The sequence below is a fragment of the Mytilus edulis genome, chromosome 8, assembly GCF_963676685.1.
Source record: "Mytilus edulis chromosome 8, xbMytEdul2.2, whole genome shotgun sequence".
Taxonomy (NCBI): Eukaryota; Metazoa; Mollusca; class Bivalvia; order Mytilida; family Mytilidae; genus Mytilus; species Mytilus edulis.
Window position 1 is genome coordinate 1,539,460 of NC_092351.1, and position 65,661 is coordinate 1,605,120.

Sequence of the window (65,661 nt, forward strand, 5' to 3'; positions counted from 1 at the left end):
ACTCGAACACAGAAATGAAAACTAAAGTTAATGAACCATGTCTACCATTCGTTAATGTTTTATTTTTAAGAGAAAACATAATAAAAATTATGATTGTGTGATAATATTTACGGCATCATTTTTTCTGTTCAATTTTTTCCATAACTATAATGATATATCTTCTATGATGCTCGAGGCACAAGTACACGTATTTAAAGATTTATAACCTAATTTAAACGTGTTTTGTCTAATAGACCTGAAATTTGCAAAAAGAAGTATCATGGCCAAAGTAGAACATGAATACGTGTTACGCTATACAACAAGTTTCAATCTATCATTTTCTACCTACGGAAATGCATATTCTAAGGCACTATTATAAGTGCTATATAACATTCGTTTGGTGTGTTTAAACTTTTGATTCTGCCATTTAGTAAGGAATTAATTTTCATTGGAGTTCGGTATTTTTGTGATTTTTACTTTTTCCTTGAAATAAAATTATATCCTGAATGTAATAACACCGAATTCTGATAATCAATATACTACTGTCCGTGTTTATTTTTCGTCATAGCTTAATCATGAAATCGATACACGAGTTTCTGTCATTATAACGAAAATGTGTTGTGTAATGCATGATTTAAGTTAAATGTTTATATCTAAAATTCTTATTTTGTTTACAGTTCTTGTCTACACATCGGTAAACCAATTTGGTCTTTACATATAAAGCATTTATATTGATGCGTAGTTTTTTGTTAATTATTCATGACAGTTGTTATTTCAGAATCTACAGTAACAGTACAATATACATCAACTATGACAGAGATAGACATCGACATTACTTCGCTCACTACAGTGTTACCGCCTACATTCAAAGCTTCCGTGATGACGTTTGCAGAAAAAGAAACAACATTTGTGATTACTACAAGAAAAATAATAAGCACGACTAAAACGTCTACAGAAAACAACTTAGGTAAAAACTAGATACATATACTCAATTATGTGTGCTTAATAGCCTGTGGTACCTCATGGCGAATCCCACCAAAAACTAGGGGTGATCTCAGGTCAATATGCAAAAAAGTAAAATCACAAAAATACTCAAGTCTGATAAAAATTCAAAGCGCGCGATTCATATACATATAAAATATTATTAGGTTACCATTTGAATGAAAATCGTTGTATGGCAAAATTAATTACCAGATCAAAGAATTGAAAACATTACCCAAATAATTATTTATGTGGCGGAAAAGCTGATGCAAGTTCAAATGATTGAAAACGTTTTATAAATAATATATCATATATCATGTTAGTGCCAGATAGTTGCGGACATAATGCAGATTCCGCCCACTGGTACATGTGATAAGAACATTACCAGTACCAATTTTCCTGCTCCATATGCGCTTTTCGACAATACATGTCTCTTCAGTGTTGCTCGTAACCAAAGTATTTGAAATCCAAAGCTTATATAAAAGATGAAGAAATATATTCAAAAAGGTTGAAAATGTATACCCAAATCCGTGAAAGGAATAAGAGCTTTGCATGAGGGAGACACATTCCTTAATTTTTAATACTTTCTAACATTTTCTAACAGCAAATTTTAAAAACACAACATATCCGTATTTCCATGCCAGTACCGAAGTACTGGCTACAGGGCTGGTGATACCCTCGTGGACTAACAGTCCACCAGTAGATGCATTGACCCGGTGGTAGTAATAACATTAACGGTACCAATTTTTCTGCACCTGACGCACCTGCAAAATATTTGCATGATTAAACACGCAGAGGGATGTTGATTTTCATTCTATGATCTGTAATAGTTTTCCCCATAAGTTAAATCTATGTTGGTGTTCCGATTAGAGCAGGATTTTTGATTAAGTGAGACTATGATCAACGAGACAATTTTGATATATAATCGCATTATAAATTTTGTTCAATAAAGCACAATTCACCAACCTCTCCCGCGTATGGAGAATATATTTCTCAAACAAATTAATGGGCCATGGTATTGTCCAAAAAAGTCAACAGAATAATGTTACTTTCAATTTGTCCTCTCGAACTTCTATTTTTCTTATTGTGTACTTTATTAAGAGATTGTGTATATAGATATACGACGATGTGGTAATGAGACAACTCTCTGTTCAAGTCACAATTTGCAAAAGAAAAAAACATTATAGGTCAAAGAACGGTCTTCAGCACGGCCCCTTTACTCACACCATTATGTTTTACTATATTTACTATTGCTGTTAAAAAAAATATTTTGGGTTTTTTCATCACACAGGTTTGTGAATATAACTACCGTTGACATAAATAAAACAGATATTTCCAGAGTGTCTTTTTTTACTTTGCGGAGTTTGGTATATTTCAGATTCTATATGAAATTTATTGTTCTGTTCTCATAGGCTTGAAAGGTTTAAAAATAGTCGTATTGAATTAAAACATCCATTTGGGTTTAGATACTTAGTTAATATTTCATTGTGATTATTCACATAATGATACGTGTGATATGCGTACATGGAACAATGTTTCTGTTGATGCGATAAAAGTCATAAACTTAAAATCTCAGGCATAAATACGCGCGTCTGCCGTATATACAAAATTTAATCTTGGTATCTATGATGAGTTTATTTACAACCACTGGGTCGACGTCACTGCTGGTGGACGTTTTTGTCCCCGAGGGTATCACCAGCCAGTAGTCAGCACTTTGGTGTTGACATGAATATCAATTATATGGTCATTTTTATAAATTTCCTGTTACAAAACTTTGAATTATTTGGAAACACTAAGGATTTTGCTTATCCCAGAAATAGGTTACCTTAGCCATATTTGGCACAACATTTTGGAATTTTGGGTCCTAAATGTTCTTTAACTTTGTACTTATTTGGCTTTATAACTATTTTGATTTGAGCGTCACTGGTGAGTCTTAAATGTATGTAGACGAAACGCGCGTGTGGCGTATCAAAATATAATTCTGTTACCTTTGATAACTATATTCAGAATGATTCGTTTCAGGATTCAGCAACAGAGAAATAATTGTTTATTCAATTTGTGCCGGTGGGTTTATTTGTGTCATACTTCTTTGCACAGTGTGTCAGCGCCGGTATAAACAGATGTACGGCAACTTTAGACGGTACAAGACTGGGAAGAAAAGACGTAGAAATATACCAGAAGTCTCAATACCGGCAATTCCCCTAGAAGCAAGTGATGGGATATATGAAATCATAGATGAATCGAATATGATAGATAACTTTGAAATAATCAGAAAAAGAAGAAGCTTAGTTTCTTACAACGACGAAAGTTATGTTGAGCCTAACAGTAACGGTTATCTTACTCCTTACCAACCTGTTGATGAAGGGTTGAATACAAATGATTTGAAGGACACTAAATCAGAATCTTCAGAGTTAATTGGTTCAAATGATCAAGGCACAGGTGATTGCGCATCAACTTCGTCAAGCTCGGAGGTAGATGGAAGGAGATCCAGTTATCTAAATCCATACCAGCCAATTGTTCATTCAGGAGATATTCATGAATATTCATCTACTCATAACATGAATGAATCAGGTTCATCAGGGTCAGAAGCAATAACGCGTGAATCTGGTTATCTGAATCCATATCAACCAATCGTTCATTCAGCAGATATTCATGAATATTCATCTACTAATAACATGAATGAATCTGGTTCTTCGGGTTCAGAAACAACAACGCGGGAATCTGGTTATTTGAATCCATATCAATCAATGGTTCCTGACAGGGACTTACATGATTACAAATCTGTCCTCGATTCTACAGTAGGATTCGATTCAGAAGTTTCAGACGAGTGTTCCAAAGAAATAGTTGTACATTCTTATCAAGATCTTAAATCAGAAAGTGATACACACGAGTATAAATCGGTCAGCAGTATGTCAATTGATACAGTGACTAAAGACGATTCTAGTAAAAATGTCCAAATCAAAACAGAAAACGAATATTTGCACATGGAATAAGTTCTTAGTAATAAGAACAATTGACCTATTTATTTTTGCACGGACATGTTACGTTCAATAAAAACAACATGAAATACAAAATGTACAATTAATCATGATTTCGCTTTAAGAAAAGTTCAGCTTAAATAAAAAGCATCTATTAAAAGACACAATAATCTCGTGAAAGCTAACGAAAATTATATAATTGTCTTAGAATGTGATGTTTCTATAGATCTTCGACGAAATGGGCGTACACAGAAGATAGTTGCATAATAAGAAATCATTGTAATAGTTACTTTTTAACATGATGGGGTTCACCTTAAGATTTCAAACTATTAATAGAGAATAAAATTAAAACAACAAAAATAACGAAATCCGAGGAAAGTCCATATTCTACTCCTTTTTTCTAAAAAAAAAAGTCCATCGAAAGGTACCAATATAAATATTCCGTATCAACTTTAAAAAAATAATACATTATGGTCTTGATGTATTGATTCTACGTACTGATGTTATTTACAACCTTAACAACGTGTTATATTGTTCTTTCATTTTTCTTTGTTCAATTATTAATATTACTTTTACTGTTTAGTCTGTTTTGTGTGATATTCATTTGCAGTGGCTCGGTACTTAAACATCCCGTAAAAGTGTTTGTAATATCTTTCATTTTTGCTGGTGTGTTTTGTATATGCGACTTGTTTTGTGTTTCTTTGGTTCTTATAACGTGACTCTTTACTTTTAAAGATCCCGTCGTTATGTTATTGTTCTATTTATAATATTTCGTTATTGTTTTATCATACATTTGAAAATGCTTTAATTGACCGACAAACGACAAAACTATTTTACTCGAATAGTGGTATCAACCATATGTGGATTCTTAAAAATCTAAAGAACTTCTAGACAAATTTGAATCTCGGTCTGTTTTTTTTAATTAATTGTCACATGATAACTTTTGATTTTTTAACCCTGTGTACCATCATTCTCTATATAGTTTTTTTTTAATATACATTGAACGACAAAATTTCTTTCCATGAGACGTTTACATTTTCTGACGTCAAACACACGGAGCAATGAATGTGTTTTCTAATTTGATAGATGCTTTTTTGTGCTTCTTTTGTAAATGTTTGTTTGTTTTGAGGTTGTAATACAGTGATGACTGATGCATCCGTATTCTGACGATGTTACCTATTATGTCTGTTTTATTCACGCATCGTTGTATATATAACGGAATTTGATGCGACGATCAGACTGTCATACAAGTTGTCCAGTCGTTTGATGTGTTTTATCATTTGATTTTGCCATTTGATAAGATGATTTCCAATTTGGATTTTCCTCGAAGTTCAGTATTTTTGTGATTTTACGTTTTATCCAATGACATGATCAAAAGAGTGAAACGCATCGAACGTATAGATAACAACTAACAACTGTCATAGACGTGACTAAGAAAAGGCTTGAGAAATTATTGATAAAGCATTGTTTATAGCTAGCCGATGAAATCATACCTTGTTTAAGTAATCATGTATGGCGTTGTAAATGATTTGAAGGTCCATTTGTTGCTTTTTGATATTTTATGATATTTAATAGTCCACAGCTTGGTTGTATCCATATTTTCAAATTGAAATTTAACAATCACATTTGAAAAAACTCCAATAATTGAGATTCTTCAATATTGCCGGTCTTTTCCATAGAACCTGTGAAGAACTGTTAATTTCAATATCAAAGGCTAAGCACATCAGACAAAATATTTTGTAAATTCAAATTTAAAATCATTGAATTTCAAACTTGATTTTAACGATATTTTGGTGTGTTTTATTTATTCTGAAATGTTTAAATTAAAAATTAAAACAAATTGTTGTTCCTAATTGTACATTAAACAGAAATCCAAATGAATTTCGACATCTTGTTATGCATTGTATAGTTTATATTTCTAGAAGATAAAAATTCTTAATGAAATACATATTATTTCATGGTAAGTAATGTGTTTAATGGAAGTAAGTTTTCTTAATATACAATTTGGATATTAGTATGGCGTTCATTATCACCGGAACTAGTACATATTTGTTTAAGGGCCAGCTGAAGGACGCCTCCGGGTGCGGGATTTTCTTGTTACATTGAAGACCTGTTGGTGACCTTCTGCTGTTGTTTTTTCTATGGTCGGGTTGTTGTCTCTTTGATACATTTCCCATTCCCATTCTCAATTTATTAATCTTAAGCTAAAAGGATAAAGGGAGATTTTCAACGACACACAAAACTCATGGAAGTAATAACTGCACACAAATATATATTTGTACCTATCACGAAATTTGCATGGATGTTTAATGTGTATGAATCCTTACATGGGTTTTATATTTGACCAGTGTTTGTCATTTTGTTTGGTTTCTGCTTATTTATTTTTTTGTAATGTACACACAACTTTTTCATATTTGTAATTTTGCCATTCTAATACTCTTATTATTTCAAAATTTCTGTAAACAGATTGATGTAAATTTTTAGTTTATGAAACGAAGCAACAGGACACAATTCTATTAATGTAGATGTTGTTCATAAGTTTTTCTCATTTTTTTTTAATATAGATAAGACCGTTTGATTTCCTATTTGAATGGTTTACACTTATATATTTATATATATTATTTTCGGCACTATATAGCTGCATGTTCGTTGTTAGCTAATGCTCCGTCTCGAAAGCTGTACTTTGATGAGTTTACTTTGACCTATAATGGAATTACTTTTTAAAATTGTAATGTCTCTGTGGCACCCATATTATGTTTCTTTATATCTATAAGATGTTGTCAAAGGAACATAACCGCCCAATAAAAGCCTTGTAAGCGCTGTAGGCAGTTAACCAAAAATGATTTGAAAGAACAAACATAACACATTTGTATTTTGTGCATTTATGTTTATTTAATGAATTGATAATTACGGCAAACTAATTAATATTTCATCAAGGTTTTCAGAAGCAACGCATTTATCAATGCGTATTTCTTATATCTTTAATGTTAAGTCTCCAGTGTTACAAGATCGCAATGATTGAATGTGTTCTAATTGGGAGTTAACGTTGGTGCCAGTTGACTTTTAGCGGATCAAGTTAATGAAGGACAAGTTTGTAATTAGTATGAATTGACTTGATTCTCTGGAAGGAACGCTGAGTTTGGATTCTACAGTACATAAGGTATGAGACACTAATCAGACAAATGTTTACTACAACAGAGATCAAAGGTGAGGTTTTACTTACCTGTCCATAGTAAATGTAAATGTCCCGAACATTCACCCTAAGCCCATGATATCACTCCATACCAATTTTGGAATAACATGACAGGTGATTTTAAACAGGTGGTCAAAGATTCTTGAACTTTACATTGCTTGAAAGATTTATATGGATTTTTTTAAATGAGCCATCAATGAAAATTTGAAGGCCCAGAAATAATTAAAACAAAAGTGCACACGCTGAAATTTCTTGCCTTCCTAGCTAATTACTGATATTATATATATAAAAAAAAAGAAGATGTGGTATGATTGCCAATGAGACAACTATCCACAAAAGACCAAAAATGACACAAACATTAACAACTATAGGTCACCGTAAGGCCTTCAACAATGAGCAAAGCCCATACCGCATAGTCAGCTATAAAAGGCCCCGATAAGATAATGTAAAACAATTCAAACGAGAAAACTAACGGCCTTATTTATGTAAAAAAAATGTACGAAAAACAAATATGTAGCACATAAACAAACGACAACCACTGAGTTACAGGTGTGTTGATAGTCCTAATTATAAAGCTTTATTACAGCTGTCACATAAACTTTACATTATTCAAGAAAACTAAACATTGACCAATGAACCATGAAAATGAGTCAAGGTCAGATGAACCATGCTAGGCAGGCATGTTCAGCTAACAATTCTTCCATACAACACATATAGTTAACCTCTTGTTTAAAGTTTAAGAAAAACAGACCAAAACACAAAAGTTTAACACTAAGCAATGAACCGTAAATATGAGTTCCAGGTCAAATAAAACCTGCGGACTGACATAAAGTTTATAGAATATTTCCATACACTAAATATAGTTGACCTATTGCATATAGTATAGGAAAAAAAGACCAAAAATCAAAAACTTAACTTTGACCACTGAACCATTAGAATGAGGTCAAGGTCAGATGACACCTGTCAGTTAGACATGTACACCTTGCAATCATTCCATACTCCAAATATACTAGACCTATTGCTTATAGTATCTGAGATATGGACTTGACCACCAACACTTAACCTTGTTCACTGATCTATGAAATGAGGTCAAGGTTAAGTAAAAACTCTTTGACAGGCATGAGGACCTTGCAAGGTATGCACATACCAAATGTAGTTATTTTATTACTTATAATTAGAGAATTTAACATAACAAAACACTAAGTAATGACTGGACCATGAAAATGAGGTCAAGGACATAGGACATGCGACTGACGAAAACTTCGTAACATGAGGCATCCGTACACAAAGTGTGAAGCATCCAGGTCTTCCATCTTCCAAAATATAAAGTTTTTAAGAAGTTAGCTAACGCCGCCGCCACCGCTGCCGCCAAAACACTTTCCCTATGTCGAGCTTTCTGCGACAAAAGTCGCAGGCTCAACAAAAATAACTAAAGTAAACTCAATTAACCGAGTTAAGCCAGACAAATTTTTTGCATCAATAAAATTCTATAATACAAAAGAAATAATTATAACAGAATGCTGTTACGAAGTCTTCCAAACCAAGTTTCCATAATTCGGTATTACCATGGTTGCCTGGAATTGGTTTATTTTAGATATGCAAATGTGACAATGTAGATTGGCCTTGTCTGTCCTTCTATTCTTTTTGAAAAGACGAACTGGAATAAATATGGTTTAGGGGTGGGTATCTCGACCGTTTACAAGTTCTCAAATAGGAGGGGGTGGGGTGACCTTAACTTTACATCTTTACATGAATGTATATGGTTTGGGGTAGGGTTTTCAACCGTTTGTAAATTCTCAAACAGTAGGAGTGGGGTGACCGAACGGACTCCACTTATATTTCATTTCATTTGTTATTTTGTTTCATACATGAACATATGGTTTAGGGTTGTGGAATCCTGATTGTTTACAAGTTCTCAAACAGAACCCAAATGATTTTTATTTTATTTGTATTATTGTCCCATACAAGTATAAATATGGTTAAGGGATGAGGATCCGTTTTGTTTTTATTCATAAATCAACAGCAATAAATTGGCAAGCAGTTAGGGAATAATTTAATAAAGAAAGGAATTTGAATATGCATAATCAACTTTAACTAAAAGGATATCATGATTAACGATACTTCCTTTTTATCGGGCTTTGTATTATGAGAATCAAACGAACGTACGTTTCCTGTGAGTTAAAATTAACGCCAACTTGAACTACTGTACATAACTTTATTTCCTCTATTATAGATTTGTTGTGTACACGAACAATATTCCTGGGCATTTTGCCATTTGTGAAGGACTTGTAATTACAAATTTTCGGCGATAAAATATTTCATACAATTGTTCTTTGACAGCTTGACAGCAAAAACACAGGGGATAATAAACTAGGACGAATTTCTATTTATCATTATTTCCTATGTGCAACTTCAAATATAATGGTTCGTCGTTCGACGATCATCTAAGGTTATTCTGGTCTTATTTTTTTCGTATTCCAGAATAAAAAGTAAGAAAAATAAATAACTAACATATTAGCCTGTTAGTTTATAACAATGACACTTTTTCAGCATTCGTTGGGAAGAACATAAATCTATGGTGCTAGCATAAGGTAGCTTATGTGTTCAATCATATTGTAAAAACAAACGGACCTTCACGGACAGAATGAGTTTTAAAGAGTATTTTGTATTTCGTCATAAAGAAGTCAACTTGTTCATTTTACACTTACATTGTCAAAATATAATCACCTTCATAATATAAAGTTTTTAATGCCTTATATGTTAATACTCGTTTTACAGCTCTCTATTTCTCAGACAAAATATTACAAGTGGTAACCATACAAAAGCCTTTTCGCATTATTTGCTCATCTCCATAACAAAGTTAGTCCAATTCTTTCTTATTAATCTCAAAGGCGAATTATGAGGGAGTAGGGGGGCAGGGGGACCGCCCCCTTTTTTGGTTGCTCATATAGGAAATCACTGAAGCGTGACTGGAGCGGGCCCCCTCTTAGGCAGTCAGTGGGCCCCCATTTATGAAAATTTCTGGATCCGACACTGAATCTGTGAAATATTGAAATAAAATTTAAAGAATCTGTAATTCAAATTTTGACAGGTTCAACAGAAGGTTATAGATTTTCAATATTATTGCAGAGTTTTATATCTTTAAAACACTTATTAAATATAAATTACTGATTATTGTTGCTGAAAACAGACGAAAACAAACGCATATATATAAACGGATCCGGAGTTGATTGTTTATCAACGTGTTTCTACCTTATGCCGTCGTTAATTATATGTCAAGTTCAAAGTTAAACTTTGATTTGCAACAAACATATCGAATTTCAAAATAATAACACACTTATCACAGATCAGTACACGTTTTATTTTTCATAATCGATTGTGTATTATTCTGAAAAGAAACGATATATCAGAGTACAATATTATATTTAGTGTGAAGAACATGTGTATAGTTCAAGTTAAATGATATAATAAATAACTTTGACATATATAATGTCTTGAATATTGAACTCGACGTTCTTGATATTGACAAAATCACACAATAAAAATGACATCATGTTCCAACAGCTGTTAGTATAATGATTTCATGACCAAATTCGGTTTACTGTGTATACTTTGTATTAGAACCTTAAGCTTTATCAGGTATGTTATATTAATATTTATTGGTGTCGGTGTGTGTGTATACATCTTTTCGGTAATAAAAACAGTGCACCTGTTGGTAAAGTTATTGTATCATGATATCCCTGTTCGAGTAAAAAGTACGTTCTCCTTACAGAAAGTTGTTTTAAAATGAGGTGATCACACAAAACAAAAAATAAAATTTTATATAAGCTTTGGATTTCAAATATTTTGGCCACGAGCATCACTGTAGAGACATGCATTGTCAAATGCGCATCTGGTGAAGGAAAATTGGTACTGTTAATGTTATAAAACATGTAAAATAGCACGATCAACATTCAAAGCGAAAGGTGAACACCGTGATGCTTATAGGTAGCAATTCCACTTCCCTAGTGACTCTTGTTGTAATGATCAAGACAAACTCTTCGATTTTAAGTCGTATTTGGCTATGTTACAATTGTTTTTTCTATAATATCATTTCTATACATTGCTATAGGGAAAACGGTACTATCTATTCTGCCATAGGCGACAATGTTAACATTTTCTAAATTTACCACTTTTTAAGATAAAAACCTGGATACAACAGTTAAATGTTGTGTTAGTACTTTATTATTCTGTTTTAAAAATTAAAGCCAAACAGTATCATGACCAACTTCCAACGGAGCTTGTTTAAGTTATCCATGCCCACCGTCATTTTGCACCAAATTTATGAAATTTTGCAAGTCTTTTCGAATAATTCTCTAGAAAATATTTCAATAGGTTTTAAAATTTATATTGTAAATATACACACTGCAGTTATTCATAGATAAATAAAAAGTATATTGTACCTTTACATCCAATCACAACGCTCCTTATTTGACTTCCTGCACCTGCCTTGGGTACACAAAAGGCCAACCTAATGCTTGGAAAATTTAATACTACCGTTTTCCCTATACGGTTCTTGTAATTTCATCTTTATAAATGTTCTGAACACGGATTGGTAAGTGTAATGTAGTGCAGTAAATAAGTTAACATGGTGAACAGTTCTTGCTTGTTTTCATTGTTTTGAATTCAATAAGTCTACACATAGTAGTAGTAAGATTTTTCAAATGTGCGCATGTTGTTTGGAAACACGATCAATCAAGAAATTTAAATGAATTCCATAACTTTTTTGTCACAGTTTTTTAAAAGGAAACAACAAAATATTCTTAGAGATGTTTTATTACATATTCACACCAAAATAAAATGTTTTTTCTTTGGTGCGCACATACATTGTACTTGTCCAATCAATTATGTGCTTAAAAATTGATGTAAAAAAGGTTAACTGCGAAATTGCATAATATATGTCATAATTTTGTAGAAGACAATAGAAATGAAAGACTGGAAAAGAGAGATTCTGGACGGTGTTGACATGGTTTCATTTCCAGGCTGTGTCCCGGGAGTCATTTTTGTTTACGGAGAGAATTCTCAAGCAATCCTTGCAAACAAGAAAGGACACGTTTTATGTGCGGCAGGTTTGTATTCTTTATTGCGCTGATTCTTCTTAATGTTCTATATTGAATACAAATAGGTATATACATGTGTTTTTCCCATGCTGGTCACGTTTCCATCGATATTATACGAATTTCAATTTAAAAAGGTTTTACAATTGTATTGTTCATATGTCATGGTTACATTTGATTCCATTCGGGGTTATTTTTGTGTTTGAACAACGTAACGTCTATGCTTGTAAAAAACTTTGAAAAAGATATCGGCAACATACTTTCAATGTCGACACTGACATATAAATAGCAAAAGACATCAAAACATCATTACATCTAAAAGCGAGGAGGAATATAATGAAAGCAACACCTACTAATCTATAACATATGTTCGTATTTTATGTCATCATCAATTATTGCTCTGAAAATACTGATAAAAAATGACATCGCTATGTTTTGTTGATATATTCAATTGTACTTTTATTTGAGTTTGATAAGAACAATAATACATTCATATTTTATAGTGTATCTTTCTATGGCACATATATGTTGTGATGTTTCCCTAATGCACCTGTCCTAAATCATGGTCCTGATGTTCAGTGGTTGTCGTTTGTTTCACTTTGTGTGGTTTATAAGTGTTTTTTTTTTATTAAATAGATTAGACCGTTGGTTTTCCTATTTGAAGGGTTTTTGTAAATGTAAAAATTAACCATTTATCATATAATACTGTGTATTTTTTCAGCTGAATTTGGTAAAGGAAGACTAATTGTATTTTCACACAATGTATTTGTTAACAGTTTTGGAAAGAATGATACGAAACGTAAAAATAAACGATTCAACGAAAATATCAGAAATTGGATAACGAAAAACACAGACAAGGGAAATGAGATACCTTGTTTTTCTGATTACTGTAATAACTTCGATGAGCTTCCTCCTGAATGTAGAATATTAACATGGAATGGACTTCCGGTTAGGACAGACGATAACAGTGTATTAAAATTACTTGATTGGGTAGAGAGAGGAGGTGGGTTGATATGTGGATTGTGCCCATGGGGATTTGCGGAGGTTTATAAAATAGACGTTGAAAATATACCGCTCAATATCATCTTCAAGGCAATAGGTATCGCTTATGCTGGTAAATTAATGTACAAGAATGATAGCGATTTAGCGGAACTCTTAGTAAAAGACAATATGGCGGATTATGCAAAGCCCAGTGATCTATTTTCAGCAATTAACAAGCACCCAGAAAAGATTAACATATTTGGAGGATTAATACACAGTGTAGTACACTTATCGGAGGAACTATATATCAAACACAAACCACATGTTGTGGAAATGATTCAGAAATTATCACCAGATAACGACCATATACCAACACGGAAAAAACCCGTTGAGTCACATGGCGCCAAAAAAGCTGCGATGCTTATGTGCGATATTATGATCCGAGATGGCATAGAAGGGAATGTAATATTAGCAGAAGGAATTAATGAATTTCCCGGAACATTTGAGAATACACCGGAAGTTCAGTCTATCGAATTGGAATTTTCCTCACAGACACACAAATTTCATTCAACGGGATGTTACCTTCCTGCTGGTTATATTATGGAATTGTCGTGGAGCAAGACGAAAAAACCATGGAATATTATTATTGGTCTGCATGGTGACGAGCTTTACAATACTGATTCTAAGCTAAGACGATGGCCTAAGATCAGAATAAAGAAAGAGCTTAAAACAAACGAATTGGGAAATTTTTCTTCAACACCACTAAACATTTGCAGTCCATTTGGAGGACTGATCTATTTACAGTCGCCTAAAAGTACAAACGATAAATTGAAGTTGAAGCTACACAATGTCGTACCTGCTCCCATATTTACTTACAAAACGGCAGAGACATGGGAAACTGTAGAACGTTACAAGCCAGGGTTATGGTGTGATATCATTGGTGACAAGATAGCCTTGACCTTACCATCCGCGTCAGTAAGACAGCTCTCAGATCCAACAATGACGATGAAAGTTTGGGATTCTGTAGTATCTGCCCACATTGACCTACTTGGGAAGGACCCATCTAATGGTAGAGGACAATGGGTGGTTACAGATGAACAGCCGTCCATTGGTTACATGCATTCTGGTTATCCAATCGTCACCCATCTGGACATGGCAGATCCTAATAAGGTTCGGTTTTAAAATTGACCAAGAAAATATGTTAGAATTTTTTATAATCTGTGCTTTTTTTAGCCTTTTGACTTTTCTTATTTTAGCGTGATTCATGTTTGTTAAACCAAAAATAGAAAGTTATATTGAAGAGTGCCACATGTGGATTTTTATCTGCTCACATGTCCAGCTACATTTAATCCTTCTCAGGTTTAAAGGGGTTTGTGTTGTTCAGTTTTTATTTGTCTATGTTGTCCATGTTTTGGTTGGGCACCAATGTTTGTCTGTTTGTCTGAAAAAATGACGTCCATTATCACTGAACTAGTATACATATTTGTTTAGGGGCCAGCTGAAGGACGCCTCCGGTTACGGGAGTTTCTCGCTGCATTGAAGACCCATTGATGGCTTTCAGTTGTTGTCTGCTCTAAAGTCGGGTAGTTGTCTCTTTGACACATCCTACATTTTCATTCTCAATTTTATTATCATTTTATTAACGAAATTTTGCAAATGGTATGAAGATGTTTTGCCCTATGCCTCAAACGTCTTAGAATTTTATCAAATACCAATATGTTTACAGTGTAGCATTTATTCAAAGACAAAGTTTTATTATTACATGAACCATTTTACATTTGTAATTAGATCTACAAGGACTGCTTCCTATTGTCCAGAGACCACATTCTAAACGTAAACAACAGGAAAGGAAGTTGGGGAATGTTCCATGAACTGGGACATAATTTCCAGGATTCTATGTGGACATGGGGTGGAACGAAGGAGGTGACTTGCAATATATTTACTTTGCATGCTATGGACGTAGTTTGCAATGTGAAACCATGGGAGCATCTCTGGGTCAGAGAAAAGTTCGAAAATGCCAGCATGTATCTCCGGGTAAGATATATCATAAGTTATATCTATTGGTGTTTTTCTCAAATTTATACACAATCCTTCTTCTTGTTTCATCACTGCAAAAAAAATAACCGGTGTTGAAAACGTTTATTTGAAACTTGAAATATACATACCAGCTGCTGATTAATTTATTGTATAAACAAAAGCTTGATTGATTTGTGTCAACCAACAAAACATTACACTTGAACTTTATGTCACAATCATTACCAGATGTTGTATAAATATGGCGGTGATGAGCAATATTATTCTGTCATAATTTATAACAATAAATTTATTCAAAAATCCATAATTTCAAAGGTTTTAATTTGTATAGACATACACACACTTTTGCCTACAGGAAGGAGCAAAGTATGGCAAATGGTGTACTAATGCTGGTATAGCGTTGTTAGTGTACGCACAGTTGGCGAGGGACTTTGGCTTGGGTACTTACAAATCTGTATTCAGGACTTATGATAAACTTCCAAAAGACAAACGACCATCAAACCAGCAGGAAAAAGAGAACATGTGGATACAGACGTTTTCCAATGTAGTCAAGAGGAATCTAAGCCTCGTTTTCGAATTTTGGGGATGGCCGATTCGGGGCTTGGACGATTTGAAAAGGTTTCCTCCATACCTCCCTGATGACGTGACAACACGTGAATTTGCAAAAGACAGAGCGGCAACAATACTTAAAAAGTACGAAAATAATTCTTCTGTTTTCTGTCCTACTCAGAAACCAGCACACACGGACAATGCTTATTGTCCAGGTAAAGGGGGTTCTAATAAGATTGATCAATGTGATGTAAAAGGTAACAGTGTAAAGGAGGATGACAACAGTTCAAGTTCATGCTCTGTTTTATGAGTATTTTAAACACACGGACTTAGATATTCAGTATTTAAAACGCAAGTAAATGTTGAAATAAAAGTGAAGTTCTACATAGTTACTTTTTATTCATCTCTTCTCATGTTGCAAGTTTTGGCAACACTTGAAATAACATAAGATTCAATTTAATGTCTGGAATAACTTTTATTTTAAGCAATGTGGAACAGAGTGCTTCAATGTCCCTTTTCTTGATAGCACTGGGTCGATACCTCTGTTGGATGACTATGAGTACCCAGAGGGTGTCATCAGCTCAGTAGTTAGTAATTCGGTACTGACATGATTTGTAGCAAACCTTTCTAAAAGTGTATGTTTATAAATTTCAATAAAAAAAATGAAACTCAGATTTCAACTCCAGCCTGCAAAGTGGAATGAAGATGGATTTGTCTATTTTGTAGTCTAAATAATTTTAAAATAGCCTTATAATACCATTACTATCGTGAAAATCGTTTGGACTGGTGTTATGAAAATAATTGTGTGAAGTTCTAGATTACATATTTGATACATTAGAGCGTCACTGTTTATGTTCCTGTCGCGTCTGTCGTTGATGTAGGTGTTCCTGATTGTTCTGCGGTTTGCATGCTGTGTCAACTATTATATTATGTTTTTGTATGTGTCTCTGTGTTAATGTGCTTGCATGGGTTTTTGTTTTCATTTTAGCGTAATATTTTAACATTACCGTAAAAGCGGGAGGTTGGCTAGCCATAAAAACAGGTTCAATCCACCATTTTTATCTTAAAATATTCTGTACCAAGTCAGGAATATGGCAGTTGTTATCCAACAGTTCGTTTCTATGTATGTTGACGTTTGCTTTTGTTTCAGTTTTCCTCTTATATTTGTTCTGTTTCCCTGGGTTGAAATTGCTACCGAATTTGCTTTCTCTCAATCAATTTATGACTTTTAAACACAAGTATACTACTGTTGCCTTTATTTTAGACCATTTTTAGTCATATACCTTTTTAACTGTGTTGTTTCTAATACATCCATGGTTTGCAATATTTGACTTGAAGTTTCTTAATGATGGTAAATTCCAGAAAAATGCTTAAGAGGCATGAAATTTGATCAAAGTGCTTTTAAGCACTGAACGGTAAAAATTGCTTCAATTTATCAGTGATAGGTAAAATTAATTATTGCATTGGTTGAATATGTAGTTGATTTCACAGCAATTCTAGACAAAGGAAAATAACACCAAATTTTTAAAGAAGATTTTAACAATGACATCATTCTTCTTTTAGAACAGTTATTAGATTCCTGCACTTGCAAAAGTTATGTAATTTTTTTGACAAATGTCACATCATTTTGTGCCTTGAATATCTGAGCATAAATTAAATTGATATTTCTTGAAATGTTCATGGATAGGATGTATAGAATGTTATGATCCTTGAACTATATTTTGTGTATAAAAAAGGTAGTGATAAGCCTTGGAACATTTAGATATCAAGTCAGTCCCATATTAAAGGTTTGGATTGCATTTCATTATGTTATTTCCATCTTTTATAGCACATTGTCGAGTGGTTTATACAATAAATTTTGAACCAGAACTTATAACAAACAATTAAAAGAGTAAGGTTAAAATCATTGAATGAGTTTTTTTTTAATATAATTATGTATAAATTTAATCAAACTTGCGTCTGTCCCAAGTCAGGAGCCTCTGGCCTTTGCTAGTTTTGTATGATTTTTTATTTTAGTTATTCTTGTGTATAATTCGGAGTTTAGTATGACGTCCATTATCACTGTACTAGTATACATATTTTTTTAAGGTGCCAGCTGAATGATGCCTCTATGTGCGGGAGTTTCTCGCTACATTGAAGACTCATTGGTGGCCTTTAGCTGTTGTCTACTTTATGGTCGGTTTGTTGTCGCTTTGACACATTCCCCATTTCCATTCTCAATTTGTTCATACATTGGTGATGTTTTTATAAACCAAGTTTCAAGTTCAACTTGATAGCACAGTCATGTATTGACAATAAACACATTGAACTCAAAACCAAGATCACAACTGTACTGACATATAAATACATTTTTTCTTTTAGATTGAAGTAAAAATTACAAACATACTCATATACACATTCAACTCAAAATATTTTCAAAACATATAAAATATTGTAATAAATGAATGGAAATTAAGATGGAAGATTGATTATTTGATTGTTTGTTTTTAAAGCCAGTTTCAGCGCCATTGGCTATATGGAGCCTGGGGAATGGTTTGTGAAAATCTGGCAATCCTAGTTAACAAAGATTGGAGTCAACCTCACAGACCTCAGTTTTCACGGGTTAATTATCAAATAAACCATCAACTTGGACCACTTGACCAATAAAGCTTAGATAAAAGCTGAAATGCAGACGGCAAAATAAAAAGCAACCCACTCTCATAATTTCTGACATGTTACAGCATCATGACTTATTAATTATTAAAGATTTTTATTAATAATAAGTATGCAATGTAATGTAATGAATGGACAACCAGGTGCTCCGAAGGGTGCAGCTTTATACAACCCTGAACAGTTGGGGCAAGTATGGACACAGCATTGAAACTCAATACAGCTCTAAATTTGGATTGTGATCAAATTATTGACACAATATGAGTTTCTGACACAAAACAAATGTCAAGATCACTAATCTATTATGCAATATTTTCAAAAATTTGGAATTTGAGAAATTTGGGGGGAAAATATTGAAAACTACTACCACCCCCCTTTTTTTGGCAATTAGTCCAAAACCAGACATTTCTTAACACATAATTTACAAGTAGTGTAAGGGAGGTAAATCTGAACATACCCAACATTGTATATTAACTGTTTTTGAATTACCTTCCCCAATACACTGCTTTTAAATTGTCCTAATTGTCCATTGACCAGAAAAACCTAGTTTTTCCCCTTTTTTGCCCCTAATTCCAAACATTTTGAGTCATAAACCCCCAAAGTCATTACTAACCATCCCTTTATGGTATGGAAACTTGTTGTATAATTTCAGAGAGATTCATACACTTAAACACAAGTTATTGTTTGAAAACTACAAAAATGCTTAATTTGTGCTCCCTTTTTGGCCCCTAATTCCTAAACTATTGGGACCATAACCCCCAAAATCAATCCCTATCTTTCTTTAGAGGTATTAAACCTTTTTGTACCAAATTATAGAGATCCATTCACTAAATCTAAAGTTATTGTCCAGAAAATCTACTCCCCCCTTTTTTTGCCCCTTATTCCCCTTTTTTAGTCCCTAATTCCAAAACATTTTGAGCCATAACAACCCAAAGTCATAACTAACCGTCCCTTCATCGTACGGAAACTTGTGGTATAATTTCAGAGAGATTCATACACTTAAACACAAGTTATTGTTTGAAAACTACAAAAATTATTATTTTGGACCCCTTTTTGGCCCCTAATTCCTAAATTATTGGGACCATAACCCCTAAAATCAATCCTAACCTTCCTTTGGTGGTATTGAACCTCCTGGTAAAATTTTATAGAGATCCATTTACTAAATCCTTAGTTATTGTCCGGAAACTAAATGTGTCTTCGGAAGATGCAGACGACGCAGACAACGACATGATACCATTATACGACGCAAAAAATATTTTGTGGTCGTATAAAAACAATATAAATAATTTATCATAAACTATTATATAAACAATCTTGTAAAGATAAGGTGGAAGTAAAATACCATGTATTACATGAGGTAAATGCTAAAAAACATAACTGGTGGAAGATTATTACATGTAAACAGTACCTGCATTAAATACCTGATATATATCATTTTGAAAAATTTTAATACTTATATTAATTCTAAAAAAATTATGAGATTATAAAAGTAAATGATCTAAAACAAATTCTGAAGATTTTCACCCCACTACATATTCATGAAATAATGGCAATGAAACAGGCAAAATGTAAAAATAACTGAATATTAAAGTCTTGTTAAGTTTCAATGTTTTTTTATTCTTTATGCTAGGAAATGTCCAAACTAAGACCTTTTTATTAACATTAAAGTATTTTGAATTTTCCATGCCTTTTTCAATTAAATGCACAGTGAAATAAAGAGCAATTATTTGCTCATGCTGTGAAAGTTTTCAGTGTGATATTTGGTATGGAAAAATCCCCTGTTTCAAAAATATCATGAGGTGGCAGGGACTTTTTCTGGACGGTGGGATCGGGTGTTTTTAAGCTCAGGATTTTGGGATTGATCCTTTCAGGATCCGGGAATTCTTTTATCAAATTTCTGGATGTCGAGATTTAAATTTCTTTAAGTTCTGGACCTCAGAGGGATTTTGGGGATCAGGACCCCTCCGATTTCCCCCTCTCCCTCTATCATTGTGCTTTTTTTCAGTCTTTTAAATGTGTTAAATGATATAAATGAACAAAATCATGTTTCATCTTAAAAAATTCACGTATAAAAGGTTAAAAATTTAACTTTTAGGTTTCAGTTAATTAGGATTTGCATTTCACAGGATAAAACTTCTAGAGAATTTAAACAGAGAAACCTGTTCACTTAACTAAATTGTATTCACGGATCAGTCTAAACCATCTACTTCTAAATAGTATTTAAACATGATAAAGCCTGAATCAAGATATTTCAAATGTAGGACAATATTAATATTTTCCAATATACATATTGTATATTAACCTTCAAGTAAAAAATACCTTAATTATGAATCTAACATTTGTCATGATGTATCATCTTTCGTTTTATTTATGGATTTAGTATGAAATATATCTACAGTAGTTTTATGACAAGGTCGTAGGTCAAGGTCAATTGATCCTATAGAGAATTTATTGTCTGAAGCTTTGTATATATCTAATCCTCTTCCTATCTTTACAATCCATCCAGTGTTAAACCTAAAATAAAAAGGTCAAATGTTAAACATATAAATCATTTTTGCTTAAATATGTTTTCTGTGATAATAATAAAGAGGTAAATGTTCATAAAATCATTGAGAATATCTTAGATGGATGAATATTCAATTATGGATGAAATTTCACCAATCAAAATCCCACATGAAGGGAATTATTTAGACTGATATTTGGAAGCTCTGAAATAGAGGATAAATTTTGAGATATAGACTCCATATGCAGGATTGTTACTTTGCATAAAACAGTGTTAATATTTACTACTATAAAGAGTCTAACATTGCAGTCATATAAAACTGCTTTATGGATTATGCAATTCAAATATGAGCACCCATCCAACTTGATAAAACTTTGTTCTTCCTTTTAAATTGAAAATTAAGTTAATTTATTTTTTAAATAGAATAAGCATTTGCTGAAAAGTTATTTTGCAGTCAATCATCCAATAAGTGTAATCTCCCATTAGTCAATGTTAAGTGTCTCCAACTATCTGTACAAGTGATAAACACTCATTACAATAATATTGCATTAAAACTGTAACAAGGAGGACAATTTAGGTTACAATAAAAGAGGGATTAAGCAGTTACAGTTGATTAATTTTAATGGAAAACAAGAATGGGCGAAACAGAAAATCAAAACTAAATTTTCACTTCTATGAATTAAACCGACATTATTTTAAAGATGGCAGGTCAATAGACAAAATTATTTGAGGATGATCATAGATAACCAGTGATGACAGTATGCCTGTAAAAAACAGGTAATGAAGATCCTTTATTCATCCATATGAACTGTATCCCTCACTCAGTTTACTACCTACCTAATCTCCCTGTCATGTAGAGAATCATGAAAGGACCAGTTGAATTCTATTCCATGATTGTGTAAACTTTTCTTTAGTTGGTTCAGTTTCTGCTGTTGTTGCATTTGAGCATCAGGATACTAAAAAATATATTTTGTTATTTAGCCAGATGTAAAATGTGTATGTAAAATATCACATTTACTAGTTCTTAACAAGGGTTCATTATTTTTTTTATGAAAAGAGAAAATGTTGGTACTCTTAAGTTCACTTTCTCCAATGGTTATTTTATAATATCTGTTGTATGTTTTATACAAAATATTCTCAGAAATGAGAGGTTTAGCTAGGTCTATAAAACCAGTTTTAATCCACCATTTTCTACATTCTAAAATCCCTTTACCAAGTCAGGAATATGACAGTTGTTATCCAATTGTTTGATGTGTTTGAGCTTTTGATTTTGCCATTTGATAAAGGACTTTCTGTTTTAAATTTTACTCAGAGATCAGTATTTTTGTTGTTTTATTTTCTTGTATGTCAAATATTTTACACTACCATCTTTTCACTAACAGACACTACATTAATTACTTCAATTTACTTTTATACGCTAAGTGAGGTTTGAGAAGGAAAATATTACTGTAAATTCAGAAATTATTACAATGTGTTTATTTTTGCGAAAAATGTAACAGGGTTCTCATAGCAATAATTAAAACTTGTATTTTGAGACAAAAAAATACGAATCAAACAGGATTTTTCTGAAGATTGCAAAAATAAAATCCCATTTTAGTCTTAAATGACGAAATCGCAATAATAAATGCACGAATTAATTTCTGAATTTACAGCATTTCATTTTGATTCTCATGTCCAGTAAGCTGTCAACATTATCATATGAAATCAAATACAAAGTGCCTCCATTTACTAACACAATCTTAAAGAATTTAAATATGATTTTATGTGTTCAAATTTCTTGTATAAACAGTAAAGTAATAAGTAAATGTATTATGTACCAACCTCATCTCTGCCGATCAGAAATCGTATCTCCTTTACTGGACACTGACTTTTTACAACAACTTCACAAAATCTCAGCAAATTACATATCTGAAGAAAAAAAACCATGTCATTGTCTTTATTGATAATGTAACTGTTGGCAATGAACTTATAAATTCATGTAATGTCTTGAAGATCCTGTGAGAATTAGATGTTCATGTTCATTGTACTAAGCCCAATCTGAAGGATAGTTTTAAACATCCTGAATGAAATATCTAAACAAAAACTGAATTTATTTTTGAAACATGGCTAGCCAATGTCTAGCGGCAAGTTTTACATATATATTCAAATGAAAGCACATTAACTTGATATGAGTATGGAAATATCATATGAGTAAGAAACCTGCTTTGTACAAGACCCACATAGTGACCAAGATTTTAAACATGCTTTTAATTTAGCTAATAAATTGTTAATTTCTGTGTCTTTTGGTCATTTGTGAAGAGTTGTCTCTTGTCAATCATACCACATTTTCTTTTTTTAAGTTTCCAGGGTTAAACTGGTCAAACTACCATGACACACTATTTTTACTTGACCTTGTGAGACTGTCATGAGTAGTCAATGTCGTTAAACATCCCCTAGAGCTAGAAGTACTTTAAAATTACCAGTCTTTGCTCTTACTCTTAAACATCCCCTAGAGCTAGAAGTACTTTAAAATTACCAGTCTTTGCTCTTACTCTTAAACACCCCCTAGAGCTAGAGGTACTTTAAAATTACCAGTCTTTGCTCTTACTCTTAAACACCCCCTAGAGCTAGAGGTACTTTAAAATTACCAGTCTTTGCTCTTACTCTTAAATACCCCCTAGAGCTAGAGGTACTTTAAAATTACCAGTCTTTGCTCTTACTCTTAAACACCCCCTAGAGCTAGAGGTACTTTAAAATTACCAGTCTTTGCTCTTACTCTTAAACACCCCCTAGAGCTAGAGGTACTTTAAAATTACCAGTCTTTCCTCTTACTCTTAAACACCCCCTAGAGCTAGAAGTACTTTAAAATTACCAGTCTTTGCTCTTACTCTTAAACACCCCCTAGAGCTAGAAGTACTTTAAAATTACCAGTCTATGCTCTTACTCTTAACCTTGTGAGACCCTCATGAGTAGTCAATGTCGTTAAACACCCCCTAGAGCTAGAAGTACTTTAAAATTACCAGTCTTTGCTCTTACTCTTAACCTTGTGAGACCGTCATGAGTAGTCAATGTCGTTAAACACCCCCTAGAGCTAGAAGTACTTTAAAATTACCAGTCTTTCCTCTTACTCTTGACCTTGTGAGACCGTCATGAGTAGTCAATGTCGTTAAACACCCCCTAGAGCTAGAAGTTCTTTAAAATTACCAGTCTTTGCTCTTACTCTTAAATGCTATTTGTCAAGCAGCAAGCAGAAAATTAAGTTTGAAGAACTCAACAAAAAAACTACTGCGAGACAACTTGAGAAGAATTAAAGTAAGACCGACCTATAATATTTATAATCAATCTATAATCTTACTTTAATTTATTTAATTTAAAGGCCGTCTTTTACTTTAGGAGTTCCAACCCATAAAGGGATATACTAAACTATTCTTAACCCCAAACCTTACCCTAACCCATACATAAACCTAACACCAGCCCTAACCCTAAAACCTAAACCTAACCTAAAACATCCCCTAACTTAACCATAACCATGAATGAACATTAAATCTCAAGTATAGGGACCCTTAAAGTAAAAGAAGACCATTTATATGGCACAGAATAAGAAACATTGGAAAATCTGTGATAGAAAATTGTCAGATTATGAAAGATTATAATACTAGTAACAAGGAGTTTGATATGCACCCAACAACCTTTAACAATGAGTAAAACCCCTATCAGGTTTAATTACATTGACATTTATAACTTACTTGATGATGTGCTCTAATGTAGGGATCTTCTATTTCTATTAATGACTTACTTGATGATGTGCTGTGATCTAAGGATCTTCTACTTCTATTAATAACTTACTTGATGATGAAGTGCTCTGATGTAAGGATCTTCTATTTCTATTAATAACTTACTTGATGATGGTGTGCTGTGATGTAAGTATCTTCTATTTCTATTAACAACTTACTTGATGATAAAGTGCTCTGATGTAAGGATATTCTATTTCTATTAATAACTTACTTGATGATGTGCTCTAATGTAGGGATCTTCTATTTCTATAAATAACTTACTTGATGGTGTGCTCTGATGTAAAGATCTTCTATTTCTATTAATAACTTACTTGATGGTGTGCTCTGATGTTAGGATCTTTTATTTCTATTAATAACTTACTTGATGGTGTGCTGTGATGTAAGGATCTTCTATTTCTATAAATAACTTACTTGATGATAAAGTGCTCTGATGTAAGGATCCTCTATTTCTATTAATAACTTACTTGATGGTGTGATCTAATGTAGGGATCTTCTATTTCTATTTCTGTCAAAAATTCTGTCATGAAACGTGAAAATAATTTCTCCATTCCAAACCCTGTAGCATTGTCATCTATCTGGATCTGTTCATGGGATCCTCCAGCTAGATAAAAATTGGAAAACTAATATTTATTAATACAGTATGGGTTTTGCTCATTGCTAAAAACCATTCCTTCATTGACAAATGAACAAGGAAAATGAGGTTAAAGTCAGATGAACCCTGACAGACAATATCACATGTACAACACTAGATAGTAATTCCTACGTCTCACATTCATTTTTTAGCATATCAGCATATATAATAATCTTTTCAGCAAATCTAAATGAATATGTTTTTTTACATAGTACCATGAGTTCTGGCAAACATAAATGGCAAATCACAATCAAATGGCATATTGGTTGCATAATTAATTCCAGTATATAATTATAGATTTTATCAATTTTTACTTCAATTTACCATTTTTTGTTTCTATAACGAATGATTTGAGTTGCTCTGCCCTGTCCATATATTCTGATATTTTCTTCCTGTATCTTTCCTTCTTACTTTGGTCACTTGTAGCTGTAATATAATGCAAATTCTGTATTAATTCTTATGTTTTAAACCTTCAGTCAATCTGTAAAACAACAAGCTTTATTTTCTGTTTAATCTCTCTAGATCCTAGTGCATAAGAAAGAAAGTCATAACAAACTGACAGAAATACAGAAACACATTTACTAGTGTAGAGCTTACCCATCTAAAATAAATGATTTTACCCTAGATATGTTTTTAGTGGAGTTCCAGATGCTCAATCTTTTAGTTTTCTGTAGGTTAGTCATGATAACTAGTTTTAAAATAAAAGAAGTGTGAGCAGTCACACTCAGTCTGAGTCAGATAGGAATGCCATGGTTCAAGCTTTGCAATTTTCCAAGTAATAAAGGGGTAAATCTCTAGAACAATAAATGAACCACTAGTGTTGATTCTTACCTTGTGTATAACTTTCATAAACTGTTTAAGAGAACAAATAACAATGAATAAAGTTAAGTGTGTTGAAACAAAAATGTGACAGCAAAAGGAGAGTCAATGATAAAACTTTACAGCCCCTTCACCTAGTCATTGTTAGTGCTACGGGCATACAATTCTAAATGTGTAAGGGATATCAATCTAGTTCCAAAATAATCTTAACTGTGCCAGTAAATGAAACACATTTGTATTACTGCTGTTCGTCTGTGTAACAGTTATTCTATGAACTTTTCTCTTTTCCGTCCTTTATTATTTGACCTATGCCTGTTTTTCTTTCACTTAAATGTATTTTGTTTGCATGTTTTGTGTTATCTCCCTTGTTTCTTATCTATCTGGTGAAATGATTACTTTAAACACACAATGAAACCAACTGCCAGTTGCAAGCCTATTACCATATACATGACATATATATCCTATTAACATTTAGATCTACAGAGCTAATAAATGCCTTACTGAAAACCCACCTAATTACAAACCCCATAGACATGTTAGACCTTACATATGGCTGCTGTCTTCAGTACTATAACATCCGTTCTAATATCACATCTTCGTATATGTAACACTATACATATATATATCCTTACCTAAATGACATCTAGCTGTGTTCATTTTTACACCTGAACACTATATATCCTTACCTTTTAACACCTGTAACAGTAAATTAATGCCCTCTTGGTAGCACACTAGTGATTCATCAAACCGTCGAGCTGTATCCATTTCCACAGCTCTCTTTAGGACACTGATAGCTGAGGCTTCTACCCCTGTTACCACATCAGCCATTTGATATTTACTGTGACATCTTCATTTTATATAATACTCAGGTTGATACATTTTTCTGAAAACTACCTAAAATGAGAAAACTAAAGTTTATTAACATACTTAATAGAATCATGATAATAGTGCTGATGAGATAATGAGATCTCCTGAAGCTATATACAATGTACCTATAAATGTTTCTGGAAATTCAAAAAGTTGGGAAAGATCTCCATTGTTGTTATGCATTGACACTAGCCAAAGCAAGTTTTCTATCATATCTAATAAAGTGAAACAGATTTTATGTGAAAAATTAGATGTTATTGGGGTAAGATCTATATCTTGTTTTAAGTCCTATTTGACAAGCAGAAAACAGAATGTGGGTATAAATAGGGTAACTTCTTTATATCACATGTGGCGTCCCTTAAAGGGGCTTATTTGATCCACGATTGTTTAATATCCATGTCAATGTTGCTCCAACTAGCATGACTAGCAATGACTTGGATTGTTAAGTTTTGATATATATATATGTATATGTATATGCAGATGATCAAGGTGATACAATGTACCTGTAATTTATTTTCTCCGTCGCGATAGTCCGCGTCTTTAGATGGACTTTGCGGAAATCATCTTGTCGGGAGTGTATATATATCAGTCTTTGGTTTATCTCTCTGACTTATATCCAGAAAATTGGAGTCATACCATCAGTATTTAACTGACAATAAGTTGTGCTATCATTTGGGAAAGACAGAGATTATAACTTGAAATTGGTCCTGGTCTAAAACTTTGGTTCCCAATCATATTTGGGAATTGTAATTGATACCCTTACGTGGGAAAAATTTTGTTGATTATATAGGGAACTACTTGAGCATGACTGGAGCCCCCAATCCCCTAAGATCAGTCAGTGAGAATTATAGTTATCTCATACCATTGCAAACTCATACCACTGCTAACTCGTACCACGGTAAACTTGTACCATTGCAAACTCCTACCAACTTATTTCATGTATTTAAATGATTTCAAATGGTGTTTAATGAAGAATAAATATTTAAATTTCACTCATACATGTCATCATGGTCATATAAATGGTAATAAGGATATATTCATATTTTTTTTATAATGATTTGTGAAAACATAAAACAGTTGTATTTTTGTCTGTTGTCAAGGTTTTCATTAAAATCTGGTATTAAATATAAGAAATTATTTTCTTTATTAAAGTAAAAATTTAATGAAAACAAAATTGTATATTGTTTAAATTTTCATTAAATTTTTGTATAAATTTCAAGAAATTCAACTTTTTTTAAAAGATTTAAACAAAAATTTGTACAACATTTGTAAACAGGCGTGTAGCAACATGTACGCAAAAACTCAGTTGCGTACACATGATTAACGTATTTTACTTTTTTATTTTATTTAAATGGGTGCCTCGTTCAATGTGTTCCTCTTATTAAATTATAGATGTCTCGAGATTAAAAGTGCTTATTCTCGATGTTCAAAATAAAAGTGCTTGTTCTCCTTGCTTGGTAAAAATAATTTAAAAGACTTGTTTTGGAAGTTGATAAAAAGAACTGGGAAATAGTTTGATTCTTTTCCTTGTTTTTTACGGGACTTCAGAAGTATTTATATATAGTTCCTTGTTTTTTTCCGGGACTTCAGAAGTATTTATATATAGTTCAAGATTTCCAAACTATGATGTTATAAACAAAGATTTGTATCCAGGAATCTTTAATATACTTAACATATGTATGCATGTCTAGACAGCAACGATAGAACAATCTTTCAGTACCATGAGACAACAAGAGAAATACAATGAAAACCTTTTGTTTATCTGGGCTTGGTCTTAACATTCAGAACTAACTTTGAGAATAAAAAGCTAAAAGAAAGACTGCTTGTTCTCTTATAAAATAAAACATAGAGAAACGTGATTCAATCTATTTATTCATATATATTCTCAATAAAAAATTACCCTTTAACATGTTCATGATGTTTAAGGTGAACGGTTTTGGCTTAGAAATTTGGATTTTCTAATGTATAGTGGGTTGAGACTAATTAGGTAGCAATTAAAATAAATGGTGGCGGCACTATAATATATATTGTTTAATTACACCTAATATATAAATAAGCTCTACCCACTACACATTCATTCTCTAAAAAGAAAATCAACCATGGTTAATCCATGAGACAAGGCCTTTAAGGGAAAACTAAGCTGTAATAACAAGGCTTAGTTATTACAGGCATGTAACTTATTATATGAGAGTTAATGAGACACTTGGGAATTACTTGGAATCTTGCGCAGTGTCTCATTACAAGCTCTGTCCATCATTTCTGTCAACTATTTGAATGAATGCTTGTTGGTGAGAAACTCATTATTAAAAGGTACTTGATTCTGTAATAATGTATATGCTTCTCTTTTATTTTTATATATTTCTCTCATAATTATCCACTGTCACTCCTTTATTATATATGTGTTATTGTAAATGTCTTTAATTTGTTGCCATAACCATTTATTGTCAATGCGTTAGTGCTACATGTGCTAATAAAGTTATCTTATCTTATCTTATCTTTCTTACAATAAATTGAAATGTACATTGTGATATAATACATGTATGTCTCAATGTCTGAGCAAAGGCTTTAAAGAGATGTATAGAAGCTGTAATAACACCCTTTAGTTATTGCAGTAATATATTTTCTGTCATAACATACATTTTAGGTGTACTATGAACTGTTATATCTTTGCAAAGTTTAGTATACATATACGTTATAATATCAATAGAACTTATGAAAAATTTAACAAAATAAAGATTGTTTATTGTCCCTGTGAAACATGTAACATACATGTACATATGTTATCTCAGTTTTTTTTTATATTTTAGCCCACAATACAACATGTATGTTATTTTTCTCTAATAACTTATTTAAGTTAGACCATGTAGACCCTTGACTGATGATAAGAGACACATATTTTATATCTACATGTACATTGTGTGGAGGTGTTATTCATATTATATTAATTCAAGCTATTACAATAACCTTTAATACTACTACAGTTCTTAACAACATTATAATAAAATTGAGAAAGGAAATTGGGAATGTCAAAGCGACAACAACCCGACCATAGAGTAGACAACAGCCGAAGGCCACCAATGGGTTTTCAAAGTAGCGAGAAAATCCCACACCCGTAGGCGCCCTTCAGCTGGCCCCTTAAAAAGTATGTATACTAGTAACTACGTAAGTAAGTAAGTAATGACTTTATTTAAAGAGGGTGACTCAATTAGCTTTCCCTAATCTACCTTGAGGCCCTCGCAAAGAACAAACAGTACAAATATTACAAAGCTAACAGTTTCTAACATATTATGTAAATGCACTATTCATACTAACTATAAACTGTCTGTAAAACAAGAGAAAAATAAATTCATATATATATACATAACATACAGATCATTAGAATATTTGAGTAAGTTGTTATAAATCATTTATAGTCAAGAAATCAACACATTTTTGTTTAAAAGTGTCCAGGTTTTCACAACATTTTATTTCATTTGGTAGTTTATTCCAAAGTATAGATGAGCTATATGCAAAAGATTTCTTCATTGAATTTGTGTTCGGTCGTACAACAGCTAAATTATTATTTGCAGATGACCTTAGATTTCTACTACTAGTATGTAGGTTAACAATTGGACAACAGAGTTCCTTTAAGTAATCAGGTGCTTTATCGTTTAAAATTCTATGAACAAGAATAAGTTTATGATATGAAATTCTAGATTTGAAATTCAACCACTTTAGCTCTTTAAATAAATTTATACTAGGTGTTAGTATTGGTGCATCAAGTATAATCCCTTGCAGCTCTTTTCTGCATTTTAAGATTTTTTTTATATCCATCCTCATAGCAATTTCCCCATATTGAGCAACAAAAATCAAATATGGGCAGAATACAAGCATTATAAAACAGCTTTCTACTACTTATATCCAAGAATTTCTTAATTCTAGATAGCAGTGCGATACGAGAACTTAAGTTTTTACATACATAGTCAATTTGAAATTTCCAGTCCAAATTTTTGTCAATATATACACCCAAAAGTTTCTGTATTTCAACGGGTGTGATTGGGCTATCTTGTATACATATATTCATATCATTTCCTAGCAAAGTCCGTTTCTTATTTGTTCCAATCAACATAGAAGTAGTTTTTAAGGGATTTATAACCATCCTATTGTTCAGACACCAATTATTTATGGTGTTGGCATCGTAATTTAGTTTCCTTTCTATCTCTTCCTTATTTGTTCCATATGTATGAAGTGTTGTATCATCAGCATACATATCAATGGCTGTATGAGTGGCTTCTAAAGTCATGTCATTTATGAATAAGACAAACAAAAGGGGACCTAGAATGGACCCTTGGGGAACCCCATATTTGATACATTTAGATTCTGAGGCTGTATTACCAGAGCACACTTTTTGTTTTCTATTAGACAGGTATGACTCAAACCATTTTATTGAATGATAAGAGACTTTGTATAAATGTAATTTATGGCAGAGAATGGTGTGATTAGCGAGATCAAATGCCTTTTTTAAATCTAGAAAGACTGTTCCTACAACATTACCATTATCAATACATTTGAGTCATGTGTCAATTAATTTGGTAAGCAGGTAAGGGCTGTCTGACATGAGTGGTTAGATCGGAAATCCAGATTGTGCCTCATGTAATTAATACTTTATATTTTGACAGATATAGATAAAAATGTTTTGCGACATGTTTTTCAAATATTTTTGATAATGTAGGAAGTATTGATCATGTTGATATAGGTCTGTAGTTTTCTGGCATATATGTTTATCACCATTTTTAAATACTGGAGTTACTTTAGCTAATTTAAGATTTTCTGGGAAAACACCCGCTAGTATACTTAAGTTTATTAAATACATTATACTTGGGGCTAAAGCTCCCAATGACAGTTTAATGAAAAACGGACCAACTTCATCAAGTCCAGTTGCTTTTGATGTTTCTAGTTTAGAAAGTAATTTAAATTCTTAGTTTCGTCTAGTTTAATAAACGGAATCGTAAATCTAACACCAGCGGGTATTTTATCTTGAACATAATCATTTAATTTATTTGCTTGATATTGCTTGTTATTTGTAACATATTTATCACCTATTGTTGTAAAGTGACTGTTGAAATGATTTGCTATATCTTGCACATTATCATACTCTTTATTGTCAAAATTCATGGTAGATGGAATTTCATTTTGGGTTTTGGGTTTTGGGTTTTAAATCTTTGAGTAAAGCCCAAATTTCTTTAGGTTTTTTGTTATTTTCTATTGCTTGCTTGAAAAAGGACTGTTTAGATTTTTCTATCAATTTAGGTCATTTGTTGCGCCAATAACGGAATTTTTCCCAATCCCTCTTGCTTTGATAATAGTTTCTTTTCTTTTGAGCGTCTTTTATCTCATCTGTAAGCCAATCTGGTTGGCGTATATGTTTAATTCTTTTTACTTTGACAGGAGCGTGCCTGTTAATAACTGACAGAAATAGTTTATATCACATGTCAGTGGCAGATTGAATATCACTTATTTGTTCAATTTGAGCAAAATTTGTCTTATTTAATTCCTCCAAAAACTTGTTTTCATTAAAGTTTTTGAAACATCGATACCTCACAATGTACCTAATTTGTTTATGCTGTAAGCTTGGAACATCTTTTTGGTTTATTTTTTGGTTTATTTTTCTCGTAATTACATACTGGATAGTGATCACTAAGGGCTATTTTGGGGACATTTGTTTCAACTATATTTTCAGGGTGGTTAGTATAAATATGATCAATGATACAGTGATAATGAACGTCATACAATTATGTCTGCTTTAAATGAATGTAAGAATCATACATATCGCTTAATCCAGCTACACATACAGTACATGCAGTACTAATGTCTGTATCATTACTTTTCAAAATGAAACTAAACTTATCTTGTTCATGCAGACATATTATCAAGCAATGGTATCTATGATGAGTTTATTTAATGGTAGGAGTTTGCAGTGGTACAAGTTCTGAATGTTGCAACTTACAATGGTATGATTTTATGTTGGTCGATCCGAGTTGACTTATAGCTATATATATGTCATGCTAGTAGTATAAGTTGACGAAGTTTGTGTTTGCAATGTTACAAGTTAACTTGCTTACTTCTGTGGGCCCCTTTTATGAAAAGTTCTAGAATTAAGTTCCGGGTCAACCACTGAATGTTTCTATTCACTCCTTTGTGTGTTTATCAATATGAATAAACCTATATTTTTAGCAGTCAAAGATCAGTTGACATAGATTGTTACCTTTTATTTATTCATTGTATATTTCATGTGTTTTGACTATTAGAGACTAAAGAAACTTTATTCTATTTTAAACAATCTAGGATTTTCAAACCTAGCTGGGGGAAACTTTTCTATTCATGCTATTAAACAATATCTACCAAGTATTAAACAACGAGTGATTGATCAGTGCACACAGGATCAATCATCAAAAATTCATGATTCATCAAAACTAAAATTTTACCAACAATTTCATAATCCAAATCAGCGTAGTCCTTATGTTGATGTTCTAAGTAATAGATTAGAAAGGTCATCTCTCTGTAAAATAAGATTGAGTGCACACAATCTTGCTATTGAAAAAGGGGGATGTTTAGGTTTACCCACTGATGAACGAGTTGGTAATGTATAATGTAAATCAGGTGAGGTAGAAGATGAAAATCACTTTTTACTGAAATGTGAAATTTTTTCCAATTACAGAATTAACTTCAGAAATATTATATTAAATATATACTTCCTACATGTTGTCATGGTTGTGGTGAAAATCAACTAAATGTTAATAGTTGCATTAATAGTAATTTTTTAAAAGTCCTGAAAGTGACTACCGGTAGTTCTTATATATATAAATGTTTGGTGTATAGAAACGAGATTTTAGCTAATTTAACAACTAGTATGCTGTATTCATTGTTGTAATGCACTGAAATATGGGCCTTTGCCAATTATCATGATTATTGTAATTGTGTTTGTGCCAATAAAATATTTGTATTTATAAAATATTTGTATTTGTACTATTATTTAGTCCAAATAATTATGACATCTTGAAAGCTATTTTAAATGTTTGCTTTCCTGCCATTAGCTGCGGAACCGTAGTCCAAATAATTATGACGTCTTGAAAGGCTATTATAATTTTTTCTTTGACGCCTTAAAGGCGTCAAAGAAAAAAATAGCTCTTAGCCAGGTCCTTATGTTATTTTTTGACTATTTGCGGATCTATGGTCTGCAAATAGTCAAAAAATAACATAAGGACCTAAGAGCTACGGTTCTGCAGCTATCCTGCCATGTAAGGCGTCAAAGAAAAAAAATTAATATTAGCCTTCAAGATGTCATAATTATTTGGACTAATAATATTAACTTTCTTTGTTGTTGTTTTCCTCAAGCGTTATGCTTGTGAGCTTGTGTAATTTTGAAAAAAGTATATATTATATTGTGTGTATCTATTACCATATTCCTTTTTCATATATAAGATGTTATTGAGAAAACATGATGTTTTACCTGAACTTATCTCAGCAGGCATATTTTTCCAGATTGATTCTAAAATTATAAAAAAATCTTTTAATCTGGTTACCGACTGAAAGATATTTTTTGGCTCGACTTTCTACGTATTATCTATCTCAGGTAACAGTCTAAAAATCGATTTCCGGTCAAAGTCAAAATGTTGCCTCAAATTACGATGGATGACGTGCTAAAATCTGTTGGTTTTTGTGCAGTTTATGTCCTTTTGATGAGCCTTAGTTGTGTCCTGTGTGACAGTTCAGATCTGGAAGAAACAGAATCCATAGACAGATTCAAGTTAGAAGGAAAAATTGATCTGTTTTCAGCTGGCAAAAACAAAGATTGGGTTGTACATGCACGCGTGTTTGTTGATGGCGGGGACTACGTGGGATTATTGAAGTAATTAATGTTATTTCTCTAAAACATGAAACCTTGATTTAAACAATTTATATATATTAATAGTTTTCCTGTAGTTTTGAAAAGGGGGAGGGTTCTGTTAACTCAGATTCCCTTCGTCATGTTCATTAATACATGTAGATATTTTGATTGCTTGACTCTGTCAGTCGTATGGTAGAGTTTTCTACCTCAGAACACTACCGAACACCCTAAAAAGATTTTTTTTTTTTATCTCTTATCGTTATAATTGTGTCCTAAATGTTAGTAATTAATTCAACAAATAGTAAGATTAAGAGACCAAATATCCCCGAGGAACCAGTAATGACGCACTTAAGGTTGTTTCTGTCTCTGAATTTAATCCACCATTTAAAAGAATTAGAAAAACGAAATGGAATTAAATATTGATAACTTGCTAATATATTTCAGCCATTAAAGAGTTGATATTTGAAACAGTAACAACAATAAAAATCATGTTTGCTAACGTTATGAACGGTCTGTCAAATAATGATGGGTACCAGTAATGACGCACTGTAAACAAACCAGTAAAAAACACTTACACGTACCTGATAATCGAAAAAATGCTTCAATCCGGATTCTTTAAGGTTAACACTGTTCAGCAAAATCAATTATATCAACAACTTTTAAGATTTTAATTCACTTTAATAATAGTAACAAAAAAAGCAATATTAATTGTTTAATGATTGATTACAGAAGAATCATCTGTGCAGCTAAAGCCTCTCATTCCTCTGTTGATGTACCATGACAAGGGCATACAAAAGTGTCATGCCTCCTCAGCACTGTTTTTTGACAACAATATTTAAGATGAACCCAATGACCACAATTTTCTACAGTACACTGTCCCCAACTGGCAAACACAATGAAATTACATTTTCTTAGTTCTAGAAGAAGACCAGTCAGTTTGCATACACAGCAAGGTTCTTCATCTTCTTTGACATCAGAGTCCTCTTTTTGGCTTAACTTGTTTTGAGGATTTTTTAGGTTTAGCTACACGTTTTTCTTTCTCATTTGATTGACTTTTCTTACTTGGTTTTCGGCTAACATTCTCTTTATGCTCCTTAATTTTTTCAATTGTTTCATCCTCTGTAATCGCTTTTCCACTTACCACCTTGCTCAAATAGCGTCTTTGTTTAGTTCTAGGTTTCTTTTTAAATAGGTTTTTCTCTCGGTCTTCAAAAAAATTGTCATTTTTCTCTGATACTGTTTTTTCTTGTGTTTCATAGATTGTTGAAGCATTTTCATTTTGTTCTACATTGTTTATGTTAATTTCAATTTCTTCAACAAGTACATCTATATCATTCTCAATTGGTTCAATTTCATGAACAGGTACATCTATATATAGATATCATTCTCAATTGGTTCAATTTCATGAACAGGTACATCTATATCATTCTCAATTGGTTCAATTTCATGAACAGGTTCTCTGGCTTCAGGTTCACAGGTTCCTTCTGGAGCATCTTCTTGAATGAACACTTGTGCTGGTGCAAAATTGGAACGATCAACCGTGTTAGGATCATATGGATAAATCCCAGTTTTCCTAAATGCACTTTGTAAATTGCTAGGTGAAAGTGCATGGAGATAACCTTTACAAGCCAGACCACATATATTATAACGGGTTATTGGTTGTGAACAGTTTTGCCGCATAAATTTGTGGCATTCATTATTGAAAATCCTTTCAAAAGGTCCAAAGCATCCTACATCCATAGGTTGGAGAATATGGCTTGTATGTGCAGGTAAGACAAATAAAATAATATTTTGTTTTTTGGCCCATTCAATTAACTCCATTGATATGTGTGATTTATGTCCATCAAAAAGAACTAATACTGGAACAGCAGATGTTCTGTGAGGAATGTATTTTAAAAGATGATTCTTCATGTATTTGTGAAAAATTTCTGTATTAGACCAGCCACTCTCTGAAACATCACCGTCTGCACCTGTGGACTTATTTTCAAGAAGTTCTTGTCTCATCCTGTTACCAGGAAATACAAAGAACGGTGGCACACTGTGGCCTTGTGCATTTCCACACCCCAAGACTGTGACCAAGTGTTTGTCCCCTGAGGTAATAGTTGGTGGAGTAGTTCCAGTAGCAGCAATAACATATGGAGACTTGTGGTTGCAAATTCCTTTTTCGTCAACATTGTAAATTCTTTCTGGTTTATCAAACAGATCATATTTTTCCAAAATTTTGTGAAGTTCAGAGTAATAGTTCTGTACATTAACCTCAGATGAAGCCTTCGCACGCTGCATTTCAAGACTTCTTGGTTTGACAATTTTTAAATCTGGCCAACGAGTCATGAAGTTTTTATACCATTTTGTAGACAATGGATGTTCACTGTCCCTTAATTCTTTGTGAATGGCATAATTTGTAGCAATATCTATAACTTCTGACCTGCTGTAACCATATCCCACTCTAGCCATGAGCTTCAAGTGATTAACAAGATCGGCTTCTTCTTCTTCTTTGAATAAAGGAGCTGGTCCTGATTTGACTGCTTCTGGATTTACATAGCCACTGAGTCTATGTCGTAGAGTAGCTTCTGGTACTTCATATCTACGTGCCGCTGTCCTGATAGGAATGCCTTTGTCTTTCACCAACTGGTATGCATAACTTAATTGTGATGGTGAATAGCCTCTGTACTTTTTAGTAAATTTCTGAAAATGAAGAAAAAAAATTTAATCTCAGTTCATATTGTAATTTATTTAGAATTTTTTTTTTAATAAAATCGATAATCCATTGAAAATTATATAAGCGACTAGCATTTGTTCTACAGTGATTCCCACTAACACGTAAAAAGATGTCACATGACAGTCACGTGATTTTAAAATACACAAAATGAGGAAGCAGACGGCTGCTTACTTTTTTGGAAAAAGTGCATGTAGGACTGATAATCACTCGGGGGAAGGTAGGATATTTTTGATCTTAATAAAATGGCGGAAATTGCATTGTTTATAATATTTTAAGTCATAATTACCTTTCTAGGCGGAGTTTTGGGCATCGTTGTTGACGTAAGGCGACCTTCACTGTCAGGTTATAAACAACACATGTTGATGACGTCACAGCTTTTGTTTAAAAATAAAAAAAAAGAAAACTATATCGGTGCGTCATTTCTGGTCCGCGTCAAAACAGGTACCAAGATGATACATGTATCTATCCTACCGTAGTCTAAAATCGGTCATCTTGTTAGTTCGTTTGATATTTGTGTTTGAACTAATCACACAGAGAAACTTTGCATTGACGTCACTACACTACTTCCAGCTTAAAACAATAGTGTAGAATCTTCAATCTTCAATCTTTGTCGTGATGACCGAGTAATCTCTCTTGTGAATTATCCACTCTTGTAAAATTATTATCACTAATGTAGTTTCTCCTTTGTACTTAGATATTGTTGGTGGCGCTTTAAAAATATTATAGAATTAAATAAATGTATCAAGTCATTGCAAGTGAAAAAAAGAAAAAAATGGTTAATTAGGTTATCGAAATGGCATGAAAAATTAAAAAATATTAAAAATTAAAAGAAATTTGTATTAAATTATCCACTAAAACGGTTTGTTTCCTCTATGAACTCCGCTAATAGTTGATTGATACTTTCTGCATTTGGTAAATTGATTGATAATAAATTGTCTAAATCTGTTGGAATTTGTCCTGTTATGAAGTATATTTGATGGAATAATTTGTCTCTGGCATCTGAATACAGGTCACATTCAAAAAGGTAGTGTTGTACATTTTCTTTTTGTTTGCAGTGATCACAGGTTTCCGAGTTGATGTTCTGGTTAATTATAAATTGGTATGCATTTAATTTAGAATAACCTGTTCGTAAACTGTTGATTATGTTGTTCATTCTTTTTGACGGGAAGTCTTTTTTTACTTTATTTTTAACTTCAGGCATGTCAGGATGAAATCTGAAATAATGACGTCCAGCATTACTGTTTTTCCATCTGCGTTGCCATTATTTTGTAACTGAATTTCTAGCTGCTTTTTTTACATCTTGTTTTGTAAATACTATGTCATCAACTGCTAGTGTTTCTGCTTCTTTAGCAGCTTCTTTTGCCAGGGAGTCTGTCTCATCATTTCCTTTTATGTTGGCATGTCCTGGTGTCCAGTTTAAGTTGATTAAAATTCCATGTTCATTTAAATTTTTTATTTTCCCTTTGATTTCGTTAATGGTTTGATGATAGCTGTCACTTTTCCAATTAAGAGTTAAGATACCTAATGCGGTTTGACTGTCCGAAAATAAATTTAAAGTATCAATTTGCTGTTTTGAAAAAGATTCTATGTAGAATACGTTTTTTCTACTCTTTTTGAATAAAAATAACATCTTTTAAAGGTAAGTTTTTATTGTTATTTTAAAGTACAAAAAAAATGTATTGCTCAACAATCAGAGATATAACTCTATATGGTTATTACAGAAAATAACTTGCGTGTGTTATTACAGATACTTTTCCTTAGATTTTCTAAATCTGTAACATATAACATATGTTTGTTATTTGTAAAATTATTTAATCTATAGTGGACTCTAGGGAACTCTTGAGACTTTGTGCAGAAACTAAATGCATAGCCTTGATAATTAATTTTTAAATTGAATTAATACATTTTTGATTAACCATGGTAAATCAATGAGACAAGGCTATTAAGGAATTAACTTAGCTGTGATAACAAGGCTTAGTTATTAAAGGAATGTAACTTATTAAATGTATATAAGACACTTGGGAATTACTGAGAAACTTGTGCAGAACCTCATTACATGCTCTGGTCATTATTTCTTACAATAAATTAAAATACATTGTAATTAAGCATGATTTATGTCTGAGCAAATGCTTTGAAGTGATAAAGAAAAGCTGTGATAACACCCCTTAGTTATTACAGGCATATTTTTTCTGTAATAACATATACATTGTAGGTGTACTATTCAAAATTGGAATACTATGAACTGTTACATCTTTCAATAGTTAAGTATACATAAAGACAATAGTAATATCAATAGAACTTGTATACATTTTAAATAAACTTATGATGTATATTGTCCCTTTGAAACATGTAACATACGTATGTTATCACAGTTCTTTGATTTTTTAGTCACAATAACAAATGTAGGTTATATTTCTGTAATAACCCTATAGAGTTATATCCCTGACTGTATAAGGATGTAAGCTTTCCAGATGCAAAGTCCGTATTTCCATGACCTCCATATATAGGATGTGTAGGCCATACTGCAACTCTAAAACACACAAAAGCTTTTATACATGTATATCATGTGTATATGGATGTTTAGATTTTAACTTCAGCATAGTACAAGTTTTTACTAAGTGTTTAAAGACATGAAAGAGAGAACCCAATAAGCTTGTAACTCCATTTTTGTTTTTTTGTTTTTGCACAAAATTATTTTGGATTTATTGCACTCATGAATTGTTATAGTTTATTAAGTGTCTGTTTGCAATGTGCTGACATATAGTCAAGGTTCTCACTAAGGATTTTTTAAGGCGAGTCCATTGACTCATCCCAACAGTAAGAAGATTTTTTATTACAATATGATTTATCATTTTAAGGCTCCATGACCTAAAAGAGTAATGAACATGATGAAATGACATTAAATTCAGATTTCTTTTATTCTATTGCTATAAAATGATGATATATGCGTTCATTTTATACAAAATATTTCAATTTTGATGCATCTTTGGACTCAACAATTTTGAAAATGGTGAGCCAAGACAGATTTTTATGAGCCCTGGACTCATGGACTCGCCCTAGATAGTGAGAACCCTGATAGTCATCAATGTGCTGATTGATCGTCGTATGATGTAGATGTAGAAATAATTTCTTGACCTCCTTCATTCAATGTCCATACATAATTTGCTTAATCCTGTAATCGGTTCTTTTCTTAAATTTAATATATATTTGTTTTACAGAAGCGATGGATCTTTTGTTATAAGTGGTTTACCGTCAGGATCTTACGTGGTAGAAGTGTCTCATCCAGCATTTATATTTGATGCAGTCAGAGTAGATATAACATCGAAAGGCAAGATACGAGCAAGAAAAGTCAATTATTTACAGCCAAACCAAGTCAAATCACAGACATATCCATTGTTTATACAGGAAAGACAGAAAACTAAATATTTTCAAGATAGAGAACAATGGAAAGTAACAGACTTCTTATTTAATCCAATGGTAAGACTTTATGTTGTAGGAAGTTAAATGACAAAAAAAGTTAAACTTCTAACATGTCTAAACAGAAATTCCGTTATCATGATTATCAAATGGCAAAATTAAAAGCGCAAACACATAAAAAAAATTATTCCTGACTTGGTACAGACATTTCCAGTTTCCTTATGTCAAAATGTATGTAGAAAATGATGTATTAAACATGGTTTAAAAGCTAACTAATTTAAACTAAACCTCACACTTGTATGATGTATGACAGTTGCATGAATTCCATTATATTGACATCAATGTTTGAACAAAACAAACAGACATAAAACAATTTGTATGTAAAAATCTAAAAATTAGGAGTACAGCAGTCAAACAATATTTTATAATCTTAATCACTATAAAAACAAGTATGTCAACAAATATCATGAATATATACAAAATGGCAAATAAACAAAGCACTTATAAGCAAAAATGAAAGACAAGAATACAAACATGACAAAAACTGACTGTAGCGCAATAACACAATATTTGGATGTGTACATGTATAAGTGTCAAGCAATATTACCAAAAATAAACTACACAGTAAGGGCTATTCCAGAAAAAAAAATGTATGGAGGGGTTGGAAGGCACTTTGTATTAATAATACATGGGTAATGGGTATCAGAGCAATTCTTCACACTATAATGCACTATAATTCTCAATTACAATTGTCTGGGTGGCGGGTGGTGACAACAACTGCCTTCCAACACACCCCCCATACATTTTTTTCTGGAATAGCCCTAAAAGAAAATAATCAACAAAGACAAATTTATCAAAGAACACTATAAGGCATATGATTAAGATGATAAACAATGTCAGTACCTACATGTAGAATCTATACTTCAAGATGATAAACAATGTCAGTACCTAGAATCTATACTTCAAGATGATAAACAATGTCAGTACCTAGAATCTATACTTCAAGATGATAAACAATGTCAGTACCTAGAATCTATACTTCAAGATGATAAACAATGTCAGTACCTAGAAACTATACTTCAAGATGATAAACAATGTCAGTACCTAGAATCTATACTTCAAGATGATAAACAATGTCAGTACCTAGAATCTATACTTCAAGATGATAAACAATGTCAGTACCTAGAATCTATACTTCAAGATGATAAACAATGTCAGTACCTAGAATCTATACTTCAAGATGATAAACAATGTCAGTACCTAGAATCTATACTTCAAGATGATAAACAATGTCAGTACCTAGAAACTATACTTCAAGATGATAAACAATGTCAGTACCTAGAATCTATACTTCAAGATGATAAACAATGTCAGTACCTAGAATCTATACTTCAAGACCATCATGTGTTATTTGTGTGAAGTTAAAACGTCTTCTGAGGAACTTTTTTAGAGAAAGGACAAGAGGTTCTTTGACATAAACCTGGTTCCTAAACTTTTGTTTTATGAAGGAGAGAATACTGACTTTTGTAGACATACTTCCTACGGTGACCTATAGTTGTTAATGTCTGTGTCATTTTAGTCTTTTGTGGATAGTTGTCTCATTGGCAATCATACCACATCTTCTTTTTTATATATTCAGTGAATTGACAGTAAAACAGTTCTTACTTTCCTAAAATGAGAATGATTCAGTTATACAGTGACTATGGAGAGATGTCTTTTTAACCTTAGGACACAAATAAAAGTAGTTAATAATCATAAAATTGAGAATGGAAATGGGGAATGTGTCAAAGAGACAACAACCCGACCATAGAAAAAACAACCGCAGAAGGTCACCAACAGGTCTTCAATGTAGTGAGAAATTCCCGCACCCAGAGTCGTCCTTCAGCTGGCCCCTAAACAAATATATACTAGTTCAGTGATAATGAACGCCACACTAATTTCCAAATTGTACACAAGAAACTAAAATTAAAATAATACAAGACTAACAAAGTATACATCATCAATGCTCAGAGAATCATTTTTATGATAATAGTATAATTGTATCTATTTTTAGGTACCTTTGTAAGTTTGGGCTATTATTAGATTTGTTCTATTTTTAGGTATTAACAATGGTATTACCTCTATTACTGATTATGGTATTACCCAAGTTAATGAATGCAGCAGATCCTGAGGCTCAACAGGTATGTTAAAACAAAATACAATAAGGGATGAAGACAAATAAAAAGTAAAAAAATGAACAGATGAAAATGCAAAATGTAAAATCCCTTATAACAGTCAGAGCTCTGACATAAACAAGTCAGAATAAAATGACTTCTTCAAGTCAGAAAATGTTTTGACATTCTGACCTGTACGGGTCAATTTTTGTTTTGCGTAGTTTTCCATCGAGTCCGTCAAACCAGAAGATATTTTGAATTTGCCGCCGATCTAAGACACATACGATCACGTGGTTTTTTGCGAGAGATCACGTGTTTGAGAGTCGTTGTTTTGGGAGTTTCTCGAACGAGAAGTTAGTGAAAATATAGTGATTATTTACGTTTTTTTTATTGAAAATCTAGGTCAATGTGGTCATTTTCAGAAGGTAATACATATTACCTCCGTATTTTCATGGCCATTTTAATATTTTTTGCGTGTGAAGAAGGTCTTTGCAAGTGATTTCGTTGCTGTTTCATGAAGGCGCGTGACCTGTAAATACGGACGCGTGGCCTTTGAGATGACCTGGTGTCTGACAATTCTGACTTGTTCAGGTCAGAAAATGTTGTTATGATAATGAACTGTTATTTTCGGGAGACAACTCGTGTTGTCTTAAACAGTATTAACATTAATAACCAGTCAGTGCAATTTTAAAAGTAAAATTATTGCTTCGAGCTGAACATCATCACGTGATTTTTCTATTTTTAAACTCAATCATGAATTGACTTTTTAACCTTTCCGAGTTTGCGGCTTATAAATATATTTGTTTTTTCGTTTCTCCCAATGAGAAAAACGATCTTTTGAATATTGATATTAATGAAAATGAAATGAAATCGGAATAATTTTAATAAAGGAAAAGGGAAGGGAGGGTTTAACTAAAAGAACCGAAATATTTTTTTATTTTTATTTTTAAAAATGATTTTAACTTGAGAACATTATAAAGAGATTCACAAAACGGGTTTTTCAATTATGAACATGGAATATGATATTAAAAACAAATCAAATGAAATGTAGGGTAAGGCTCCAGTGATCACCCTACCCCTGTCATTTGACAACGTTGAACAGTCGAGATCCCTGCCCCCTTAACTCATTTTTTTCTCTCTGTAAAGTATAATGAAATATACCAAGCTAGTCTCTATGGGTCGCCCCACCCCTTGTCATTTGAGAATGATCTTATATCTTGAAAATTGTCGAGATCCCCACCTGTAAACAGCCATATATATTCCTTTTTATAATGTCAAATTGATTTGAATGAAATATACCGGGCTAGTCTCTGGGTTTACCCCCTCCCCTGCCATTTGCGAATGTTCTTATATTTTGTAAACGGTCGAGATCCCCACCCCTAAACTATATATATTCTTGTATGGGAAAATAAAACAAACCCAATGTAATATAGGGGAAGTCCCTTGGGGGGGGGGGGTTTCACCCCTTCAGTGTGAAAACATGTAAATGGTCAAGATCCCCACCCCTGAACCATATATATTAGTGTAAGGGACAACAAGACAAATCAAATGAAATAAAGATAAAGTCCCTTGGGGTCACCCCACCCCCTCATGTTTGAAAACATGTAAACGGTTGAGATCCCCACCCCTTAAGCCTATATATTATTATATGGGACAATACAAAAAATCAAATGAAATAAAGGGAAAGTCCATGGGGGGTCATCCCCATCCCCCTTTTTGAAATGGTCTGGATCACCACCCCTAAACCATATAATATTCCTGTTCGTCATTTCAAGAAGATTTGAATGACATACATGTACAGGGTCAATCCCTAATTATATGGCATATATGTTTTCCTAAGAAGTTACACATCTATAATTCTTACCCCAGATGCTTAGCCACATAAAGCATTAACCTTTTATTTGAAATATAGATAGTCTTTAATTCTACAGAAGTGAGAAGAACATTGGAAGTCAGTATGTTCTGACTTATAAAAGTCTGAATGTTCTGACTTATGAAAGTCAGAATGTTCTGACTTATGAAAGTCTGAATGTTCTGACTTATGAAAGTCTGAATGTTCTGACTTTAATTTAATAAGGCCAGAAAGACTCAGAATGATCTGAAGATAATGACTTGTTTTTAATGTTTAGAGTATTTAAGAATATGAATGCTCTTGTCATGTTAGTACCACAAGAAACCCTGACAAGATTTTGTTCCCAAAAAAATATATATTAAGAATAACAAGTGTACAATTGAACATAAATTACAAAGTTATAAATGTTGCTAAAAAATCTATTTAAAAAACACCCAATAGATAGTTGTAGTGAAAATATTATGTATTTATATGTACCACTTCTTGAAGGACAACAAAGTCACCAAACTTAGTCTGATTTTCATAGTATTTTCTCCTCAACATTTTTTTAACAGAACATGATTTGACCTGTTTAAGTCAGTTTACAGAAAAAAAATCCGATCAAACTAGGTTTCTTTATCTTAGCCCCCCCTTTTTTTTCTCGTTATCTGAATCTGCTACTGTTGGGATAATTAATTTTTTTTAAGAAACAATTCATTCAAATGGTTTTTAGAATAATGATTTTTTACAACCAAAAGTTCTATATGTTAACTTTACAGAAAAAAAAGTCATGAAAATACAGAAATAAAATAAATTTTTAAGATATAAATTTGATGAAATTTGTTAAAAAAAATACATTTGAATATAAAATATACCAAATACATTTTTTTTTATAGTCCTCAATATTGTGACTTGAGGGGACCATATTTCATCAGTCTTTTATCTGGTTTGTCATACATTTTAAAATCAATATGAAAATCCTAGACTTAAAAGTCGACATAAGTTTAGTTTTGACTGACTCTCTGAAGTCAGAACATGATTTGACCTGTTAAAGTCAGTTTACAAAGAAAATTAAATCCAATCAAAACTAGGTCTTCTTCTTCTAAGCCCCCCCTCCCCCCTTTTTCCCTTTTATCTGAATCTGCTACTGTTGAGTTAATTAATTGATAAGTTTATTAGAAACAATTCAGTCAAATGGTATAAAATAATATATTTTACAACCAAAAGTTCCATGTGTTAACTTAACAGAAAAGAAAGGTCATGAAAATACAGAAATATAATAAAATTTAAAGATGATTTGATGAAATTTGTAAACAAAATATATTTGAATATAAAATATTAGTTCTCATTATTGTGACTTTATTATTGGGTGTCTTTTATCTGATTTTTCCATACGTTCTTAAATGCATATATTTATGGCAATGCCGGACTTAACAGTTGTAATAATAAGTTAAAGTGAAGTTTTTGACTGACTCTTTGAAGTCAGAACATAATTTGACCAGTTTAAAACAAAATACATTTAAATATTGAATAATCAATATGCAAAATAAACTTTTTTATAGTCCTCATTAATTATTGCGCTGTATGGGGACCTTATTTCCACTGTCTTTTATTTGGCTTTTCCGTACATTTTTAAATCAATACGAAGAAACTAGACTTAAAAGTTGAAATAAGTTTAGATGGGACTGACTTTTTGAAGTCAGAACACTATTTGACCTGTTAAAGTCAGTTGACAGGAAAAAAATGTCCAATCAAAGTTAGGTGTTAGGTGTTCTTCCTCTAATCCCCCTCCCCACTAAATATCAATCTGCTACTGTTGAGTTAATTAATTACTGATTTTTTTTTAGAAACAATTCAGTCAAATGGTTATTAAAATATAATTTTTTTTTGCAACCACAATTAAGTTCCATGTGTTAACTTAACAGAAAAGAAAAGTCATGAAAATACAGAAATAATACAATATTTTTTATTTTTTTTTAGATAATTTGATGAAAATCTTTAAAAAACAAAATGCATTTGAATATTGAATATATCAAATACAAATGTTCCATACATTTTAAATCAATATGAAAATCCTGGACTTAAAAGTTGAAATAAGTTTAGTTTAGACAGACTCTTTGAAGTCAGAACATGATTTGACCTGTTAAAGTCAGTTTACAGAAAAAAAATCCAATCAAACTATGTTTCTTCATCTTAGCCCCCCCCTCTTTTTCCCTTATTTGAATCTGCTACTGTTGTGTTAAAAAAAAATTAAGAAACAATTCAAATGGTTTTTAGAATAATGTTTTTTACAACCAAAAGTTCTATTTGTTAACTTAACAGAAAAAAAGTCATGAAAATACGGAAATAGAATAAATTTTTAAGATATTAATTTGATGAAATTTGTTAACAAAATACATTTGAATATAAAATATACCAAATACATTTTTGTAAAGTCCTCATTATTGTGACTTAAGGGGACCTTATTTCATCAGTCTTTTATCTGGTTTGTCATACATTTTAAAATCAATATGAAAATCCTAGACTTAAAAGTTGAAATAAGTTTAGTTTTGACTGACTCTTTGAAGTCAGAACATGATTTGACCTGTTAAAGTCAGTTTACAGAGAAAATTAAATCAAATCAAAACTAGGTCTTCTTCTTCTAAGCCCCCCCCCCCCCCTTTTCCCTTTTATCTGAATCTGCTACTGTTGAGTTAATTAATTGATAGGTTTATTAGAAACAATTCAGTCAAATGGTTTAAAATAATATATTATATAGACTAAAAAGTTGTAATAATTAGCTAAATTGAAATTTTTGACTGACTCTTTGAAGTCAGAACATAATTTGACCGGTTTAAAACAAAATACATTTAAATATATTGAATATGCAAAATAAACTTTTTTATAGTCCTCATTATTGTGCCGTATGGGGACCTGATTTCCTCTGTCTTTTATCTGGCTTTTCCGTACATTTTTAAATCAATATGAAAAAAAACTAAACTTAAAAGTTGAAATAAGTTTAGTTGGGACTGACTCTTTGAAGTCAGAACACGATTTGACCTGTTAAAGTCAGTTGACAGAAAAAAAAATGTTCAATCAAAACTAAGTCTTCTTCCTTTAAGCCCCCTCCATATCTGAATCTGCTACTGTTGAGTTAATTAATTTTTTTTAAGAAACAATTCAGTCAAATGGTTTTTAAAATAATGTTTTTTAAAACCGAAAGTTCCAAATGTTAATTTAACAGAAAAAAAGTCATGAAAATACAGAAATATAATAAAAAAATTTAAATAATTTGGAGAAATTTGTTAACAAAATACATTTGAATATTAAATAATAGTATACCAAATACACTTTTTTATAGTCCACATTTTTGTGACTTTATTATTGGGTGTCTTTTATCTGAGTTTCTTATACATTCTTAAATGCATATGACAATCCCAGACTTAAAGTTGCAATACTTAATTAAAGTATAGTTTTTTACTGACTCCTTGAAGTCAGAACATAATGTGACTTGTTCAAGTCAGTTTGCACAACAGGATTTACCTCAATGAAATATTAAGATATCAAAAATATACCAAATTATCTTTTATATATATAGTTCTTATAATTGTGACTTAATTTTTTGTGATTTTTTTTCCTACTTGTATCCATACATTCTAACAATCACATCACAATCATGATAATGCACAACTTTTACAGAACTTTGCAAGCCATTTAGTTTTTGACAGACTCTTTTAAGTCAGAACATGATTTGACCTGTTTAAGTCAATTTGTCCGAACATGCCCATTTGACCTGTTTAAGTCAATTTGTCTGAACATGATTTGACATGTTCAAGTCAGATTGCAGAACAAATTTTCCAATCAAAGCTAGGTGTACTTCCTTTAAGCCCTGCTTCTGAATCTGCCATTTGTGAATTTATTTGATAAATGTTTAGAAACAATTAAGTCAAATGGTTATTTATTTTAGGGGATCTTACATATATTTCTTATGTCTGACGTTCCCATACTTTCATTTAATATCATATGTCAGTGCCCCACTCTAAAAATTTCAATAAATTTAGTTTTGGGCTGCCTGTTTTAAGTCAAAACATGATTTGACCTGTTTAAAAGAAAATGCATTTAAATATTGAATATACCAAATATTTTTTTTTTGTCCTCATTGTGACTTTAGGGGACCTTAATATTTTCTCTGTCCCATATCTGGCTTTCTCATACATTTTTAAATCAATATGACAGTACTAGACTTAAAGGTTGAAATAAGTTTAGTTTTGACTGACTCTTTGAAGTCAGAACATAGTGTGACTTGTTTGAGTCAGTTTGCACAACAGTATTTACCTCAATGAAATATTAAAATAATAAATGTTTTGCTCTTGATAAATTTAGCTAAAAGTGGATGAGAATAGATCCCTTATTTTTTCCTTGGAAGATTTGAAGTATTGTCATGGTACTAGTTAATGTATCCAATATTGTATTTTGTAAATCTTTTGATATTGACAGAAAATTGTATGATCCATTTTTTCTGCTTTGGTTTTTGTTTGTATTTGGAAATGATTGAATTTGATGAGATAAATATATTATGTTAAGATTCTGGAAAGAAGAAAGTATGATGAGCTCCACTTTTTAAACTCTTTGATTCGAAACTAGTAATCACTATATTTTATGGAGATTGATAACAAAGTGGTAGTAATGACTGCTTCAAGTCAGAACAAAAATGACCTCTCTAAGTCAAAATGCATTAAAAAGGGACATAAATCTTATTAGAATATGAAGATATTAAGTCACAATATTTTATGCAAAAGCTGACCTGTGGAAGTCATTTTATGATAAATTAAAGTCTAACATAAACTGACCTGTACAAGTCATATTCTGTTGAGTGCAAGAAGGGAGACAACACTTACATCAAATTATATCTGACCTATGGAAGTCATTTTATTCTGACTTGTTTATGTCAGAGCTCTGACTGTATAAAATAGCAAAATCAAAAGTCAAAAACACCAAACGAATAGAAAACTACTCATCTCCTGACTTGGTACAAGTATGTCTTTGTGTAAAAAATGGTGGATTAAATCTTGTTTTATAGCTAGAATTGGTACCTTCGACGTAAAGATAGTTGGTTTTATAAAGACAGTAGTAAGGCACAAATTGATGCACGTTCATTAATATTGGTCCATTTACAGTCTCAAAAAATATCCAATAATTAGACTGGTTAAGATGAGTAAGATATGAATCAATTAAGTAGAAATAAGCAATAAGCTTGCATCAGAACCAACATTTGAACATTGTTGATGATTAATGTGATTTGTAATTTTAGGAAATGCAGAACCAGATGAAAGCATTAAATGATAAATCCAATTTACCTGACTTATCAGAAATGTTTGCTGGACTTTTTGGCGGAGGTTCAAAGAAACAAGCAAAGGCTAAGGCAGTAAAGAGGAGATAAGTTCTCGTACCATGTGATCTTGACATAACTTTACAGAGGAATCCACATAAACACACTATGGACCTGTTAAAGGGTCAGTCATTATCTTGCCACAACTGTGAGTGGTATTAACAATCTTTTAAAAGTTTTATCTGGACTGTTAATGGCAGTTATTCATGATCTGTTAACCTACGGGTCTGCTTTTTAAAAACAAAACGGTTAAGAACTGCAATTTTGTGTATTGATTTACACAACACAGTTCTTAACAGCCCTCAAAATGTTCACTGTATGTAAATCACACTAACTGACAGAAATTGACAGTCAAGGTATAAGTTGTAAAAGACAGTCGCTATCATTCGTATGAACAGTCACACTTAGTCAGGAAATGACTGTACAACTAAAGCTTTTAGTTATTGTTTGGTCCATAGTGAAAGTATTTGACATTCCTCAAGGTTCAGCAATGATAGTCATTTTTTAATTGTTATAAATATTGCTCATGTAAATAAAGGTACAGTGTAAATATGATATTTTAAATTCCCTCAGAATGGACTAAAGTAGATTATAATGTATTGACTGTATTTGTTTAAATACTTTAATAACTTTGTGCAAACTATTGGACAATGAAATGAATGTACTTTGAAGATTTTTTTATCATAATGATGTATATATCTACATGATGTTTTTTTCCTAATTTATCTTCATTTTGTATTGGACAATATGCATATATTACACATTTTCTTTCTTTTTACATAAAAATGTCCTAATTGTATGTACCTGGTACAAAAATACAATTTTCAGTTCAAATAATGTAAAATAACAATGCTATGTTTTAATTTTTGTTTTGATAAACATGATAAATTTAATATATCAATGATTTAAAACACAAACAAATTCCAAATTATTTTGTTGTTCTTAGACAATGGATTTGCTGTAAGCATGATAAGATTGTTTTTATCCAGATGCATAAATGTTGATAATACATCATAGATTTTAAATTGTGTAATGAATTATACCCACCAAATCAGATAAGCCTACTTGACATGCTTGATGGTACCTAAAGGAACATGATATTTACAGTTAATGATATAATAAAGCATTCTTATCATTTAAGCCAAGTTTGATATTTCTACATGAATCAAAACAAGACTGAAATTTTATATTGTAGTTTTCACTATATCCCAACACCAATATGTTTTTCCTCTAAAACTGTTAGTGACATGCTGTCTTTAAATTTAAAGATTAAATAACAAAAACAGCTATTCTAATTTTTTGTATCATGTTTCAAGTTTCTTTCTGTTTAATTGTAATTGTTTCAATTGTTTGAATTTGTTGTCCTTATTGTATCCTGATGTCAATTAATTCAAAGTACATATGTGAACGGTATAGTTTAAGATTTTCCATCAAGTCAGACTGTTAATGTTAAACTAGAAATATTTCTGTACTTTCTTCAGCATGTTGGAATGGATGGAAAAAAATGAAACGTGCAATACATATACATCTATTAACAGTTAACAGGCTATTATTTGAACTTGGATTTATTTTAATTTATGGAATTTGCATAATTTCTTGTGCTTAAAATTTTTAATAAATTCCATGTTTATTCTATACTTTAATGTTCTGTGCTGTGCACAACATTTTCTATTACAAAGAAAATAGTACATTTTCATTAGAATGTACTGTGTCACGCTCAACACTATCTATACAAAATACATTGTATGGAAAGTGTTATGAACTGTTCAAAACATTATAATACAAAATAAAACCTGGAATACCTGGAATTTATTTAAATTCTAAGTACAAGAAATTATGCAAATTCCATAATTCTGAATAATTTCAAATAATTTATTAAAAGTTCAAATAATAGCCTGTTAGTTATTGTCTTTCCTATTTTTTATTTGGCACCACATCCTCTCTATCTCTGATTCTTATTGACCTTTTAATATGTTTGATATATTTCATTGTCATTTATGTACATAATCTGTATGTAAAAAACACTTTCAGGGGCGATAATTGCACAATTACAGCATATTTATGTGTTGTACATGTAAATATGTTGGGTGTTGGTTTTTTTTAAATAAAATAAATAGATAAATGTATTTGGTTAATTTTCTATTTATTCATTGGAGACACTAAGAATAATATATTTTAAAAATAGATTCAGTTGCTTATACATAATAGTATGTTCACCATACATATGGAATATTAAGATATAATTTGTGACATTAATGAAGGAAGGATTTGATATTTTATTTTTATCAAATGATGTGTTTAACTGTGATAACTATCTGTCTTCATTGATTTCACTTCAGATTTAAGTTAATGAGCATGATGAGTTCTCGTTTATTTCAAATAGTTTTATTTATTAGCTAATGTATATCATGTGCATTGTTAATTTTTATTTCTTAAAAACAAATGCTAAAAATGGGAAAATTTGTTATTACAGAAAATCTTTAAATCCGTGCAGATTTGTACAATAAAGAAAAATGTTATAATTATTTTATTAAATGCTGTTTGCAAAACTTTCATGCATGTAGGTTAAAAATATACTCAGGTCGTATGTTTTCAACATTAGACATGTGATATGATTAAAGTTATATTGAACTGCAGACAATATGTGAATGTTTGTTAATTTTTAAGACATGTAAATTTGCTTGTCTGTTATGTATATAAAGAATTTATCATGCATTTATGTATTTTGGCAAATGAGGTTAATTTAAACATTTCTATACATATTAGTATAAAGATTTGACAATGACAAGTAGGAAGTATTAAAAACAAAAGCAAATTTTTTAAGTTCTTTTCTGAACTTCTAATTCATAACACATTGCAGAAGTCAAATCAAAGTAAAATGTATATAAAGACACAAAGGTTATCAGGGTTATCAGTCATATTATTGCCTATAGTTTTAAAATAGAGTTGACAAATTTGATATACAGATTTGTCCACCTGCTCATTATATCAAGGATTGTGATTTTATCTCCCAGAGTTACTGTTTTATACTTGTATCCTGTACCTTTTGTTATTATTTAATTAGAACAACTTATTTGTACACCACTGTACAATTACTATGTGTAAATTATGTCCTGTTTGTAAACTAAACTTTTGTAATAAAATTTAAACAGAGAAAGCATTAAGTTTTTGTTCAATTTCTCCAATACTAAAAGCATTATGGCAATTAGTATATTTGTGTATGATTTCAAGGTGCACATATCTTTCTTGCAGGTGTCATCTGACCTTGACCTCTTAAATGATTCATTGTTAAATGTTAAGTTTCCCTAATTAGGTAGTTTTGTCAGTTTCCATACACAATAAATCAATCATATATGGAGTGTGGAATGATTTTTGTCGAGCCTGCCACTTTTGTCACAGAAAGCTCGACATAAGGATAGTGATCTGCCAGTGGCGAGGTGTTAGCTTACTTCTTAAAATCTTTATAAGACCTGGATGCTTTATACTTTGTTTATAGATGCCTCATGTTACGAAGTGTCCGTCAGTCACATGTCTATTGTCCTTGACCTCATTTTCATGGTTCAGTGACTACTTGAAAAAAAGTTAAGATTTTTTTAATGTTAATTTCTCTCTTATTATGAGTAATAGGATAAGTAAATTTGGTAGGTGGGTACCTTGCAAGGTCCTCATGCCCGTCAGACAGTTTTCACGTGATCTTGATCAGAAAACAAGGTTAAGTTTTGGTGGTCAAGACCATATCTCAGATACTGTTAGCAATAGGTCTAGTATATTTGGTGTTTGGAAGGACTGTAATGTGTACATGTCCAACTGGCAGGTGTCCTCTGACCTTGACCTTATTTTCATGGTTCAGTGATCCCATGTCTATATGTATTAAAGCTAGAATGGTTGGTTTTTGGCAGCGAATTTTAAATGGCAAGAAAGAGAAAATATCTCGAACATTGTATGATATGTTGCATAAACTGAATGAAGGTGATGTGTACCATTCTAAATGGTTATTATATATAAAGGATATTTTAATTGAATGTGGTTATGGAAATTATTGGTATGACCAATCTGTATTAAGAAATATAAACCTGTCTAAAAATGTAAAGCAAGTTCTTCATGAAAAATTTGTAGAAGGTTGGAAATTACAAGTATATGACTCACCGAAGTGTATAAATTACCGTATTTATAAATCTGATTTTAAATTTGAGAATTATCTCACTGTACTTCCACCTGATTTAATGTATAATCTTACTAAGTTTAGATGCGGTAGCCACAAATTGCCAATTGAAGCTGGTAGATTTTTTAGTATCAATAGAGCTGAAAGAATTTGTGATCTTTGTAATAAGCAAGAACTGGGTGATGAATTTCATTATATATTTAATTGTAACTTTTTTACGCAAGAAAGACTAAAGTTTATACCTGATCATATATATAAAAACAAAAATACTGTAAGCTTGTCAAATTTAATGAGTAGTCAAGATAAATATGTACTTGTTGGATTGGCAAAATTTTGCAAAATTGTTATGTCTGTATTTAAATGATAATATATGGATATTACTCTTTCATCTGCATACACCTACTTCATATGTATATATGTTAGTTCATGCATTACTGTTGTTTGTTAAATTTATTGTTTGTTAAATTCATTGTACTATTATGCCTCATGTGAGGCCTTTAGTGAAAATAAAAGTTTCAAAAAGTTTCAAGTTTCAAAGATTATAGTTAAGTTTATTTAAGTTAAGTTTTTGTGTTTTTGTCTGCTTTTCATATATCTGAATGCAATAGGTCTACTATATATGGTGAATGGAATGATTGTAAGGTGTACATGTCTAGCTGGTAGGTGTCATCTGACCTTGACCTCATGGTTCAGTGGTCAAAGTTAAGTTTTGAGTTTTGGTATTTAGAAATAGTTTATAATAGAGAATGGAAATGGGAAATGTGTTAAAGAGACAACCTGATCAAAAGGATAGCAGTCTGGATTGAATATGAGGAAAAATACATACAACAGGGAAGAAAATGTGATCTTGGATCCTTTTTGTTTAGCCTTGGACCCATGTCTAAAAAAGCTTGATAATGGATACATCGTTAAAAACTTCTTAAAAGCTCGGAAGGTTAGAAGACTTGGATCCTTCATACTTTGTTTATAGATGATTTATTTTGTTAAAATTTCCATCTGTCATATGTTCATTGCCCTTAACCACATTTTCAGGATTTAGTGCTTAGTTGAAAAAAAGAAAAGATTTTTATTATTCTTTTAAATTTCTCTCTTATTATGAATAATAGGATAACTATGTTTTGTATGTGCGTACTTTGCAAGGTCCTCATTCCATTTAGACAGTTTTCACTCGATTTTGACCTTATTTCATGGATCAGTGAACAAGGTTAAGATATTTTTAGCAATAGGTTAACACTAGTTGGTGTATGGAACGATTTTAAGGTGAAAATGTCTGTCTGGCAGGGTTGCACTAGTCCTGACCACATTTTCATGGTTTTGCTGGTTAAGTTTGTTTCGTAGGTAATATAACCAATAGACCAAACATATTTAAAGCATATTTGGTGTATGGAATGTTTATAAAAGAGGGACGAAAGATACCAGAGGGACAGTCAAACTCATAAATCGAAAATAAACTGACAACGCCATGTTAAGGAATAAGTTGTTAATATATTTCCAGTTTGGTTTATCTGACCTTAACCTCATTTTCTTGGATCATTTTAAGTTTATGTGATATTTATAGGACGTGTTTTTCAACACACTATCGGCATTCCCATAGGAACCAATTGTGCCCTTCTTCTTGCCGACTGGTTCGCTTATTATTATGAGGGTCAGAGGCTGGTTTCATACAGATCCTTCTGAAGAAGGAAAAAGAAAAGAAGTTATCAATATTCTTTAACCCTTTGACTTGACATGCTTTACTTTTCGCTATATAGATGATGTTATGTCATTAAATTATTAAAAATATTGTGACTATGGTGAACGCCAGAACACATCTATCCCATCGAACTAGAGATGAAGGATACATACGATACAGTTACGTTTGTCCCTTATCTTGACTAACATCGAGAAATTGACAATGAGGGTCTGTTGAAAACAAAACTTTACGACAAAAGAGATGATTTCAGGTTCTCAATTGTGAACTCTTCATTATTATTTTAGTATGTAGCACCATTTCTGCAGGGCCTGTATACGGAGTATATATCTCCCAATCGATACGACATTCCCGTGCTTGTATCATTCTATGTTAATTTTAAGGACGCTTTCACGAGTTGGTTGACCGTTATGGAATATCCGTTTCACAGAGGATATTGGATATGTTCCTTATGTCGTAACTGCAATCCCATTTCCTCTTTACAAATGTGACTTACCGAATTAGACTTTGTCGAGATTGTAATAACATGAGCAACATGACGGGTGCCACATGTGGAGCAGGATTTGCTTACACTTCCGGAGCACCTAACATCCCACTATTTTTTTGGTTGCCCAATGGGTTCGTGTTGCTTAGTCTTTAGTTTTTATGTTGTTTCTTGTGTAGTTTTATTAGTCTGTTTGTTTTATTCTTTTTATAGCCAGTTTATTTTCGATCGGTTTGAATGTCCCTCTGGTATCTATCGCCCCTCTTTTGGAGTAAAGCTTTATATTTAGGACTATCAATACGAAATCAATTGTTAGTAAAGAAGGCGAGACATTTGTTCACTCTTGTTTTAATTTATACAGATTGGCTTCATATTATATACTAGGTTCTAAGTCAATTGTGACTTTTTACAATTTTCTTATTATCTACGTCAAGTTGAAAGTATGATAGCCAGTTAAACCCCATGGTTACATTACACAGTACACAATTTAAGAAAGTTCTGTCTTTAAAACAGATATCAGACGCCTTCAGATGGGAGAGCAATTATTGTTAAAAACTAATGGTTTCCTTTTTTCAATTTACTAGCTGTCAAAATTGTACTTAAATTTGACGTCAAATCTGAATATTCTGAAAATCAGTTTTGAATCAATCAAGCCACTTTGAAGGATGGTGTAGAAAACACCAAAGGTTTATTCTTTATAGATAAAGGGACAACCATCGCATGTTGTATTCACAAGCAAAGATAACATAGGAATAGAACAAGATCAATACCAGGTATGGACCTGTGTCACTGCATGTAATTTATTGAGGTAGCATGTGTACGGACGCCTAACTGATGAAGACTCTTTGTTTATGATGTTTACTTGCAAATCTGTACATTTGTACTTCTTTCTAGGTTTGCTTGATCTCCAAATTAAAAGTATAGCGGTTATTTGTTTTCTTATTCATCTGCAGTAGCTTATGTTTGAGTTGAAACTTCATCACGGAAAATCCGCCAGATTGCCTATTGACATGCTTTAGGTACTTGTTTCTATGATTTGATAAATGGTGAAATTTGCTCATTTCTAATGTCCAGTTCATCCGGGATTTGCTAACTTAAATAAAGGAAATGTGGCTTGCACATATGAAATATCTTAAAGGTAACCTAATGCAAATTTTGTTTGGATGATAATTTTAATGACATATAATTTAACTATAAAAAGCCTGTACAATGAAGAAAAATAACTATCAACCTCCAATTAAGTCAGTAATGATCATTGATTATATAATGGAATAGACTGACTATATACACCATGTATGTATTCATGATTACAATGAATTTGTGTCAGCATCCAGTGGCAAATATTACATGAATACCAGGCCGATAACACACAGGCACTTGTCTCAGAAAAAAAAAATCCTATATAGTGTTATATTAAGGTATATAGGGAAAAAAATTTCTGAGACACGTGCCTGTGCGATAACATGATAAAGTGGTATCAAATGTGAACCCTGCTTTGTATTACAGCTACACGCTGAGCAGGAGTTTTAACAACACTGATTAACCACATCAAGGCAAACATATGTTTCAGTAAGTCGTTCCTCTTGCAATTGGTTACTGTCTTTCTGCCATTTTGGTTTCCTTTTTATTGTTATTTTTTTTTTACATAAATCAGGCCGTTGGGTTTCTTGTTTGTGATTTTCCACAGTTTGTCAAGTCATGGGATTTGCTCATTGATAAACAATAATGAAAACAACAAGTTAAATAATTTTATGCGTCCGAAGCGCTTTTCTGGATTGACATTAATCAGGAAACTGGTACACTGAATTATAAATGCGAACATCTAAGTCATTATTGACGATCATGCCACATCACCCTATTTTTATATTTTATTAACAGATCGAATTTAATGAAACATAAATAATACTGAACTCATTTTATTATGATTATTGTTTATGTCTCTGATTACATCAACATAATACATGCACATTTTGTATTTCTATATGGTAAACAATATATAATACATGTATTTCTCTATTACGATGTAAACAATATATAATTCAAACTATTAAAAAATGGTGATAATCAGTCTGTATTTTTACTAAATTACAAATCTATATGAATCCATCAAACCTTCAGAGTCCTTTTATCACAATACTTAAAGATTGATTTTGTGGTTATTTACGAAGACTTTCACTATAGACGTCAATATACATTGGTCGCATGACACCTCTTGACTATTGGGATTTCCCCAAAACAGTGGAAGCTGTTATTTGAAAGCTAACTTGCCACAAGGGATTTCTCCAAAACTGTGGAAGCTGTTATTTGAAAGCTAACTTCCTACAGAGGAATTCTATAAAACAGTAGAAGCTGTTTCTTAACAACTGACTTTCCACAGGGGAATTCTCCAAAACAGTGGAAGCTGTTATTTAAAAGCTAACTTCCAACAGGAGATTTCTCAAAAATAGTGTTAGCTGTTATTTAAAAGCTTACTGTCCACAAGGGATTTCTCCAAAACAGTGGAAGCTGTTAATTGAAAGCTAACTTCCTACAGAGGATTTCTTTAAAACAGTGGCAGCTGTTTCTTTAAAGCTAAATTTCCACAACGGATTTTCCAAAACAGTTGAAGCTGTTATTTGAAAGCTAACTTTCCACAGGAGATTTCTCCAAAACAGTGGAAGCTGTTAATTGAAAGCTAACTTTCCATAGGGGATTTCTCCAAAAACAGTGGAAGCTGTTATTTGAAAGATAACAGGGGGTTTCTTTAAAACAGTGGAAGCTGTTATTTGAAAGCTAACTTTCTACAGAGGATTTCTCCAAAACAGTGGAAGCTGTTATTTGAAAGCTAACTTCCCACAGGGGATGTCTCCAAAACATTGGAAGCTGTTATTTGAAAGCTAACATCCTACAAGGGATTTCTCCAAAACAGTGGAAGCTGTTTCTTAAAAGCTAAAATTCCACAGCGGATTTTCCAAAACAGTTGAAGCTGTTATTTGAAAGCTCACTTTCCACAGGGGATTTCTCCAAAACAGTGGAAGCTGTAAATTGAAAGCTAACTTTCCATAGGGGATTTCTCCAAAACAGTGGAAGATGTGATTTGAAATCCAACTTCCTACAGGAGATTTATCCAAAACAGTGATTGCTTAGTCTTACATGGACATTATTCACAAATAATTGAAGCTGCCAAGTTAAAACTGGTATTATTAAATAGTTATAGATGCTATTTTAAAAATTATCAAAAATCAAAAATGACAAAACTGCTGTTAGTTCAAAAATAACAAACTCTCTTTAGTAAAATAACACCAGCTTGGTAAAACTGTTGTATGGTAAAAACTGGCTGCATTAAAATAAGACCCACACAATAAAACTGCTCTATGATAAAAATCACAAACTGTATTCAGTAAAATAAAATCCACATAATAAAACTGCTCTATGAGAAAAATAACAAAATCTCTACGTACAGTAAAATAACACCAGCAAAAGCTGTCATCTAAACAAGCTATAAACAATTACATCAATACATTTTTTATCAAAGGGTTATGTGTTAATACATCTGGAGAGGTATTGAGAATAACAGGCTGTAAAAGAATAAAAAGATACTCAAGACTGATTACAGATTTGAACATGTTCGAAATAAAGAAACCATGTAATTACAGATGTAACAGTAAAATCTTTTTATGAGAATTTTACAGAATAGTCGTTATTTTAAAAGATTCAGAAATATGTCCAAAAAAAAATCAAAAAAATAAAACTGAAGGACCTCCCATCTAAACCCTCACAAAACGAATAAAACTTTCCGTGTCACTGTCATATTTTACCTGTATCTTAAAACTTTCCGTGTCACTGTCATATTTTACATGTATCTTAAAACTTGACTAAAATATTGGAGTTTCCATGAAATGTATGCTTATTTCATATCAATGTAATAAGTTTTTTAAATACTTCTCCTATTATGTGAGCATAAGACACAAATGATATAAGAAATATGAAATTTACAAAATATTAAAACACAAGGAGAATAAATCAAAGTATACATAAAAATAAGTACTGTTTTCTTAATCTAGTTATCATATCATTGACAAATGCACACAAACTCAAGTTACTAATAAAAGTTCAATAAGCATTACATTTTAATTAAAATCTTCATAATTCTAAGACATATATATAAAAATCTAAACAGTCAACTTTTCTACCTTCTGATATTAAAAAAAATGTGAATGCTGCCACAGCCAGATAAGCATTTGTATGTCTCATATTCTCAAGCATTTGTATCCGAGTCGACAAAAAACGTACAGTGAATTACTGACAAGGCAAAAGGAGGAAAATATCGACACTATTCCTAAAACATTGAACCCTTATGAATTAAAAACAATCCTTCAAAGCTGAGTACTTGCAAATCATAGTCAAAGCATATTCATGACCTTGTTAAATGAATATTGACATAAGATTTTGTCATATCTGTTTTTTCTATATACATCTTCTTAGAACTTTGGTGCTTTGAAGCTTAGTTGCAAGTCTCAACTTATTTTTTGGTTGCTGTTTAGATAACGTTTTTCTAACAGAATTGGTACTTTCTTTATGACAGCATATTTGTACTATATATAAGTCTGTCTACTAAATTTACATGAGTATGACGAGATAAATGAATAACTTCTACATATATTAGAAAAACAGGAATCATGCATAGAAAGCAACACACATAGCAATAACATAAAATTGTAGTCAATACTGATATACAGTGTAATTATGTCATACAATTAGTAACCAACATAGCAATACACATAAAATGGTAGTCCCTACTTATATACAGTGTAAATATGTCATACAATCAGTAACCATATAGCAATAACATAAAATTGTAGTCAATACTTATATACAGTGTAAATATGTCATACAATCAGTAGCCATATAGCAATAACATAAAATTGTAGTCAATACTTATATAAAGTGTAAATATGTCATACAATCAGTAAGCAACATAGCAATAACATAAAATGGTAGTCAATACTGATATACAGTGTAAATATGTCATACAATCAGTAAGCAACATAGCAATAACATCAAATGGTAGTCAATATTGATATACAGTGTAAATATGTCATACAATCAGTAAGCAACATAGCAATAACATAAAATGGTAGTCCCTACTTATACACAGTGTAAATATGTCATACAATCAGTAAGCAACATAGCAATAACATAAAATGGTAGTCAATACTTATATACAGTGCAAATATGTCATACAATCAGTAACCAACATAGTAATACACATAGAATGGTAGTCCCTACTTATATACAGTGTAAATATGTCATACAATCAGTAAGCAACATAGCGATAACATTAAATGGTAGTTTATACTTTATATATACAGTGTAATTATGTCATACAATTAGTAAGCAACATAGCAATAACATAAAATGGTAGTCCCTACTTATATACAGTGTAAATATGTCATACAATCAGTAACCAACATAGTAATACACATAGAATGGTAGTCCCTACTTATATCCAGTGTAAATATGTCATACAATCAGTAACCATATAGCAATAACATAAAATGGTAGTCCCTACTTATATACAGTGTAAATATGTCATACAATCAGTAAGCAACATAGCAATAACATAAAATGGTAGTCCCTACTGATATACAGTGTAAATATGTCACACAATCAGTAAGCAACATAGCAATAACATAAAATGGTAGTCAATACTGATATACAGTGTAAATATGTCATACAATCAGTAAGCAACATAGCAATAACATAAAATGGTAGTGCCTACTGATATACAGTGTAAATATGTCACACAATCAGTAAGCAACATAGCAATAACATAAAATGGTAGTCAATACTGATATACAGTGTAAATATGTCATACAATCAGTAAGCAACATAGCAATAACATAAAATGGTAGTCCCTACTTATACACAGTGTAAATATGTCATACAATCAGTAAGCAACATAGCAATAACATAAAATGGTAGTCAATACTTATATACAGTGTAAATATGTCATACAATCAGTAACCAACATAGTAATACACATAGAATGGTAGTCCCTACTTATATACAGTGTAAATATGTCATACAATCAGTAAGCAACATAGCGATAACATTAAATGGTAGTTTATACTTTATATATACAGTGTAATTATGTCATACAATTAGTAAGCAACATAGCAATAACATAAAATGGTAGTCCCTACTTATATACAGTGTAAATATGTCATACAATCAGTAACCAACATAGTAATACACATAGAATGGTAGTCCCTACTTATATCCAGTGTAAATATGTCATACAATCAGTAACCATATAGCAATAACATAAAATGGTAGTCCCTACTTATATACAGTGTAAATATGTCATACAATCAGTAAGCAACATAGCAATAACATAAAATGGTAGTCCCTACTGATATACAGTGTAAATATGTCACACAATCAGTAAGCAACATAGCAATAACATAAAATGGTAGTCAATACTGATATACAGTGTAAATATGTCATACAATCAGTAAGCAACATAGCAATAACATAAAATGGTAGTGCCTACTGATATACAGTGTAAATATGTCACACAATCAGTAAGCAACATAGCAATAACATAAAATGGTAGTCAATACTGATATACAGTGTAAATATGTCATACAATCAGTAAGCAACATAGCAATAACATAAAATGGTAGTCCCAACTTATACACAGTGTAAATATGTCATACAATCAGTAAGCAACATAGCAATAACATAAAATGGTAGTCAATACTTATATACAGTGTAAATATGTCATACAATCAGTAACCAACATAGTAATACACATAGAATGGTAGTCCCTACTTATATACAGTGTAAATATGTCATACAATCAGTAAGCAACATAGCGATAACATTAAATGGTAGTTTATACTTTATATATACAGTGTAAATATGTCATACAATTAGTAAGCAACATAGCAATAACATAAAATGGTAGTCCCTACTTATATACAGTGTAAATATGTCATACAATCAGTAACCAACATAGTAATACACATAGAATGGTAGTCCCTACTTATATACAGTGTAAATATGTCATACAATCAGTAACCATATAGCAATAACATAAAATGGTAGTCCCTACTTATATTCAGTGTAAATATGTCATACAATCAGTAAGCAACATAGCAATAACATAAAATGGTAGTCCCTACTGATATACAGTGTAAATATGTCACACAATCAGTAAGCAACATAGCAATAACATAAAATGGTAGTCAATAATGATATACAGTGTAAATATGTCATACAATCAGTAAGCAATATAGCAATAACATAAAATGGTAGTCCCTACTGATATACAGTGTAAATATGTCATACAATCAGTAAGCAACATAGCAATAACATAAAATGGTAGTCAATACTGATATACAGTGTAAATATGTCATACAATCAGTAAGCAACATAGCAATAACATAAAATGGTAGTCCCTACTTATACACAGTGTAAATATGTCATACAATCAGTAAGCAACATAGCGATTACATAAAATTGTAGTCAATACTGATATACAGTGTAAATATGTCATACAATCAGTAAGCAACATAGCAATAACATAAAATGGTAGTCCCTACTTATATACAGTGTAAATATGTCATACAATCAGTAAGCAACATAGCAATAACATAAAATTGTATTCAATACTGATATACAGTGTAATTATGTCATACAATTAGTAACCAACATAGCAATACACATAAAATGGTAGTCCCTACTTATATACAGTGTAAATATGTCATACAATCAGTAACCATATAGCAATAACATAAAATTGTAGTCAATACTTATATACAGTGTAAATATGTCATACAATCAGTAACCATATAGCAATAACATAAAATTGTAGTCAATACTTATATAAAGTGTATATATGTCATACAATCAGTAAGCAACATAGCAATAACATAAAATGGTAGTCAATACTGATATACAGTGTAAATATGTCATACAATCAGTAAGCAACATAGCAATAACATAAAATGGTAGTCAATACTGATATACAGTGTAAATATGTCATACAATCAGTAAGCAACATAGCAATAACATAAAATTGTAGTCCCTACTGATATACAGTGTAAATATGTCATACAATCAGTAAGCAACATAGCAATAACATAAAATGGTAGTCCCTACTTATATACAGTGTAAATATGTCATACAATCAGTAAGCAACATAGCAATAACATAAAATTGTAGTCAATACTGATATACAGTGTAATTATGTCATACAATTTATTAGTAACCAACATAGCAATACACATAAAATGGTAGTCCCTACTTATATACAGTGTAAATATGTCATACAATCAGTAACCATATAGCAATAACATAAAATTGTAGTCAATACTTATATACAGTGTAAATATGTCATACAATCAGTAACCATATAGCAATAACATAAAATTGTAGTCAATACTTATATAAAGTGTAAATATGTCATACAATCAGTAAGCAACATAGCAATAACATAAAATGGTAGTCAATACTGATATACAGTGTAAATATGTCATACAATCAGTAAGCAACATAGCAATAACATAAAATGGTAGTCAATACTGATATACAGTGTAAATATGTCATACAATCAGTAAGCAACATAGCAATAACATAAAATGGTAGTCAATACTGATATACAGTGTAAATATGTCATACAATCAGTAAGCAACATAGCAATAACATAAAATGGTAGTCAATACTTATATACAGTGTAAATATGTCATACAATCAGTAACCAACATAGTAATACACATAGAATGGTAGTCCCTACTTATATACAGTGTAAATATGTCATACAATCAGTAAGCAACATAGCGATAACATTAAATGGTAGTTTATACTTTATATATACAGTGTTATTATGTCATACAATTAGTAAGCAACATAGCAATAACATAAAATGGTAGTCCCTACTTATACACAGTG

General features: G+C 31.6%; 5 protein-coding genes across 6 annotated transcripts; 3 read left to right on the top strand and 2 right to left on the bottom strand.

The window, feature by feature from the left end:
- The first annotated feature begins 766 nt into the window (after nucleotides 1–766).
- LOC139484586 (uncharacterized) lies at nucleotides 767–4,051 on the top strand. Its single transcript, XM_071268358.1, has 2 exons — nucleotides 767–946; nucleotides 2,983–4,051. Exons 1-2 carry the CDS (start codon nucleotides 790–792, stop codon nucleotides 3,951–3,953), a joined length of 1,128 nt encoding a protein of 375 aa, XP_071124459.1. The 5' UTR covers nucleotides 767–789; the 3' UTR covers nucleotides 3,954–4,051.
- A 6,632-nt stretch (nucleotides 4,052–10,683) lies between these two features.
- LOC139484584 (TRPM8 channel-associated factor 3-like) lies at nucleotides 10,684–16,177 on the top strand. Its single transcript, XM_071268356.1, has 5 exons — nucleotides 10,684–10,770; nucleotides 12,086–12,239; nucleotides 12,949–14,378; nucleotides 14,997–15,242; nucleotides 15,598–16,177. The coding sequence occupies exons 2-5, from the start codon at nucleotides 12,098–12,100 to the stop codon at nucleotides 16,099–16,101; spliced, it is 2,322 nt and encodes a 773-aa protein (XP_071124457.1). The 5' UTR covers nucleotides 10,684–10,770; nucleotides 12,086–12,097; the 3' UTR covers nucleotides 16,102–16,177.
- A 2,313-nt stretch (nucleotides 16,178–18,490) lies between these two features.
- On the bottom strand, nucleotides 18,491–34,614 carry LOC139484588 (MIT domain-containing protein 1-like). Of its 2 annotated transcripts, none has more exons than XM_071268361.1 (7): nucleotides 34,523–34,614; nucleotides 26,853–27,060; nucleotides 25,672–25,773; nucleotides 25,181–25,317; nucleotides 22,765–22,851; nucleotides 21,781–21,899; nucleotides 18,491–20,954 (listed from the first exon to the last, which is right to left on the bottom strand). In XM_071268361.1, exons 2-7 carry the CDS (start codon nucleotides 26,992–26,994, stop codon nucleotides 20,783–20,785), a joined length of 759 nt encoding a protein of 252 aa, XP_071124462.1. In that variant the 5' UTR covers nucleotides 26,995–27,060; nucleotides 34,523–34,614; the 3' UTR covers nucleotides 18,491–20,782. The 2 variants fall into 2 exon arrangements, with proteins under 2 accessions (XP_071124462.1, XP_071124463.1); XM_071268362.1 differs by lacking the exon at nucleotides 34,523–34,614 and adding an exon at nucleotides 32,839–32,859.
- A 31-nt stretch (nucleotides 34,615–34,645) lies between these two features.
- On the top strand, nucleotides 34,646–53,545 carry LOC139484589 (endoplasmic reticulum membrane protein complex subunit 7-like). The gene is made up of 4 exons (XM_071268363.1): nucleotides 34,646–34,921; nucleotides 40,838–41,096; nucleotides 43,136–43,216; nucleotides 50,311–53,545. Exons 1-4 carry the CDS (start codon nucleotides 34,683–34,685, stop codon nucleotides 50,437–50,439), a joined length of 708 nt encoding a protein of 235 aa, XP_071124464.1. The 5' UTR covers nucleotides 34,646–34,682; the 3' UTR covers nucleotides 50,440–53,545.
- On the bottom strand, nucleotides 36,269–38,017 carry LOC139486619 (uncharacterized). Its single transcript, XM_071271547.1, has 2 exons — nucleotides 37,906–38,017; nucleotides 36,269–37,585 (listed from the first exon to the last, which is right to left on the bottom strand). Exons 1-2 carry the CDS (start codon nucleotides 37,927–37,929, stop codon nucleotides 36,269–36,271), a joined length of 1,341 nt encoding a protein of 446 aa, XP_071127648.1. The 5' UTR covers nucleotides 37,930–38,017.
- Nucleotides 53,546–65,661: the final 12,116 nt, after the last annotated feature.

Coding starts and splice junctions, on each gene's coding strand:
- LOC139484586 (XM_071268358.1), top strand. CDS start 790: ATGACAGAGATAGACATCGACATTACTTCGCTCACTACAGTGTTACCG. Junction 947..2,982: donor GTCTACAGAAAACAACTTAG/GTAAAAACTAGA, acceptor GATTCGTTTCAG/GATTCAGCAACAGAGAAATA.
- LOC139484584 (XM_071268356.1), top strand. CDS start 12,098: ATGAAAGACTGGAAAAGAGAGATTCTGGACGGTGTTGACATGGTTTCA. Junction 12,240..12,948: donor ACACGTTTTATGTGCGGCAG/GTTTGTATTCTT, acceptor GTATTTTTTCAG/CTGAATTTGGTAAAGGAAGA. Junction 15,243..15,597: donor ATGCCAGCATGTATCTCCGG/GTAAGATATATC, acceptor TTTTGCCTACAG/GAAGGAGCAAAGTATGGCAA.
- LOC139484588 (XM_071268361.1), bottom strand. CDS start 26,994: ATGGCTGATGTGGTAACAGGGGTAGAAGCCTCAGCTATCAGTGTCCTA. Junction 22,852..25,180: donor ACATTAGATCACACCATCAA/GTAAGTTATTAA, acceptor TTTTTTCTTCAG/ATATGTAATTTGCTGAGATT. Junction 21,900..22,764: donor TTCTGATCGGCAGAGATGAG/GTTGGTACATAA, acceptor TATATTTTTTAG/TATCCTGATGCTCAAATGCA.
- LOC139484589 (XM_071268363.1), top strand. CDS start 34,683: ATGTTGCCTCAAATTACGATGGATGACGTGCTAAAATCTGTTGGTTTT. Junction 34,922..40,837: donor GACTACGTGGGATTATTGAA/GTAATTAATGTT, acceptor TTTGTTTTACAG/AAGCGATGGATCTTTTGTTA. Junction 43,217..50,310: donor CAGATCCTGAGGCTCAACAG/GTATGTTAAAAC, acceptor TTGTAATTTTAG/GAAATGCAGAACCAGATGAA.
- LOC139486619 (XM_071271547.1), bottom strand. CDS start 37,929: ATGCCCAAAACTCCGCCTAGAAAG. Junction 37,586..37,905: donor CCAAAACTCCGCCTAGAAAG/GTAATTATGACT, acceptor CTTCATTTTCAG/AAATTTACTAAAAAGTACAG.